This window comes from Schistocerca nitens, chromosome 5 (genome assembly GCF_023898315.1).
Source record: "Schistocerca nitens isolate TAMUIC-IGC-003100 chromosome 5, iqSchNite1.1, whole genome shotgun sequence".
Classification (NCBI taxonomy): domain Eukaryota; kingdom Metazoa; phylum Arthropoda; class Insecta; order Orthoptera; family Acrididae; genus Schistocerca; species Schistocerca nitens.
The window spans coordinates 148,072,823-148,144,911 of NC_064618.1; the positions used below are offsets into that span (position 1 = coordinate 148,072,823).

At 38.2% G+C, this 72,089-nt stretch overlaps 1 protein-coding gene across 3 annotated transcripts; it reads right to left on the reverse strand.

The window, feature by feature from the left end:
* Positions 1–2,565: 2,565 nt before the first annotated feature.
* Positions 2,566–28,803, reverse strand: LOC126259471 (uncharacterized). Of its 3 annotated transcripts, none has more exons than XM_049956301.1 (5): positions 28,633–28,803; positions 28,391–28,531; positions 20,437–20,566; positions 9,955–10,095; positions 2,566–3,467 (listed from the first exon to the last, which is right to left on the reverse strand). In XM_049956301.1, exons 1-5 carry the CDS (start codon positions 28,695–28,697, stop codon positions 2,871–2,873), a joined length of 1,074 nt encoding a protein of 357 aa, XP_049812258.1. In that variant the 5' UTR covers positions 28,698–28,803; the 3' UTR covers positions 2,566–2,870. The 3 variants fall into 3 exon arrangements, with proteins under 3 accessions (XP_049812258.1, XP_049812260.1, XP_049812259.1); XM_049956303.1 differs by having other exon boundaries at positions 28,611–28,774; XM_049956302.1 differs by having other exon boundaries at positions 2,568–3,467; positions 28,616–28,774.
* Positions 28,804–72,089: the final 43,286 nt, after the last annotated feature.

Below are 72,089 nucleotides of genomic sequence, written 5' to 3' on the forward strand. Positions count from 1 at the left end.
GGGATGCCCTTTGATATCTACTGATGATGCTCATGTCAGAAACGTCAACAAAATTGTGCACGCTAGTCAAAGTCTGACTGTTCAAGAGGTTGCGGAAGAACATAAAATGTTGCACCGTGTTGCCACCAAGTTTGTCCCAAAGTTTTTTTAATCAAGACCACAAAGACCTTTGCCTCACAATCTGTAAAGAGCTTTTGGATCACACAAATGAGAACAAGATGTTCCTTAGGAGAATCATAACCGGTGGCGATGAGATGTGAGTCTATAGTTATGATGTTGAGTCCAAAGTTCAATCTTCACAATGGATTGGGAAAGGTTGTCCATGACCAAAAACAGCTCATCAGATCAGGTCAAATGTCAAAGCCATGGTGGTAGTTCTATTTGACTTTGAAGGATTAGTCAGTCATAAATTCATGCCACAGGGACAAACTGTTAATCGATGGTACTATTGGGATGTGTTGCGGCACCTGCAGGAAAATGTGAGAAGGAAACAGCCTGAAATGTGGTGTGACAATTCATGGCTCTCACATCAAGAATAATGCACCCGCACATACATCCCCATTGGTACGAGACTATTGCACAAAAAATGAACCACTGTGCTGGCTCATCCTGCGTACCCTCTGGACCTGGTCCCTATGGACTTTTTTGAAAACTCCATTGAAAGGACAAAGATTTGAAATGATAGATGAGATAAAAGAAGATTCACAGACTGTGTTTCTCGCAATCCAGCAAGAAGCATACCAAGACTACTTCTGGAAGTGGAAACAGTGTTGGGAGCAGTGAGTCCATTTTGAAGGAGAGGGTATTTTGAAGGAAACCATGCACAATAAGTAAAAGATAAACGTAGAAAAAATTTGTGGACAAAGTTCCACAATGTTTTGAACAGACCTCATATATCCCAATCTAAATGCTGTGCATTTACATGATAGGTTAACATTTTGGATAAAATATGGTGAAATCATTCTGTCCCTCCATTCATTTGAGTATGGAACATGCCACTTTGTATCTTTTTATTTTTCAATAATCATCATTAGTTTAGATATGAAATCAGCTCCTTGGTCTGTAATAATGGTTTCTTGCATGCCAAATTTTAGTAACCAGTTATTTACCATTTCCTGTGCTACTGTATTCGCCTTCTGATCTTGGATGGCTACCATAACTAAATATCATGAAAAATGATTTAACATTGTAAGAACATATGTATTACCCACTTGTCTTCTATCACAAGGTCCTAAGGCATCCAGTCCTAGCACAGAAAATGGTTTGTCAGCTTCAGGTATTCTCTGTTACTGAATTTTCTGATGACTCCAAGCTGCTCTTTGTGCACGCAGGATATACTTCCTTACAAATTGTTCTATACGTCACTGTAATGTGCTTTGCACTAAAATCTTTCAGCTACACATATATCAGTTGTTTGTTTCCCTCTGTAATCACATAATGCATGGCCGTCACTTAATATACGGTCATCTGCTTGGTGTAATACTTCCATTCTCAACACTGGAAGAACTACAAGCCTTCTAGATTTTTCAAACTGAGGTTGTGTTCAAAACAACTGACACTCAGTGTCAGCTGATGGTGCCTTTATCCAATCTGCATTGCTTCCATCTACTACCTGTGAAACTGCTCTCTTCCTGCTTAGGGTACCAGCATTTGTGTGTTTGACTGCTGGTTTATGGATTATTTCATAATCAAACACTTAATTTTAATGCCCATCTCATTAATTGATTTGATGGATCTTTGAACCATAATAACCATTTTAAAGATACGTGGTCTGTAATCACTTTGAATTTCCGACTATACAAATAGCAGCAAAAAATAATGGATTCCGTAAATAACTTGTAATGCTTCTTTTTCAGTTGTCGAATGGTTTCAGCCTCATTCAGCTGCCTGGTGGCAAACATGATCAGATTTTCTATCTCATCAACATTCTGATTTAAAATACAACCAAAGTCACTGCTGGAGGCACCACACGAATGTATGAATTCCTGTTCAAAATCAGGGAATATTAATAGCAGATCTGATATTAATATCTCCGTGAGTTTCTCAAATGCTTGTTGATACTGTATTGCTCACTGAAAACTAATACATTTTCATACCAGCTTAGTTAATAGCTGTGTAATTTCACTGAATCCCTTCATGAACTTCCAATAGTATTTGCAGAATCCGATAAATGACTGTAATTGTTTAGTAGTTTGTGGATTTAAGTCAAGGATCCACCTTCACTCCATCTTGACTGATAATATGTCTCAGATAACTTCCTCGTGTCTCAGCAAAATGGCATTTCTCCACACTAAGTGTAAGATGTGCTACCCTCAATCTGCTAAATACTTACCCAGATATTGAACATGATCGTCTGTAGTTCTTGAATACACAATTATATTGTCAAGACATACCATACATACTTATGGTTTTGATCCATTAAGTGACATTGACACAGACAGCAAACTGTAATGATACTGGTTCAAATAAAATAACAAGAAAAATTATCAAAACACTATATTTAATCACTACTGCCTGGTAGCAGTTAAGAATAGTAAGCTGCAATACATAACTGTTAACAGTAAAACATAGGCCATAATTCAAAATTCAAATTGCAATATCACTATCTGCATTTCATGAAAGCAAGAAGAACCTAAAGGGACAAAGTTAAGAACTCCTTTGGAATTGTAATACTGTAATTCACATTTTTTAATGTAAAAAAAATGCGCTGCCTTCAGTTCACTAATTGTATTGTAATTCTTCTAAGCATGAAACAAAACCAACAAAAAAAACTGTAGAAATAGTAACTTTAAAGAAATCCTATGTAACATTTTCATTCGAGGATATTCTAATGAAATACACAACTCTTCCACATATTGTCAATAATGCATCTAGCTATTACTGTCAAGTTTACTCAGTAAACATAAAATTTTATCGAGTTTCTGATTCTGCCTTCTGTCTAGTTCTTCTAATTTTTCCTCAACTTTTGATAATATTCTTTTCTCTATGACATCACATTGTTCACTGATGTACAATTTCAAGTCTTCTGTAATGGTGTCACAAGACTGGTGTTGCACAGCAACATCACTACAGTTCAGTTCAGCACACTCACTACTAGCAGCAGGGGGATTTTCTTTCTGTCGGATATTGAATGATGGCAGAATATCTGTAAGGCACCTTGTCACATTTTTTGCTTGTGCTCCTATCTGATTGTACTGTGATAGACACTCAACTTCAAACATTTTGAGCAAATTCTGTGCATTTGGTGGCCTCTTTTGGGATTTATTCTGATCCCAGCAGGAACCATAAAGTTGCAATAACTTTTTATACTTTTCGGCCTTTTCAGACAACTGATGTCCAGATTCTTTCAAAATGTTATTCACATTTTGAAAATTAATTGTATTTTGTGGGGTAAGATTTGTACAGTTCTCTGCAAAAATGTGTATTCCAAACAACCACATCTGCTCCTTGTCCTTCGTGCGGGCAAACTGTGAATCAAGCAAAAATGAACTGTGAAATGATTGTGTTCACAACAAATAACAACACAGCAATTAAAAAATTTAGTTATACCTGAAATAATAAAAAAAGGTAGCTTAAATTATTCCCACAACTTTAAAAATACTTTTATCAATAACATAATGCAACAAAAAATATAACTATACTGAAAAATAAAATGATATTGTAATGTGTTTTTTGTACAAATCTCTAAATGTGATGCGAATTACCTCACACAGAAGCTACACTGCTATAATTACTGTCAAACTTGGTGAAAAATAACAACAAACTAAAGTATATTAATGGGACTACAATAAAATTTACAGTATTCCATGTATCTTAAAAAAGAAGAAGAAGAAAAAGAAAAAGAAGAAGAAGAAGGAGGAGGAGGAGGAGGAGGAGGAGATTGAGATGAAGGGAGTATCACATTTATGTAATTAACTATTTCTTCTATGATTTGTCTACCAGCTTGTATTTTAGCAAAGGACAAGTACATATCTCACCAATGCTGAAATTCTATGTTCGGCATCCTGCTATTAGATAATGTTGCATACCGGTATCAGTTCTTAAACTGCTAACATTTTGCTCCACAAAGAACACCTATTATATTTTACATGAAAATAGTACTAATCGTACAGAACTAAATATCTGTTTATCGCTACTTTCACTTACAATCTAATTACTGTAAGTACAATATCCTTTACTTACATAACAGTGTCAAGTGAATAAGTGTATGGACATTTTGAGCTGTTCCTGTGAGAACTTTTGGCACTCAGAGCAAATTATTTCATAGAATATACATCACACGCTTAAATAAATCATTTAATTATATTGAACAACATGGCAGTTTCCAAAAACTGGAAGGAATACTGAGTTTGGGATGCCTGTTTTACAACACACTAATTCTGTTTTGATTACATGTACTGAGTGTTAACAATCAGGTACTAGCATATGTGTATATAGTATTCTCGCAACCAATTTGTCTTATTCTTGCAGCTGTCACTCCAATGCTTACAGGTTTCTTCTTTTATTCCTACTGCCCTTTTCCAACTTCCAGTACAACTGCACTTTCTTTTCTGTTATCTGAATGTGATTCCCCCTCCTGCCCCTTAAATCTACTGCTACAATTCCTCCTAATTCTTATAACCACGTGAGTGTACTTTCTGAGCCATTACATTCCACTTGTCAATCATCACATTAGCATAACTGAAACTACTATATATAGTGATTTCTTCATTTCATAACCTAGAAACGTGTTTTTTTTAACACTAACTATGAACAAACTAGATGAGTGTCTTCTTTGTTTAAAAGATTTAGATACTGAGGGTAGAATAGATGTACTGTGCCTGTCTGAAAATCATCTAGTGACAGACACAGGAAAGGTAAATGTAAGTGGTATAATCTATTCAGCACATGAGAGTAGAGACAGTATAGAAAGAGGAGGAGTTGCCATATATGTTAAAATGTATCAAAATGTGAAAAATACAGAAACTAAAAATTTTATATAGAGTAACATATAGATGCATGTGCCTGTGAGCTTACACTAAATAGTGGTACTTTTCTAATTGTAGCCATACGTAAATGCCAACTGGGAAATTATCAGCTATTTCCAAAAAAGTTGGTTTTTTGTTGCGATATCCGCCAAACAGAGGAAAGAAAATTACAGTATTGTTTGTGGGGATTTCAATGTAGATTTTCTGAAAGAGCCTGACAGAAAGCATGACCTTGAAGTATTACTGGGTCCTTTTAATTTGACATCAGTTACTGATTTTCCTAATCAGGTAGTACAGGAGAGCTGCACACAGATAGTGTTTTTATAGCCCAAAATAAATTTAATCAAATAAAACATTTTCCTGCCAAGAATGGTCTTTTTCATCATGATGCACAGCTAGTTACAGTATATAACACAGCTCCTTACAGTAATGCATAACAGTTCGTCTAAAATAGTGTGTTCAATTAACGATTTAACAGTTGCAAATTTTAGGGAAAGCTTGCAACAGTTAGGCTGGGATGAGCTGCATAGCAACCTTGATGTTAACTTAAAATTTAACCTGTTTCATGATACCTTTGTGAGTATATTTCAAAACAGTTTCCATAAGAAAACAACGAAACATAATTGTAAGAAACCATACAAAATGCAATGTCTTAATAAAGGGATAAAAATATCTTGTAAACAGAAATGGGAAATGTACCTTATAGCTAGGAGGAGTAATGATCCAAAAAGAGTCAAACATTATAAAAATTTGTTATTGAGAAGTCCAGAAGTACGTGCACTATATCTGAGATTATCACCTCTGATAATAAAATTAAAACAATCTGGAATATTGTTAAAAGGGAAAGAGGGCAACCGAGTGCACAGGAAGACTGTATTTCTATCAAGCTCGATTAAAAGTTTGCTAACAAAATGTCAGGACTAGAAACTATTTTTAGTAATCATTTTGTAAGTGTTGTAGAGAAAATAAGATCCAGCTATTCATTAGAAATTGCAAGGCTGTGTATGGAAGAAGCAATACCTGTGCAATTTGATGAAATTGAAATTCAACCCACTGTTCCTACTGAAATTAGAAAAATAACAAATTCACTCAAAAATAAAAGTTAACATGGACATGATAGCATTTCCAACAGCGTGTTAAAATATTGTTCTTAGCAGGTAAGTTGGATTCTCAGCCACATATGTAATAACTCACTGAAACAGGTCATTTTTCCAGATAGACTGAAATATGCTAGTGTTAAACGATTGCATAAAAAAGGAGACAGGTCTGATGCTAACTATACCACCCAATCTCACTTCTGACAGCTTCTTCAACAAATAATTTATTCAAGAGCAGCCTCACATATTTGTAAAAATTAAGTGCTAACAAAGTGTCAATTTGGTATTCAGAAAGGCTTTTCCACAGAAAATTCTATATATATTTCACTGATCAAACACTAAAGGCTCTGAATAACTGAACATCACCCTTTAGGATTTTTTGTGATCTCTCAAAGGCTTTTGACTGTGGAATTCTTTTAAATAAGCTGAAGTATTCTGGTATGAGTGGGACAGTGCACAAATGGTTTAATTCATATTTAAGTGGAAGAATTCAGAAGGCTGAAGTTAACAGTATAGAGAGTCTGCAAAAATCAGCAATCCTAACTGTGGAGATATCAAGAATAGTGTCCCAAATGGTTCAGTCTTGGGTCCCCTATTATTCTTAATATATATTAATGACTTCCACTCTATATTCATGACGAAGCAAAGCTAGTTTTTTAGCTGATGATACAAGTATAGTAATCACACCCCACAAGGAAGAATTAGCTGAGGAATTTGCAAATAATGTGTTTCAGAAATTTATTAAGTGGTCTCTGCAAATAGACTCTCACTAAATTTTGAGAAAACACGGTATATACAGTTCCATACTATAAATAGCATAACACCATTGATAAACATAGATTTGAACATAACTCTGTTGCTAAGGTAGAAAATTCAAAATTTCTGGGTTTGTGCATTGATGAGACATTTAATTGGAAGAAACACATTGATGATCTGCAGAAACATTTAGGTTCTGCTACTTATGCTATTAGAGTTATTGAAAATTTTGTGATAAACATATCTGGCATCATATTTTGTGATAATTCATCATTAAGAGAAAAGCTTGAAATCAAAATAATAGCTGGAGCCCACCCAAGGTCAACTTGCACACATTTATTTAAGGATCTCGGAATATTCACAGTACCTTCACAATACATATATTCACTTATAAAATTTGTTGTTAATAAACCATCCAAATCCAAAAATAATAGCAAAAAGCATAGTTACAACACTAGAAGAAAGGATGATCTTCAGAATTCCTGGTTAAATCTGAGTTTGGCACAGAAAGAGGTGAATTATGCTGCCACAAAAATCTTTGGTCATTTGCCAAATAGCATTAAAAGTCTGACAGTCAACCAGCATTCAAAAACAATTAAAAGAATTTCTGAATGCCAACTACTCCTACTCAACAGATAAATTTTTAAATATGAAATAGTATTTAAGAAAAAAAGGTTATATTGTGAAAAGAAAACTTATGTTAGACTGACACATTCCACATCATTACACAATATCGTATTCATGATCTATGGAACAAGTATTAATGTAATGTAACACTGACATGTTAATGATTTGTGTGCTCAATGACTGTTTAGTTCCCCACTATCAGTGACAGTTCAGAACTACATCTTTTATTTATTTATTTATTTATTATTTATTTATATACTCGTTCCATAGATCTGTACATGTGAGCAAGTCACTCAGATGTGGAACGTGTCAATGTACATAATAAAATACATAGAATAAAGACATTGTTATAATATTAATAACAGTGCACAAAAGTCATACTTATTAGCTTAAAAACTAGTCAACATAAATGTGAAGATAGCAGTTTCATATTTAGGGCATTATTGCATCTATTTTAACCTTGAACAGTAATCAAAACTTCCCACTTTGGGTTTAAAAGTGACCCAAAAATGGAAATAAGAAAAACAGGAATTTTTACATTAGGGCATTATTACATTAGTTTAACAGTAAACAGTGTCAAAAAATTTAAAAACATCTTTCCAATCTGGGTTTTACTTATTTCTCTGAAAGAATTCCTCTAGTGAATAAAGTGAGGTCTCAAGTAAATAATTTTTCAAGCTACGTTTAAATACTGATGTACTACTCCTTATACTTTTGATGCTGTTGGGTAGGGAATTGAAAATTTTTGTTCCAGTGTACTTTACCCCTTTCTGAATAAGTGTCAAGTTCTTTAACTCACAGTGGAAATCCTCTTTTCTTTAATTCCTATGCAAGTGTGTACTCCTGTCGCCACACGGTGAATAGATTTTCTATCTGTCCAGTTAAATTCTTTTTTATAAATTGATTATTTTTATTGATAGGCAATTGCCAAGATGTTTACAATTCAATTGCCTAACATGAAGATTCATAAAATGAAGGATATTCTTTCCTATATTTTATTATAAATATCATTATTATTCACTACTTGTCAGTGTCACTACTGTGATGATGGTGATGGTGATTGTTAACACAACTTCTTAGCTGTAAGGGTTTCATCAATGACCTAATCTGGGTACATGTCTATGTGCACCCTCCACTAGTATATGAACATATAGTTCACTTATAACTTCTAAAAAATTTTATTGCTTCACTACAAGTTTTTAAAATAAAAAAGCATGGAAAATACAAGGTTATCCATAAGTACCTCTGTTTCAGTAGATGACTGCATGAAAACTACAAGATACACAGAAAAATTACACATATCAATGGGTAGAGCATCTTTCCAAGTTTTTATAGTTATTAAGCACACCACTAGGGAGTAGGCTTATCAGAACACAGTATATAACTGAGAAATGTGTGCATCTTGTGTTCATGAATTCACTAAATGTGAGTCATTTGATGGTTCAGCAACAATTTCATGCCCAGTATCAGATAAAAGCTCCAACAGACAGAACAATTTATCAGTGGTACATGTTTCATGAGTATAGCTACTTATGTAGTGCAAAGAATACAGGCCACCCAGTCAATCACCAGAGATCGTGGCGTCATTCATCAGGAGTCCAAAGAAGTTGACAACATGTGTGAGCACAGGGCGACAGACACTGCAGTCAACCTTCTGGCACAATCCAGCAAACATCCATATGTACAACCATAACAGCTCAGGACAATGAGCTTTGTTCTATCATAATTGCTGCTACTGGAGGAAGATAATTTTCCACAGAAGTTGTTTTTCAGTGACAAATTCATGTTTCATGTGTCTGGAAAGGTGAATCATCATGCTGTGCTTGTCGGGGACATAGAACATTCACATGATAGTGTGAAACACATTCATGAGTATTCTACAGTTAACGTATTTTGAATAATTTTTTCTTCAAAAGTTTATGGGTCTCTTTCTTTGTGTATAAAAATGTGAATGCTTTAGTGTACCTTGACATGCAGCAGCAATGCCTTATGCCACAGTTACAGCAAGACAGTTAAGACTTCATTTCGCACAATGACAATGCTCCACCACACTTTCTCTTTGATTTACTTTTCGTGGTTGGGGTTCACCGTTGTGTATTTTTTTTTAATACATCACTGTCTTCCACAAATCTGTGATTACCATAATGCCAAATTGCCTCAGCATTGGACTGGACATGGTTCCCATGCTGCCATGCTGCAATGTGTGTGGAAAGAGATTGACTACCATACAGACATTTGCCGGGTCACAAATGGTGCCCACATTCAACACCTGTAAATAAGTTAAAAATTTGGCGAGTTGCTCTATTCACTGACATGTGTGTTTACTCTACATCTTGAAGATTTTGTGCAGTGGTATTCTGAAACACTGTATTTCACTGAAGTTCTTTAAATCAACATTTTTCCATATAAAGAATCAGCTTTTACACTACTAAATGAACCATTAGGTTGTGATACCTGAAGTTAAAAATGATAAAGCACTAAATACACAAAAAAGGAAAATAACTTACCTTAATTGTACACTCCTGAGAGGGTTGAGGAAGCTTCACTTCTATCACAAAGACAACTAAATCTTGACATTCATCAAAAAAGTCACCATGACTTGTTAAAATATACTCCCCACAATTTCCATAAATTTCCACAATTCTTGCCTGCAAACAACAAACAAATTCATTCACTAAATTGTGTAGCTCTTCAGATTTCACAGAATTGGCTATTATGAATTTAATGTTCAAATTCATGAGGCATAATCTACAGTTTATAAGCTGTACTTTTCTCCACACCTTATTTTTAATCCGGTATTCAGTAATTTCTTTCTTTTCAACCAACTGCAAGGGTTGTCAACTGTCAGTGGAATTGGGAAGATTTAAGAATACAAGTCACATACCTGCTGTATGATAAAACTGGACCAATAAAAAATCAAATCAAAAAATACCTTTCAATAAATATTACAATTTTATTTTATTTCCTTTTCTGAGTCACAGCCTGATGCATGCCTTCATAGCTGACACCACTAACAGGTTGCTTGCATCCTAGGGGGTGAATGCATGTACTGTGTAGTGTTGCGTTAGTTTTGTTGCCGATAACGAGAGAATGAAATATATAACAAAAGCTTAAAAACTGCTATGAAAGTTGTGTGTGTATGGATGTTACTGCTCTACTGCTGCAGGTACTGTTAGACACCGAGGAATTTGCAGGAGTGAGCCAGACAAACAATAACAGCAAATTCTTGAGAAGTTCAGTAAGTGATGCAATGTTAATGAGATCTGCAACTGACAGACTGCAGTGGTGAGGTCACTCTTGCTAGTGTGTAGCTATCCATCCTTAATGATACTCTGCACATACCTTCACAATTGGCTGTGAGATGGCTCCTACAACTCAACTCGCTCAAATATCAATCACAATGTTATACCCATCAAAGCATAATACACGATTTTCTATTTTGCCCAGTGAGTGAAAAGTATGGGACACATGAATGTATAAGCGGTGTGTATCCTGTTACACTCATCAGCAATTGAATATAAATACATATTTATTGCTACCTTTATTCTGTAATGGTGCCCTGTGGATGTCGATATAAAACTCTTGTAGAATTTCATACTTGTTACTGCCTACTTTCTCCACTTCTGTCAATATTTGAATAGACTTAAGTGTCACACTGAATGATTTTTAACTGAATTTCGTTATGAATCTTCACGCGTTGCTAAATTTGCACACTTTCATGGAAGGTTAGCAACAGTAATCCAGTATGACTGGTCTGAACGTTGACACAGACCGTTTCGCGTCCGAATGAGCATAATATTTTGCTAATTCGTAATGATCTGGGGTACTAAAACAGTTATGTTATCTCGATAAGCTAAAATTCATGTTTATTAGTACATTTCATATTAATTAGCGTTTCCTCTTTCATTTATATCTTATAATTAGGTGTTGTGGTTAACACACCAATCAACATTAATATAGTCTTATACCTGATTGAAAAAAGTCTGACAAATTTCGCATAGTTTTTCAATTTCATGCCTGTGCATAGTATGTTGGTATCACTTCGTCGCCTTGCCTGTTATGCTGTGTAGCAGACTTTAAGGCTGTGCGGATCAGCATAACGAAAAGGCGAAGGGGTCTCGCTCGTTTTGTCCATAACTGTACATTTGTAGCAGGTCTGCTACCATCTCTACACTTAGGTGAAAATTCACATATTTTTATCATGATATTTTAAGTTCAGAATCAGGAGTTGTGCTCCTCGACCCACTTATTTGTTTATGTGTCTGTCCCAACAGTTCCAAGATGCGCCTCTGTAAGTCAAAACTGGAAATACCAATGACTGAAACTTTCTCTAATATCCCACCACTCTGTGGTGGCAGTAGTATCTGTGTGACAGATAAATCTACTTTCAGGTGCTGTGACTGTAGGGGTTGCAGCAAACAGGCCACATTGGCTCACTCTGGGAAATAAATATACTTCCCAGTGGCTGTATTCAAAGTTCATATCTTGCTACAGAAGCTTAGTATACTGATTCTCAAATATAATTGTAACCATACAATCTGAACATTGATTTTTAACTGGAATTCCAATTGCTTGGTTTCCACATGCCATGTACTTTGTGGCAGTAGCTTGTCTAGCTTGTATCAAGCCACAACACAAAACTTTCCTTTTTAAAAATTGGTGCTATGTTTTAAGAACTCAATTTAATTCACCAAAAGTACTCTAGGCAATTTTTACACTTAATTTTTTTCTGAATGTTCAGTCATCTTCAACTGTCATTAATATAAAACTTATCTTCTGGTTCTGTCACTTCACAGTTAATTTATACTGTTTAATTACAGTGTGTTGATTATGTATAATATTGGTCATACAGAACAGTCCCCATTTTTAACAAATGGTTCTGGTGCCCTGTATCTTTCCTTGTGGACAGCTAAATATTTCAAATTTTCATGTAGGATGCATCTGTTCACTATTTTTTTAACTAATTACCTGACCTGATAGGATCGTTTCTTCACAACAATGGACAACTTTTTGTTTCGTTGGTTCAGTCATGTTTTACAGCATACTCTGCAACATAATATCATGTGTTGCGGGTATACACCCTCTGCCTATGCCCACTTGTCTTATCTATGCAGTTACATTAAATTGTCAAAAATTGATAATTGTCGTTGTTAAAAATTTATTTGGACAGAGACAAACAGACCAGTGGATCATATAGCACAGCCCTTTGTTTTGAACTTAACAAAAGAACTTTATGAATTTTCAACTAAGTGTAGAGGCAGTGTGACAACTTTAGTGGTCAATACTGTACTAGTAGTGTAAAACTGTAATTCATTTCAATTCATCAACAACTGATCCATTCAGCCACAAGAATTTCAAACAGATTTGTTAACATGTTGGGTTTTATCATTCAGAAACATGGACAAGCCATATCAAGTGCCCTAGGGTCCTAGGTCAACACTCTTATACCCCAGCAATAACAATGCATTTTCCATAATATGTACTACCTGCAGGAGTGTGGGGGGTATTTCATGACTATCACGGAAAAAAATCATTAATTGTTCTTAACTTTTACAGGCAACATACTTTTTAAATATGCACTGAGGAGTAAGCAGCGTCCAGAGCCTGAAAATATCTTTTACAACAATCTTAGCAATATCAATGCATTTTTGGTAATGTGTACCACCATGGGCCAGTACTTTATAACATAAAAAAATTTTTAAAAATACAAATTTCATTAACTGCCATTGACCTTTATTCACAACATACTTTATGAAGATATGTTTATGTGTAAGAACGATCCTGAACCAGGAAACGCGAATATGACATTTGTTGTGAAAAGTCACTTCCACTACTAAGGCAAATTTGTGTTAAATTTTACAGAAGAATTTAAAACAGTCATGAATCTAGTAGGAGAAATCACTAACAATAATATTTTTTCCCCAAATTTTAAAATATAAGGTACAGGGCTAGACTACAATATTCTGAAAAGGTGGGAATAAAGTACCCTCTCTTGGTACTGCAAGGGTTAATTTTATTCAAATCTGTACAGAATGTACTGATGGGACCTGCACAAACTTCTGCCAACATTCAGCTTCATCTGTAACGTTGTGTACAATCTTGAGCCATTTTCACAAGGGCCACTTCCTATGGAACTGGAAATGTACAAACAAATCATCAAGTTTGTCAAGCCATTCCTCTTGATCTGAAAGAGTACATATCTTGTTCCCAGTGTCTTTCATTCAGTACCTATTTCTTGTTGTAATTTGGAAAATTTTGTGATGAGAATTTTGCAGCATGTTTGACGAGATGTTGCTTTCTGATAATCATTTATTTTATTTGTGAATTCTGTGCAAAAAAGTTGCCAGGATGCTCTCATTAGACCAGAAGGAATGGCTGGGAAAATTTGATAATTGTTTTCCACCCATTTCCAGGTCTGAAAAAGTGACCCTTCCAAAACAGCTCTGTAGTTGAGTCGCCGTAAGTTGATCCATGACTGTTGCAGTGGCCTGGGTGCAGCAGCTTCCCACACCTACCTCAACCAATTACACAACATATTTTGTGAACATCTGCAGGACAATGCACAATCTCATCACAGTACTGTAGCCAGCTACTGTTTTCACATTCAGCTGTCAGCGCTTCACAGTTCAAAGCTGGCAACAGCACTGCCAGCTGTCAAGGATCTTCTTACATGTCAAATACAGTATTTACACCATGTTACAGATGGAGCTGAAAGTTGGCAGAAGCCCCACACCACTCACTTACAAACATTCTGTACAACATCCAATAAAAATGTAGGTAGTTGAGACAACAGCATCTTCCACACCGTATCACTTTAGACAAATGACCCACTCGAAGAGCCTTGGATTTAGTGAATTCTGGTGTGGAAATTACAGAGCATTTGACTTTCTACAGCTTAGACATTCTGGTAAAAGTTCATCGTTGAGAAAAATGTAGTAGCATTTTTGCATCCCAAAACAAACACCAGTTATGGAGAGAGGAAAACAAATAATAATAATAATTTATTTTAAAAAACAAAAAAGAGCACAAATAAATTAGTTTGTGCAGAACCCCCTACTCATCTTGTACACATTCTTATCTAATCAGCTGCAGACTGCTTACTCATTAACATACAGAAGATAATTGGGAAAATCTACCAACATTTTCATATTTATGCTGCACACGTTGAGAAACGAAAACTCATTCCTGAATGTTAATGAAAGAAAACTGAGAATAGCAAATAAAAAGCAGAAATTCTGAACCTGGTTTTCAAATGTTCATTTACAAATGAAAACACAGGGGTTTATCCAGACTTGACTCACACACCACTGCAAAGGTGAGTGATATAAATTTTAGTGTCAGTGGTGTTGAGAAACAGCAGAAGTCGCAAAAACTGAACAAAGCTCCACAGCCCAATGGAATCCGTATCAGATTCTATGCCCAATTTGCAACTAAGTTAGACCCTTTTTTATGTATAATCTTTCATAGATCCATTGGGGGAAAAAAGACACGCCCAGTATGTGACGAAGCAAGCTGGGATATTTTTACTTCCCCTCTTGTTTTTCCATCTGCCTCCTTAAAATTCATTTTTTCATGTCTGACTAATTACCATTAAAAGACGTGAGTATAATCTGCATTTTCATAAAAAAGAAATGTTGGCATTCAGTTTTAAAGAATATAACACCAGATCTAATTTTATGCTTAGTTTTGTGTATGTCATCAATTTCCTAATTTATTTTGACTGTCCCTAGTTAATACTTTTGTTAAAGGGTGAAATCAGTAATTGTTTCATAACTTAAATTCCATTATTGGCCTACAAACAAATATAAATTCTGTACTAATTATAAACATTTGGAGGAACAACTACTAGTATTCTTAAAGGATCTATTCGGCTCTATTCAAAACCATGTTAGCAAAGCCAGCCCTTAACAAATTCCAAAGTAATTACCAGTTTTTTTTTTTTTCAAAATTATTGTTTGCGTAACTATATCAATTAATTTCATGATTCAAACAAATAATTCAGCTTAATTAGAGTAAAAGAAACTGTTAGAAAGAAGGAAGTTCTCAATGTATTCAGTTAATTGAATGAGCTGAGTTTAAATTGTAATTTCTGTAAATTAAACATCAAACAATGTGTAGTTTCAGTGCCTATTATTGTGAGGATATGTAAGGACTCAATTTTTGGTCCCGAAACAGTCAGTCCATGGCCAAATTTCAGGCAAGAAAACTGCGTTGGTTAGAGCAACTACAATGCATCAGCTTAGTCGTGATATAAGTGTTACGCCAATAGGCCATGTATTAAAGCAATGAAAGTGTCTGGTCAACTTATTTGAAAGACTGTGAAATGTGTGGTTAGGTTTATAGTGCTCGTCGATGTTCAACAGTAAACTATTGTAGCTGTATGTTGATGTTTGTCTGTAAACTATTAATGAGGCTTATTGAAAGTTAAGCAATAGTGCACTGGCCATATAACTGTGTATTATTTGGGGGTTGTGAACAGTGAAAGTAAAGAACTGTGAAAAGCAAGTGTGCACCTGTTAGCTACATCATTTAAAGTAGTCAATGTTGTACTTCCACCCCCCATTTTTCAGCCAGTGTAGTAACACAGTAAGTCGACACCAAGGAGAATCAATGAGGAAATGAAGCAGGTGAACATCACAAGTAGTTGGAAGAAAGCACAGGCCACAACAGTCTACAAGAATGGCAACAGAAGTGATCCACAAAATTACCACCCTATATCCTTGACATCCATTTGTTGTAGAATATATATATGCTGGTTGGCACGGAGGAGGTCATTCTCTTCACAAAATGCAAAAATATCATATCCCTGCACTACATTATCAACAAGACAAAACTGGAATCAGTCAACTCATACAAATACGTAGGAATAACACTTTGTTGAGATATGATACAGTACAATCACATAGGCTCAGTTATAGGTAAAGCAGGTTGTAGACTTCAGTTTATTGGTAGAATACTAAAGAAATGCAATCAGTCTACAAAGGAGGTTGCTTACAAATCACTGTTGCGACCAATCCTAGAATATTGCTCAAATGTGTCGGACCTGTAACAAACAGAAATAATAGGGGATGCTGAACATATACAGAGAGGCAAAGCATGAATGGTCACAGGTTTGTTTGGTCCATGGGAGAATCTTACAGATGAACTGGCAGACACTTGATTATAGACGCAAACTGTCCTGAGAAGGCCTACTAACAAAGTTTCAAGAGCAAGATCTAAATGATGATTCTAGGAATATACTACAGTATGCTAAATATTGCTCCCGTAGAGACTGTGAGGACAAGATTAGAGTAATTACAGCACAAAAGCATTTAAACACTCATTCTTTGCACACTCCATATGTGAATGGAGCAGGAAAAAGCCCTAATAACTGGTACAACTAGATGGACACACTGCCACACATTTCATGGTGGTCCCAGAGTATGGATGTAGATGCAGGAAAGAGAATCCAGAAGATGGCAGACAGGTGAATCACTTAAGTATCAAGTCATGTTGATTTCTGATCTTTAGATACATTCTCTTTCTTTATACTTTTAAGTCATTCTATGTACTTGATCTTGCATCATTTCCAAAATGCAGAGGTAGTTTATCTATTTGTCACATCCTACAAGCCCCACGCTGTCAGAGACTCCACAACCACATTGCCCAGTTTTTTGAAAGGCGCCTACCCCATTAGCAGTTTTGAACTGAAAATAATAATATGGTTTAGAATTATGTGTGGGTGACTGTGTACTATATTTAAAGTATTGGACATAATAGCTCACTGATACAAAAATAGTGAGCACTTTTTCATGTCTGTTGTCAACATTCAACATAATTTTATTTATTAAACAGCATTTTGCATTATTCATAGGCATTAAGCTGTGGTCTGTCTGTGAATGTGACTTATATGTTAGGATACATTTATTAATAAAATTCTGGCTTCAGTTAAGTTAGAAAATAAAAATACTGTGATTGAAGATGGAATTATTATTAACAAATGTATCCCTAACCTAGCATTTTATATATTATGTATTGGAACAAGAGATTTTTTTTTTTTTTAGATGTTCTGTTCCAAAGTGGTCTTTCATGCACTATTATAAACATTTTTCCTGGTTTATGAAGAAGCACTTTATTATTCATAAAATGAACAAACATTTGAGATTTGTGACAGCACTAACACAGATACCTGTAATGTTAGCAAAAATTGCGGTTTCCTTCAGCGTTTGCAAAAGCACACCGTAAGTAATACAGTGCTCAATATTTGCAGTATGGTTACAATGTGACCATTTGATTTTTTTTTTTTTTTTCTAGCACAAGAGCCAAAAATGAATCTTTCACTTTTTGCAAGTGGTCACTTTTACAAATTATAGCAACTGAGCACTGTTTCAGACTTTCAAATGTATTTGTCTCACATTTTTTCCAAATGTATTTTGTGTGTCCTAGAACTGTTTCTTTCCATTTGATTGGTGTTGTTTCATGAGGCACATTATGTTCTCCTTCTATCATGTTATTCCATATTTACTGGACAATGTCTAAGGATTTGTTGAGAGAAACTAGAGGCAAAAAAATGTGTCATTAATAATTCCAGCCAGACAAGGACGTGCCCTAGTGCGGTCTTATTGGTATTGGAAACAAAAACTTCACAAAAAGAATGTTAGCTTAGCCAAGTGTTTTCTTCAGTCTGAATAGGATGATATCTGCAATATGGTCTTATAAGGCATGAGGATGTGCATAAGTGAAAGCCATTGTGTCTTCCATGCAAGCCTGTGTCACCAACTCAGTCAATGCTGCCAAATAAACTTAAAGAGATTTGGAAAGTAATACTTTTTATTTAGTGCCAAAACAACGGATATACTTTGAGTGGAGTCAGTAAAAGGTATTTCCATTTCTAGCAAAGTGCTGCATGTTTCATGTGTGTCATAACACCATATATTTGCAAAGTTCTATGGAATACACCAGTTACTAACAAAATAATAATAATAAAAAAAGACAAGATCAGAAAGAATCTGCTATAAGATCTGACTTTATTCAATGACTTGTTTCTACAACTTTATCATCATCTAGGTGCAGGTAACTGAATAATGTTGGCTAACTATGGAAATCATTATTGCCATTTTGAACCAGGAATCAAAAAACATTATGAGCATTTGGATATGTACCTGTTTAATTAGCACAGTGTATGATATCGATGAACTTTGCAATAAAAAGTTCATCTTAAAAAAAATCAGTAAAGTTTCAAGATGAACTTGTTTACTGTGGTATTTACCAACTTTACATAACAAGCCAGTTATATAACTGCATATCCAAAACTTTATAATTTTCAATTATTCATGTCACATACTGCAGCTTCCTGGAAGTCATGTCTTACTTTTTCATATATTCAGAAGCTCCTGAGCACCACCTACACAAAAATATGAAAATAACAATCATATATTTGATATCCAGTATAGTTACGTCAATATGACAAGTGCCATTACTTTGTAATGTCATTTCATAAGTCATATCTGTTTATAAAAATTGGGTCACTGATGTATATACATTTTCGATGGTCAATACCTGTGACACAAAGAAAGCATGTGCTTGTGCAGCAACATGTGGTCAGGCATTGTCATGCTGAAGAATGGCGTTGAGGTGTTGTGTAGAAAGGGTATGGCTAAAAGTCGCAAGAACACTGGTCACTGTGTCCTGGACATGCACCTGCTGTGATTTGTGGTTGTACCAAATAGCACCCCCACAATAAGGCCTTGAGTTGGCACAGTATGTCTTGTGCAAATGCAGTCACTGTGATGCCACTCTTCCTGTCTGCGGTGAACCAAAATGCAGCCATCATTTTCAAACAAACAGAACCTGGATTCATCCGAAAACACTACCTGATACCATTTCTGTCCCCAGTGATATTATTCCATACACCACTGCTGTCTAGTATGTTTCTGCACATTCGTCAAAGGTAGGCAGAGAAGTGGACGACGCTCAATAGCCATATCGTAATAAATGGTGACAGATTGTCACTCCTGATAGGGTTCAATGCGTTCCACTGTTGCACCAGAGCTGAGGAGGACACAGATCTATCCTGAAATGCCATTTGGATGAGATATTGATCTTCTCAGGTAGGGAGGGGGGGGGGGGGGGGTCTGGGTGGTGCAGCCTTCCACAAACCCATTGCACTGCTGAAATATTTCATCACACATGAGGAGTGATATTCCAGATGGAGGCATCACATTCTCTCATGCCAATAATGCGCCCTCTTTCAAAGTCACTGATTTAACGGTATGGTTTGCGCATACATCAGTGAGGCATCCTGCACATCTGCTCAACTCACACTGATCCTTTACCTTCAGGTTATAGCAACAACAAAACCCACATATACATTCACCAGTAGTTGTTGTTACACTGCATATCAATGTTGACTTAGAACCCATGGGCTGACATGGTTCAAATGCTAATCATTTCTGCAGAACATATTAATGTACACATCCTGTGAACGTGAATGTCCTATCTCTAGTCATTTAAGGTGTTCCGTTTTTTTCTAAAAATGAGTATATTTTTAATAGAACAAAAAAATGATGATTATGATGATGATGATGGTGATGATGATGCAAGTGTGAGAACATTGGGAGAAATGGACTGAAGAAACTCGGGCAATGGCTTCAGACGGTGGGACATACCCAGTTGCTTTGTGTCACCACCTTAGTGCACTTGGGTCATCTAAACAATAATGTGTACATCAGAAACTCAACTGCTTCTACTATTTCATACTTAGAAAAAATAATTTTCAGAACTTTAGAACCACAGAATCAATGAGAGGTTGAAAGAGTTATTAAACAAACACAAAATGTGATATAGTGTAGTGTCAGAAATGTAGAAAAAGAGACAAAGAGCAAATATAATATGGATAATCATCCGTTGTCAACCATAATCATTAGCTGAATTCTGAAAGTTTTTGTATCAATTGCACATGGAAATAACTGTGTTACATTAGAACTTTACTTTAAGACAAACTTACTTACCTCTGAAACAATAACAAATGATCTTATTTTTAGTTTCTCTGGTCTCAGTTCCAGAATGCAGGGCTGTAAGTCATCTTTAGCTGAGAGATGCACGCAAGTCTCTAAGCTTACAACACTTTCCAGATCCTTCCTGCAAACATGATTCACAACATTGACACAATGGCTAGTTTCATCTCTCTCTCACATTCTTAAAATTCTGTTGTGAATGTACTTATTTTAGCCTTTAGTTTACTGAAAATTTGATGCATTTCAAAAATCATGTTCAAGCAGTTAATTTTATTTAAAGAAAATAATCACTGCCTCCATCAGGTGCAATATCGACATTTAAATCTGAGTAATGTGACAGGAGTTAGAATGAACTACAAATGGACTATTATGTCTCAGTTTTTGTTTGTTATTTAATTATGGTTTACCTATGTTTCATAGTTCCTGAGGGAACTGTAACAATCAGTTTCCATAAATGTCCACAATTGCAACTTAAAGGGCACATCAAGGTGATTAAACACACAAAAAATATTGCATTATATGCTAAATCACACTTCTTTATGAAGTTTATAACAAGAGAGCCCATTTATATAATCATAATATAAACCAACAAAAACAAAAAGTCAGAACTGCATTCAACAACTCTTTGAATGCTAATATTTTAAAAATTGGATTGGAAACATACAAGATGGTGGTTCTGGTAGTATATAGGACCCTCATTTTAAAACTTGCTATGCAATTTTAGAGGTGGTGCTAATAAGAATTAGTGGGAAGTGATTTTATACAGATATTTCAACACCAGTTTCATCTTGAAGAGCTCTGATAGAGGGCACCTTGAGTTATTGATACCCAGCATGGTGTAATTGCCACAGTAACATTCCCAACAAGAATAAGACAACATGCAAATATGATTGATAATTTATTTCTAAATACAACTGTCTTTCATAAAACAGATGTGAGCTGCGTAATAAATGGTCTACACGACCGTGAAGGTCTAATACCAACAATAAAGTATCTCCATAAATCATGTTCAACTGAGAATGGAAAATTAAAATTTCCCAAAACTGTAAATGCTTGCACTATTGAAGGAGAATTTGCAGGGTGAAAAATGGGAAGTAAATTATAGAACCCACATCAGATGTGATTAAATTATTTCCAAAAATATGTATACTACACAATGATGCCAGTTTGGCTCTGCAATGGACCAAAGATAAATACAAATGGAGATATAGTGTATTTAACATTTAGGATTGAGGAATCTTATGCCAGGAAGAATTCACAAAAAGCCATTTGGCAAATTCTTCAGTATCATCAAAAACATAAAAACCATGTACTATGCACAACAAATTCAAAATTCCAACAACGAAGAAAAGGCAATTTGGAGTGTGATTAGGCATGAAAGAAATAAACTATCTAAGGCAAATACTCAACCCACTGACACCAGTTTTCGTGAGAGAGAGAGAGGGAGAGAGAGAGAGAGAGAGAGAGAGAGAGAGTTCATATCCAGTCACTGACCACCAAATTAAGTGAATTCTTCATAATAGAAGCTCAAAATAAAGGGATGAAAAAATGAACTATTAAAGTAAATCCACTGCACTTAGGTATAATTTTTATCTTAACACCATATTGATCTAACTAGATGAGTTTTGTCTGCCTCAACTTTTTATAAAAGGGTGCTACAACTGCATAATTAAGTCAGGAAATAAATATGCCTTTAGTCATTGACTGTTTGCAATGCTAGCTGACAGTGGAAGATTTTGCAATACTGTCGATTAGAGCCAATTATTCATTACAGTGCACTCTCCAAGTTGCACACATATCTACAACTATAACTGCATGTCTCATGTGGTGTGTGCAGGAGAGAACACTGTAAGTGAATGAGCGGGTCTGTTACACTTTCTTATTTACTTAACAAATCCATAATAAAATACATTTTCTCTAAATCATCTGCAAAACCTACTTAATAATGATCTCAGGAGGATGAACTGTACTCAAGGATGTGTAGAACAAGGATTTTATAAGCTACTTTCTTTTGTAGGTGAGTTACAATTCCTTAGAATTCTTTCAGTGAATTTTATGACATCCAGACTATTTATGTCATTACTTTAGCACAACTTTGCAACCTGAAGATGTTCTAAGAACGAAATTGGTCACCACACAACAAATGTGTAATAATACAGCTAAGATGATGTTCATTAATAATTAAAATAATTGTTAACTAATTAAACATGTATGTCTTTCTGTAGTTTTGTGTGTAATATGTTATGCGTGATTAACCTGATACCCTACTGACCACCACTGCACTAACTGTCAATCCTTTGCAGGTCTTCCCATATCGAGCTACAATTTTCTGGCATTGTGACCTTCCCTCACACAAAAGCATCATCTATGAACAGTTCTCAGATAGCTTCCAACATTATCCATCAGATAAGTAACACATATTGTTCTTTAACTCAGTGTCAGAGTACAGCAATTTCTACATTGACATCTGATGATTTCTCCCTACTAACATCTGTATACCAAGTTTGCATCCATAGCTACATTTGTATCTGATGGCTTTTTGCTATTAAGATCAACACGTCAAGTTCTATCTGTTAGGAAATCCTCAATGTTATCACAAATGTGCTCCAACATTCTGTAATCTTGTATTTTGTGTACTACGTGGCAGTGTTTTAACTGTATGAAACGCATTCCTGAAGTCAAGTCTTACACCGCTGTGAGGTGCCTTCTGAATCTCACCGATATAAAGACTGAGCCATATTTTGCAGAATCCCTGTTCATGGAATCCATGTTGATTGCAACACTCATCTCTGCCCAAACTCTTTGCCTTTAAATATGTCTGCTTGTGTCTGTATATGTGTGGATGGATATGTGTGTGTGTGTGCGCGCGCGAGTGTATACCTGTCCTTTTTTCCCCCTAAGGTAAGTCTCTCCACTCCCGGGATTGGAATGACTCCTTACCCTCTCGTTTAAAACCCACATCCTTTCGTCTTTCCCTCTCCTTCCCTCTTTCCTGACGAAGCAACCATTGGTTGCGAAAGCTTGAAATTTTGTGTGTGTGTGTGTTTGTGTGTTTTTTTATTGTGTCTATCTACCAGCGCTTTCCCGTTTGGTAAGTCATGGAATCTTTGTTTTTATATATTTCCCACGTGGAATGTTTCCCTCTATATATAGAAAGGTCTCCAAAGTGCTAGGCCATGGGCCACAGGGAAACTGTTTGCATGGCTATCGGCCACACTATTTTGACCCCCCCTCCCCTCCCTTTCTCTGCTCCCTCCACTGTTTACAGAAACCATCGCACATCCACTGGAGCTTTCAGTTCGCTCAGCAGCCATTAGTAATGGAACTCCCATTAGTCACTACCACCAGGTGTGAAGTTCACACAGTTATTACGTTTTTGAGTGTGAAAGGTGTTAAACCAATTGACAGTCATTAAGAGTTGATGGAAGTGTATAGAGTCATGTATGGATGTCAAAAAGTCCTCAAGTGGTGTAGAGTGTTTTCGGGTGGTCACACTGAAATTCACAATGAGATAAGAAGACCGATACCACCAATTCCTGAACAGACAATCGTAAAGCTCCAAAAAATTGTGCAACCAGCACAGCAGATCACTCTCGATGAACTCTGTAATGTTGTTCCTGATGTTTCTCAAAGCACCATTCATTGCACTTTTACTGAAGTGTTGAAATTTTGGAAGGTGTGCACAAGATGGTTCCAAGAATTTTGATAGACCACAAGTGGCAACATGCTGAAACTTGACACCAACTTCTTCCATGTTATGCAGATGAAATGGGCAGCCTGTTGGATTCAACAGTCATGGGCAACGAAACCTGAGCTTTCCACTTCACACCTGAGACCAAACAACAATCACGTGATTGGCAGCATTCTGATTCACTCAAGCTAAGAAAATTGAAAAGGACACAGTATACCTCTAAAGTCATGGCAATTGTATTTTGGGACCAAAATGGGATATTGTTGATTGACTTCATGGTTCTCGGGACAACAATAAATGCCAACAAGTATTGTTGAATTAAAAAAAAAAAAAACTCAGATGGGCAATTTAGAACAGAAGAAGAGGAATATTGAGCAATGGCATAAGCTTCTCCACGACAATGCTCACGCAGACATTGCCTGCCAAACCATAGATCTTCTGCAACTGTTTGGATGGGACACCACCAAGACCAACCCCATAGTTCAGACTTTGTGCCCAGTGACTACCACTTGTTTCCCAAGTTGAAGGAACACTTGGCTGTTGTTCCTGAGGTTTCTTCAATGATGATGACGAGGTGAAAGATGAGGCCCAATGCTTCTTCAATAGCTTGATGGCTGACTAGTATGACATGAACATAAAACAACTGCTACAGTGTTTACAAAAATGCATCAATTGAAATGGCGATCACAAGGAAAAACAGAAAATTTTCAAGCTTCAAAACCATGTACAATTTATTGTAAATAATTGTTTCTTTATATTTAATTTTAGACCTCACTTTTGGTATCATAAAAAAAGCTTGGCAGCCAGAGATTGTGGTTGTGTGTGTGGGAGTTGCGTCTGCTTGAGTGTATGTATGTTTTCTGTTCTGATGAAGGCCTGTTTGGCCAAAAGCTTTGTTTGACAGTCTTTTTGTTGTGTCTATCTGTGACTCAGCATCTCCGCTATATGGTGAGTAGCAACTATCCTTTTCATGATATTGTAAAATGTTATAAATTTACCATGTGGTGCTGAATATGTTTTTTGTGCTGTTGTGAATTGTAACATGACAATAATGCGGCACATACAAATAAATAGCAGCATAACACCAAGTCAATGATGATCACGACATTTAAAAGTGATCAAATCGAGAACTAGTTGAATGCAAGTCTCTTTTTGAACATTACTATTTCTGTCAAGTTCCAGAATAAGGACCTCTGTTACCAGAATGGCATGTATTTTATGGCCACAGGCATACTACGCCAACAAGTGACACTGAGAAACCAGTATTCATGGGAAATGAACTATCTCAGTTATTGGTGACAATAGCTGCTATAAAACTTTGAACGTAAATTACATACACAACATTCAGAGGTAACTGATGCTGTATCTATCTTCGGTTTCTGTGCTACTTCTGCATTAACTGAGCAAAGTGATTATGTATTGTGCCTGGAGAAGCGCATAAATCAATTATTTCTATATGGGTGTCCCCTTGCAGTAAATTTATACAGGCACTAAATGCATTCCACTGCACATTCCTGCAAGCTTAAACATTCAAGCTATAACAACAAACGAAGATAGCACTTTTCAAAACTTCAGTGAAGCATATATTTCAGTGAATACTGTAGTTGTGACAAGTTAAAACTATGAGCAACACCAGGACTTGAGCCTATATTCCCATCTTCATTGCAGCTGCTTCTCTTTATTAAATAAAATACACTCATAGCATATATCTGAAGGTTTTGCTTCATGTAGCAGGTGCAAAATATGATAATTAATGAACAATTAACCTCCTCCCCAATTATTTATTGCTTTCGACCTCTCGTGTGTGTACGTATAAAATCTAATAATATTCTGTGACATATATACACAGACTGAAGAGACAAATAAAACTTTTTACCAAGGACAGGATTCGAAGCCAGATCTCCTGCTCCCTACGCAGATGCTCTAACCCCTATAACACCCTGGCAGAGTGGCTTTGCACAACTGCACGGACAACACTAACAAGCCTTCCTCCTCGATCCAAATTCCTGTCAGGCCTCAGCTCACCTGGTATACCTCCTAAACTGGAACAACTCTGCACAGGCTCTCCAACAGTACTGGAATAGCATCCTGGCATTGAATTAAATGGGGGATCCTGCCTGAAGTCCAGACGGGTCAATGGAAGCGTCCGATTCCACCCGTCGGCTTTGACCTGTGACATAAGGCTGTTGTGTTGTGTGATGTCACGATGCCGCGGAGTTTATTTTGTGAGAGTGGTGTGTTTCTAGGTGTTGTTTTGATGTGAGCCGTGGTGCTCTCTGGTGGTGTGTTTATGGGTAGTGAGTTACGTGGCGTATAGGGTTCATTTGCGTGGTAGCATTGCACGTGTGTGGTATCGGTGGTGACTGTGCTTTCAGCGGAATATTTTTTGATGAGTTAACATTTTGGTTTTGTTATGTCAATTATCTCATTCTGGAAACATTATTGTAGTTTTTTTCTGTTTGTCATGTGTGAATTTTGGTAAATTGCTTTGTCTATGTCTTTGGTAGGGTTGGATATGACTGACACGGTCAACAGCTTTCGGTTGTCGGCAATGATGGGGGACAGCGCATCGTCCCTCATCAAATTTCTTTAACTATTTGGTTCAAAATGGTTCAAATGGCTCTGAGCATTATGGGACATAACATCTCAGGTTATCAGTCCCCTAAAACTTATAACTACTTAAACCTAACTAACCTAAGGACATCACACACATCCATGCCCAAGGCAGGATTCGAACCTGCGACGTAGCGGTTGCGTGGTTCCAGACTGAAGTGCCTAGAACCGCTTGGCCATCAGCGGCCGGCTGAACTATTCGGATTTTTGGATGAAGTCGTGAAGTGTTCAGTGTGTCATGAAGAAATGAGACTTACTAAAGTTCCGGCATCTCGATTGGGGACAGCTATATGTAGAAATGTCGTAAGGATAACAGGGCAAGGGAAGTGTTTGATTCCAATTTTATTGGTTTGTTGTGTTTTTTGAGGTAGCTGTGATTGGAGACATGGTTGTAGTTTTGGGTTTTATGATTTGGTATCAGTAGTTTCTGTTCACTTATACAGATTAAGGGAAGTGTTCAATTTGAATGTGTTCTTGCTGTGGGTGTTCTGGTATCGGGAGTTGCTGTTGAGCTATATAGGTCAAGGGAAGTGTTCTATTCCAGTGGAATTTGGGGAGTGTTGTGTTGTCGGTTTTGTCATTTTGTGTGGTTTGGTAATGGTGATGTGTGTCTAAATTTATTTATATTTACTTTGTCCCCACCCAAAAACCACCAATTTTCCACGTTTGTCCCGTTAGTTTCATTAGATTTTTTGTGGAACGTGCATATGTTGGTTTTTCAATGTATTTTCGAGTTTGTGGTCATGTTTACGTAATGACGTCATAGGCGCCATATTGGAGTCGTAGTGTATGGTCGTTTCCGCTGTATTTATGACGTCATGGGTCAAAGCAGACGGGTGGAATCGGATGCTTCTGTATTTCCGTCCAGACATAGCTGCTTTAATCAGATGAAACAACATTGTTCCAGAGACCTATTCATGTCTAAGGCATCTATGATGTATATACGCAGGCTGAAGAGATGAATGAAAGTTTGCACCAAGCCCAGGATTCTAACCTCGTTCTCAGATGGGAGGCATGCTACAATGTCCGTGCAGTTGGGCATATCCACTGGTTCCTTAGTGGTTAGCACATCTGCCTAGTGAGCAGGAGACCTAGGCTCGAATCCTGGCCTGGGTACAAATTTTCAGTCTGCATACATACATCATAGATGCTTGAGACTTGAAAAAATCTCTGGAACCATATAGTTTCCTGTCATAATGTTAATTTCAAATACTGAACAGTATACATCCTGCCCCGCCACTAAGATATAAAGAAACAAATATGTTTTGATAAATGCCAGGTCAGTTCCTTCAACTAGATTCCAATTGGCCATTATACATGGTGCTACATTCACCTGTCTCTGTATACAACTTACGTTTTCCTTGTATTAAGTTAACACACCCTCAACTATTGTAAAGTGGTCTTTGGACGAATACGTTAAACTACTAGTCTACCTAAAGCTAATATAAATTAGTAAGTATTAATTTTTTTCCGAGTAGGCTCACAATAATAGCAGTACTCGTTTGTACAGCATGCAACATAAAAGCTGGTATATTGACAAATCGAAGAGTATTCTATTACAGAGAATGACAGTTAAAAATGATCGTCTAGAAATGAAGGGCAGCGGAGATAATTCTGTGCGAGATATGTGGCCGTGAAACTCACAGCTTTTCTGGTGACGCTTCGGTGGTGAAGCTAATTGCATCATTTAGCTGTCTCTCGTTAACAACATTCCAAGAACACGTTACATCGGACAGTAGTAGTTTCGAATTTTCCTCCGACATTTTTACACGTTTCTTTGTCAACCTGCAAGTAAATAAATCAATATATCAACTGGGAACATTACGTCATTTAATCATCTCCCTCATTCACTGAAAGGTTTTACCGTACGTCTTTCAAGAACTAACTCAGAAGCTGAAACGGTGTTAACAGCATCCGACAGGCGCCGCTGATATTTCACAACGCTTGTCATCACAACGCCAGTCAAGACAACACATCTTCAAAACACATATTTGTGTTTTTACGAGGATATAATTGACTGGCCTTTTGACATTTCTGCATCACTTCTCAATCGTACACAAAGCAAAGCCTCTGAAAGTGAAAGCTATGCAACGGCGAATGGTATATCTGTCACAGATTCTTCAGAATGTGTTGGGTCGATTCGTGGCAAGTCTGGATACAGAAATATTGAATATTTTTTGAACGTTCTCAGCTCCATAATGAGGACGAAATATTGTATTCTGATCTCTGATAGCAACACCACCTAGAGTGATGTTGCTGATACCCCTGTTTTCAGCTGCGTTGACGCAAGAAACTTAGGGTACAGAAATTGACGCGATTGATTTTCGTAAATATTCAAATATTTTGTGAATATGTATTTCATGCTTGGCGAACCACTACGTTCTGTAATTGTTTGGAACAATTTATACTTGTTTAAGGATTTTATTTCGACTGCAGCATAAAAGAGCCTTCACTTAATAACATACTGTACCTCTGATACTGAAACTGTAATACCTTAAGTTTAGCGTAGCGAATTCAGTAAGCTTATATTACAGATTCAGTTTATTTCTGAGGACGCTTAAACATGTAAGACAAAATGATAACAATGAATATCTGATAAGAGCAAGTTTATTTATTTATTTATTTATTTGATTAGCCATCCGTAGACATTTTGCAATGTATGGATGTTGTCAGTTTGGATACAGTGATTTTTGCAGATACATTGACACTTTTATATGCATTTACAGAGTATACAAATACAATGACATTTATCACTTACATTCAACAATTAAATATTCACTTATTGTTTAGAAACAGTGTTCCTGAAAATATATTTTAAGGGTTTTCTGTAACAGTACATGTTGTTAATTTCTTTGATGTCCTGTGCAGCTTGTTATACATTTACAGAATATACAATACAATGTCATTATGTCACTTAAATTACATTCAAACATTTAAATATTCACTTACTGTGTAAAAACAGTGTTCCTGAAAATACAGTTTAAGAGTTTTTCTGAAACAGTACATGCTGTTAATTTCTTTGATTTCCTGTGGCAGCTTGTTGTACAATTTTACACCCTGATACAAGAAACTTTTTTGGGTCTTATGCTTGTTTCTCCTATCTAGATGAAGGCAGTGGCTTGTTCTTGTGCTATAGCTGTGTAAAATGCTGTTTGTACTATAATTCACTATATTTTTCTTTATATATACTATAGTGTGGAACATAAATAAACAGGGAACAGTTAGAATACCAAGTATTTTGAATAGTTCTCTGCAGTGAGCCCACTTACTGCTTTTAGTTATAATTATCACTGCTCTCTTCTGCACTTTAAAAACTGTTTGTAAGTTGAGTACATTATTTCCCCAGAAAATTATCCCATAGCTTATGACTGAATGTACATAGCTAAAATATACAGTTCTTAGACATTCATCGCTGCATACTGAGGAGAGAACTCTAAGTGCGTAACACGTTGTAGATATCTTTTTTGTGAGTTTTTTAACATGTTCACTCCACCTAAGCTGGCTGTCAATATGCAACCCCAGGAATTTTGTGGTGGGCACTTCGTTTACAGAGGTGTTATGTAGCTTTAACTTTAGGGGACTGTTTTTTCTGTTTATTCTAAAGCGTATGCTATTTGTTTTCTTAATATTTAAGGTCACTTTATTCTCTGTAGACCATTTGTAGACATCTTTCAGTGATTCATTACAATTTTCCAACATTTGTGCTGATGTCTCACTGGTGATTATAATATTGCTGTCATCGGCAAACAATATCTTCTCTCCATGTCGGATATATTGTGGAAAGTCATTTATATAAATCAAGAACAACACCGGACCCAGCACACTTCCCTGAGGGACCCCAATATTAATATGTTGTGGATCTGACAGGTGTTTTTCTATGAACTTTGATCTACTGGAGACATGCGAGATCTCTACCCACTGTACTCTATTTTTTAGGTATGAATGGAACCATTTGTTGATTACCCCTCTTACTCCTAGTGCTTCTAACTTAAGTAATAGATTCTGGTGGTCAACTGTATCAAAGGCCTTTGACAGGTCAAGGAATATGCCAGATACATAGTTGCCTTCATCCAGTGCTTCTAAAACCACTTTAGTGAAATGTGCTATTGCCATTTCTGTATCTCTGCCTGGTCTGAAACCAAATTGGTCATTTGAAAGAAGGTTGTATTTGTTTAGATAGCTCATAAGTCTGTTCTTCATTATGGACTCTATTATTTTGGAAAATGATGACAGTAGGGCAATTGGCCTGTAGTTCTCAATGTTTTCTACATCATCTTTTTTGTGTAGAGGTAAAATTTTTGCATGTTTCAGATAATCAGGGAAACAACCGGCTTTGAAAGATTCATTTATGATATTGGTTAGGGGGGCTTTGATACTATTTATGCATTTTTTCAGCACTGACATTGGAATTTCATCTAAACCTGCTGAATTTTTGCTCTTTAATTTCCTTACCACATTACATACTTCTTCCTCAGTAGTGGGTAGCAATACCATTGAATTTGATGTATATTCCCGTGTTCGTGGATTATGAGATTTTGAAAAATTTTCCTGTAACTTTGTAGCTATACTACTAAAGTAAGAATTAACAAAGTTTGCTAGTTCTTTTGGGGTACTTGTTAGGTTTTCTTTGTTCCTGATTTGGGTGTTTATTTGCCTTTGTGTTGCTGTTCCTGTCTCTTGTTTCACTATAGTCCATGTAGCTTTACTTTTATTTTTAGCTAGATTTATTAGTCTATCATTGGCCTTTTTTTTGCAACATTGAGCACCTTCCTATAGATTTTTTTGTAGTTTCTGTAGTAATGAAGAAAATCTGGATCACTGTTGTTGTTTTTTATAGAGTTTAGGTATTTAAAAGTTTGGGCAGATTTTCTAATTCCTGTGGTAATCCACTTATTTTTGGTGGATGTTCCAGTAGAACTTAGTGCTTTGGGGAAGGCTTCTTCGAATATTATTTTAAACTCCGACATGAATTTGGAGAATTTCTGATTCACATTATTTTCTGAATATACTTCTTCCCATCTTTCATGTCTTAATTGTAAGCAAAATTTTTGTATTGCTGCGTCTGAGTAGACTCTTTTAAACATGTGGAGGTTTACTGGTTTTTCTACAGAAGCTTTTACTTTTATTATTTGGCATAAATGATCTGACAGTCCAAGATTTTTGACAGTTATGACACAGTTTTCCCCACCTATATCTGTAGCTACATGGTCAATGGTAGATGTTGAGTGTTTGGTTATTCTTGTTGCACAATTAACTAAAGAGGACATGCCAAAACTATTCAGAATATTCAGAAAAGTGTTACTGGTTTCATCTGCCTTAGCTGTGTTAATGTTTAAGTCACCACACAAGAGTATATTACTTTTCAGGGATGACACTTGTTCTAGGCTTTGCATAAGTTTTGAAAAGAATGTTTCTAAATCACCACTGGGAGAACGGTATACACATAGTACAATTAGTTTTTTGGGCATATCTACAGCTGGTATCTCTACTGCTGACACTTCAAAATGCTTGTCTACACTTAGTAGGATAATATCATTCCTGACTTTAAATGAAATACCACTCTTAACAAAAATACATGATCCTCCACCTTTCATTGAGTTTCTGCAATAAGAACAAGCTAGTACATATGAGGGCAAATTTATGTATTGAATTTCATTGACTTTGCACCAGTGCTCTGTGATGCAGATAACTGGACTGTCTAAGGATTGTAACTCAACTTCTAGCTGTTGCACTTTGCTTTTTATACTCTGAATGTTTTGGTGAAGCACTGTTAGAGATTTAATGTTACTTATCTTGGAGGTTTCTTTTTCATCATGCTTGTGACTAAAAAATCTTGCAGATGGGAGGGAGGCACTCTCTTCCGTCTGCTTGTTGCTCCATGTGAGGTTGTGTACTTTTCTGCCACTGCTGATGTTGGAACTGCTGCTGCTCCTGTTGTCTGTACTGCTTCTGTTGATTGTGCTGCTGCTGACGGTGCTGTGTCTGCTGTTTCTGGTACTGCTGCTTTTAGTGACACTGGTGGCAGTTGTGCTGGTGTTTCTGCCTCTATTTTTGTTGATGTTACTCTTACTTCTACTAGTGTTGAGTTTTCATCGTTTTTGCTATTGGGATAGCCTGGGATGGCGGCTAATTCTGCTGTAACCTCCTTTGAATGTGTGTTTTGGTCACCATTGCTTTCTGCATGAAAGTCCAGTGGCATAACAGTTTCAGTTAAAAAGTCGTCTTGCATGTTGAGTTTGTCTAAAGTTTCACTGATTTTTTCACTGAGCAGTCTTTTGCCTCTTCTGTTTAGGTGCATTCCATGATTTGTGTAGCTGCATCTCTGAAGAAAATTCACACTGAGAAAATAGGCATTTGAGTAGGCTTTACAGATTTTCTGGAATTGCCTGTTTGCTTTTTTAATTTCTAAATTTACGCAAGAATTAGGTATGAGATCATGCCTATGAGGTATTCCTGTTACTATCACTGTGTCCTTTTCGGTAGCATGAAGAGTTTTCTTTAGGTTGCGGACTGCAGTTGCCAGTTCATTCCTATACACATCGTTTGCGCCCGCAATCAGTACAATGCGCCGATTTTTGTTTTGTAATATGTCTTGCTCAATGTTTTTAGCTACTTCCTGTATAGGAGCCCCTGGTTTAACATATCCACACGCTATCACATTGTGTTCAGCACGCAATATTTCTGCAAGATTTCGTCCATGGTTATCAGAGTAAACTGTTACTTTTGTACGTTTATAACACTTTTTCGTCTTCGTTCTTCCGATAATGCATTTATCAATTTTGAATTTGTTCACTTCACACGTTTCTTCCGCTAGCCCTACTGTGTTTACATCAGTCTGTACAGTTGTGTAACAGTCTTGTGTTTCATTGCACTCAGAAATTGTGTTTATGCACTTTTCTTGTGAATGTTTGTTTAGTTCACACGTTTCGCGGCCTATCGTGTTTGTGCCTGGATACAAGGCATCAAAACGATTCTGCAACGGTACTTTGTACACTGTTTCACCAGATTTGGAGCGGAACTTTTTAGGTATTTCAAAGTCACGGCTAGTTTCTGTTAGTATGCCGTTACAATGAGAACTGCTTGAGATATACTTAAGCATGTTGAGAAGCACTGATGCGTATTTTTTGCTAAGTTCAAGATCACGCTGCAATGCACTCGCTACACAATCTTCAACACCAGAATATACCATTTCTGTTGCGGCTCGGCGTCCGTTACAAGTCACTACGCCGCAATTACAGTCCGAGTTTTCCAAATTTACTTCTGTAATACATTTCGTATGACACCAAATTTGTCTCACAGAACAAAGTCAGACACCTTTACGAACAATTTCGCTACAATATAAACAGCTAACTGATACTTTTAAGTCAATTTCTGGAGAACGATTTATTATTACTTCCACACGTGACGCCATCTTGAACTGAAAACAACAAGACTTGAAAATTAATAACTGGTTACCGGCAAATGTACTGTCACTAGGCGTAAATAAAACGGCTGTGTAACTTTTTCGTCACCGATAACATCACATTTTTGGGATGAAAATGCCAAAACGTTGGCTAACTTCTTTTACTTTTGTTCACTAATTTCTTATGGCATCATAGTATGTAGTTCCGTAACTCGGCGAGTTGGAGAAAAAGCTTTTCTTGGGCAGAAGCTTGTAGGACCAAATAAGGACAACAGGTGACATGCATTTAGATATAATGACAACAGCTTCACAACACACTCATTCCCTTATGATCTTCTTGGTCAACAGTCGGTCTCATTGTCAGTTTGAAAACGGCACTAACATTCATATGTATGATCCTAGATGGAGAAATGACAGTGTACTGTACGTTAGTCATCACTCAGCCTTAGCACTTCATCAGGAGTGCCCCAAAAAGGTGCAAAGTTAGGTGCATCGACTACAGTTGTAACAATTTTATTTTCAAAGGGCACATGTTAACTCACTAAACATCTTACCTACACTGGCTTAAACCTAACCCCCTACAGGAAGCTACTAGGTCTGAGATATGTCTGCACCTGTCTAGAGCGGGAATGCAGTCATTAGTGTTTGCATGGGCTACCATTGAAGTCAGCACAACTAACAGAGGGTTAATTTGGCACAGAAAGAAAAGTGGTCTTAAGATCTAAAATATTTGACTAACTACCGAGTGATGCAAAAAAAAAATTGTAACATATTATAAAATTAACTTCAAATTCAAACTGAAGTAATATCTGCTTGATATCTTATTCAACTCAATAGACAAATTTCTGAATAGGTAATAATAATTATGATAAGTGTGTGTGTGTGTGTAAGTGTGTGTGTGTGTTTTAAGAGTGAGATGGAGAGAGACTTGATACAGGTAAGTCTAAATCACTGTATGAACAGTATAAAACAGACATGGTATTTGCTTAAGACAAACATATCAATGGTAGCTTGTTGTCATACTTTTTACTGAGAAACTGTATTCTAATTGGAAAAGTGACTCAGTCGATACAATAGTGAGTTGTCACAATTACAATCCATAGAATATGAAATAACTACTTGAAAATGTATTGCTAACTGGGGTCACATAGGCCCTACTACTGGAGCAGATAAACAGTTACCATATATCATTGATGAAAAACACTCACTATAAATAATTTAAATCATATGAAATAGGCCTAAGTTTTATCTCTTCTACATCTGTATCCTAAGGTAGGTTATCAGTAGCCAGGTATAGGTTGTAATGCATGATGTCATGTGAAAACCAGCTAGCACTATATCATTTCTTGGATTTTCAGTGCAGCAGCTGAACAGAATTTGCTTAAAGTTTCACCATTGTCTAATTTGTTTGGTTGATTTCCATCATTCAGAGCAGAACTTCAGCGGATTAAAGCATTCTTGTTGAGAAAAGGAAGCAAAATAACACAATGAAAGTGATAAATTGGTTCTAACACTTCCAATGGCTGAAACTGAATGTTTCAAAGTTGTATAATTGTTTCAACCAAAGGCAGAGGTACGTTCGTTAATGGCATAGGTGTTTCTTCTGTTCTTATTTTAACTAAATATACCTATTAATAAGCTTGATTAAAATCAGAAACACATAGACATAAAGAAAGAATAGTTTCAATATATCGTAGACAGTGCATTATTTTCCATTGTTCAGAGTAGATCATTGTTTTGAGGTAAGAAAGTGCTTAAAAGGTTCTGCACTAACATAATACCTGACTTGACAATCAAATAAGTTTAAAACTAACTAACAGACACACTTCTTTTGTAAATTATCCCAAAATAGTAAATATAAGTCATCTTAATAAAAAAAATCATAGGGTTTATAGAATAACAAGCAAAGTATTTAGAGAAGAGTCTTTTTATTACAGTAATGTATGACATGTGCCTACATAGTACTAATAAAGAGACATTATGACAATCAGATGTTTTATCTGTTTTATTCCTGATGTTTCAAATACCAATCTGCCAAAGCATTTCAATACAACTGTCAAAAATTTTCAAGCAAATCAACTCTGAAGTTATCCAGGCAATCTCAATTCACTAAAGGCAAGACAGTTGTCAATGGGCCACGTGGGTCTATCGATAGTGCTCGAGACTGGTAATCACTGGATTGCTGGCTCAAGTATTGTTTCAGCCAACATCTGTTTGTTTAGGTTCATTTCCAATACCTATGGTAGTTCAATATTAAATTTTCCAAATATATGATTCTTAACACATATCTGATTATAATTTTGTACGAAAATTGCATTTGAGTTGAGGGGAAATGTGATATAAGAGAGAGAGAGTATGTGGATAAAGTTAAACATAGTTGTTATTTGAGTATGTTTACAAACTTTACAATATATGCATTATTACTGTGGCGTTTTTTCTGAAAGCAGGTAGACTAATTCAGGATTCCAATACACCATATTAATCCACACTCTTTTATTTACAAATCCCTATTTTTCAACGTAATCTCAGTTCAGTGTGACAGCCTTATGCCACCTTACTGGCAGTGCCTGTCTGTATGCCCATATGGTTCCACTCTACTGATCAATGTCAGAGCCAATGTCTTGCTTCATCAATAAAGGCCCCATCATCCAAGTACTGCTTCCCATAGAGTGCATCCTTCATTGGGCTAGATGGGTGGAAGTCAGAAGGTGTGAGATGTGGCCTGTAGGATGGAAGAGGAAGAACAGTCCATCAAAGTTTTCTGAGCTTCTGTCAAGTGCACAGATTTGTTTGAAGCCATGCATTGTTGCAGAGAGGGAAAGGTTCGTTTGCATTTTTGTGGCGATGAACACACTGAAGTAATTTCTACAATTTCCTGAGAGTGACACAAAACACTTCAGAGTCGATTGCTGCACAACAAAGGAGGACGTCAAACAGAATAACCCCTTCAGATTCCCAAAAGACCATTCCCATGACTTTACCGGCGGAGGATGCGGCTTTGAACTTTTTCTTAGGAGGAGAGGTGGTGTAGTGCCACTCTATGGATTGCCACTTTGTTACTGGTTCGGATGGTGATAAACCCAGGTTTAGTTGCTTGTGACGATGTTCGACAGAAAATTGTCACAATCAACCTCATAATACGTAAGTAATTCCGCACAGATAGCCCTTTGTTGCTGTTTACAGTTTTCTGTTAGGCAGCAAGCCAACCAACAGGTGCGCACACACCTTTGAGTACCCCAATTGGAGGACAAGTATGTCAGAACTATCAATTGAGACATCCAGTTGGACGTTGAGGTGTTTGACTGTGATCCATCGATCACCTCAAGTGAGAGCGTCTGCACTTTCCAACATCGCAGAAGTCACAGCTTTGTGCGGCTGGTCGGCAAGCGGGAAATTGGATAACTTGTGCAATCCTGTTGCGACGACAACAGACGGCTCACACAACAACTCACTGGGTCTTTGTTCACTGCCAGGTCTCCTTAAACACTTTTCAGACAAATTCCGTGTTTTTTTCAACTGGAATTGGCAGGACAAAAAATGTGTTGCACAACTTATCGAACAAACCTCATAGTTGACGACAGTGAAGAAGGCTGCCGAAATTGAGATCCCATACCACTCGCTCAACTCTTACACTAGTAAAATTACATGTAGAGCAGGCTACAGCTACTTGAGGACAAAACATATCTGCAAATTTCGCAATGATTGGATGTGATACATCTTTTGCTCTGGTTGTGGTAGCATTTCAGCATTCGTTGCTGAAGCAGCAGATAGTATTCTGTCGTGTTGCGCATGAAAATGTTCTAAGCATGGTGAAACCAGTGTTGAAAAAAAAAATTTACCGATTCATGGATTTTCATTAGCTTTGACGAAGCTCAACCAACAAAGAACTGGCAGCAGTGGGTTATATCTGTTCCAAGCCAGTGAAAAAATTTGGTTTCAAAGCTTCTGACATGTGGGTTTAGAAGTTCAAATAGACGCACTATGTTCACCAAAATATCATGAAGTTGGTAACAGAAAGAGAAACTACAACAATGGATGAAACCCTAATTGCTGCAAAAGATTTTTCAATCTAGGCTCATGATCTCATACTGAACTTTGATCTGGCCTTGTCATTAATAAGCACCAAACAGATTTTAAATACATCATTTTTATTGTTCAAAATTAATAAAATATATATCTTTGTGCTTAGCATTTTTAATTTTTTCGTTTATATTTTGTTTGTTTTCAGAGTGACAATATCAATCATTTTTGACTCCACTCTGACAACTAAAGGATCATTGGCGTAGCTTGTGATGACCCAGATATGAATAAAGTTACCCAGTACTATACTGCACAGCACTCTGTCACTCTGTCAGGATAGTTGTTGCCTCCAGCCTTCATATGTCTACACGAAGCAGCAGGTCCACTTAGACCTAGAGTTCAATAATTAATCAACAAGAATCACAAAAATACCAAAACATCATAGTCATCTCATTGGGAAAATTAACTGCACAGCCTTGTAAAAAAATTTTAACCATTGCTTTAAGTCCATGTGTAAAAAAGGAAATATTTCTCTTAAAAATTTATTCTTGGGGTGAACAACAATCCCATGTTGCATAATCAAGTTTGTAGAAAAGATAAGTGTCTGGCTACTTGCACCTTCAAAGTAGTTCCACCAAAACATTCCCCCATTAGTACAGCCTTGTGATGTGTATTTCGAACGTCAAGTAAACATTTTCAGTAAGTGTCTGTAAAATTATGGCTACCTAACTGACAAAGGACAAAATCAATGCTCATTACAAGTTCTCATCTCCAGTATTCAGTAAAATGATCAGGTATGTGTGTTCTGCTTAGAATCCTTGCCATAAAAAAGAAATCTTTATGAAAATGTATGAGGTTTGCTTTTCAATTGACATATGGATAAAATAAAACATAATGTCTGTGAAAATACAGCATTTGTACATTCAACAGTTTGTCATGAAAATTATTTCTCCACTTTTTATAATGTTTATCACTTTAGCTTATATGAAATCACATTGTTGTATAAAACAATGGACACAGTCTGAACAAAGACTATTTCATTTCCAAGCAGACACTTTTTCCGTTTTATCAGAAAATTTAATTTGTAACGATTTTTTAAATTAATAAAGGTTATTAACAATACTATATGGAAGATCATTAATTAAGAATCTATGGTATATTTGCTATGAAACCTGGAATTCTACATGCAAGATGTAAATAGAAATATTATGCAGATGTGCTTTTTTCATAAAATATCAAAATTAGATAAGATGTATGCTAAAAATCGTATAGTTGTTGCAATTTATATTTAAATGCGATAGTTATTCGAACTGAAGGAAAAAAACGTAAAAAATAATGATGGAAACAAGACATCAGCCAGCGATTCAAGAATTACCATTCTTTAAAACTACCTATTTCTTTCACCAAATCTTTTATTGTACTAAAATTACAACGTTTTATAAAAGCTTATGGAAAATTTGACCACTACCAACACATCAAGACTCAACTGGCCCATCGAAAATTGTCCTACCTTTATTGAATTAAAGTCACTTGAAGAACTTCAAGGATCTTGTCTTGAGAATTTTTGAGATTCACATCAAGTGATTTGGGATGTTAGTATCTAAGCTCTGAACCTCACAAGACCCCTAAACCAAAAAAATACAGCCTGACTCTGATACATCTTCGTTGATAAAATCAAATGCACAATTTAAAGAAGTCTTGAATAATATGAAAGGAAAGATCGCGAATTTCACAAAAGATGATTGTTTTATCGTTATTGGCGTAGCATAAGATATCAAAAACAAGATTCAAGATTTCAGAAAGAGTGCTGCTGATCTACACTCCTGGAAATTGAAATAAGAACACCGTGAATTCATTGCCCCAGGAAGGGGAAACTTTATTGACACATTCCTGGGGTCAGATACATCACATGATCACACTGACAGAACCACAGGCACATAGACACAGGCAACAGAGCATGCACAATGTCGGCACTAGTACAGTGTATATCCACCTTTCGCAGCAATGCAGGCTGCTATTCTCCCATGGAGACGATCGTAGAGATGCTGGATGTAGTCCTGTGGAACGGCTTGCCATGCCATTTCCACCTGGCGCCTCAGTTGGACCAGCGTTCGTGCTGGACGTGCAGACCGCGTGAGACGACGCTTCATCCAGTCCCAAACATGCTCAATGGGGGACAGATCCGGAGATCTTGCTGGCCAGGGTAGTTGACTTACACCTTCTAGAGCACGTTGGGTGGCACGGGATACATGCGGACGTGCATTGTCCTGTTGGGACAGGAAGTTCCCTTGCTGGTCTAGGAATGGTAGAACGATGGGTTCGATGACGGTTTGGATGTACCGTGCACTATTCAGTGTCCCCTCGACGATCACCAGTGGTGTACGGCCAGTGTAGGAGATCGCTCCCCACACCATGATGCCGGGTGTTGGCCCTGTGTGCCTCGGTCGTATGCAGTCCTGATTGTGGCGCTCACCTGCACGGCGCCAAACACGCATACGACCATCATTGGCACCAAGGCAGAAGCGACTCTCATCGCTGAAGACGACACGTCTCCATTCGTCCCTCCATTCACGCCTGTCGCGACACCACTGGAGGCCGGCTGCACGATGTTGGGGCGTGAGCGGAAGACGGCCTAACGGTGTGCAGGACCGTAGCCCAGCTTCATGGAGACGGTTGCGAATGGTCCTCGCCGATACCCCAGGAGCAACAGTGTCCCTAATTTGCTGGGAAGTGGCGGTGCGGTCCCCTACGGCACTGCGTAGGATCCTACGGTCTTGGCGTGCATCCGTGCGTCGCTGCGGTCCGGTCCCAGGTCGACGGGCACGTGCACCTTCCGCCGACCACTGGCGACAACATCGATGTACTGTGGAGACCTCACGCCCCACGTGTTGAGCAATTCGGCGGTACGTCCACCCGGCCTCCCGCATGCCCACTATACGCCCTCGCTCAAAGTCCGTCAACAGCACATACGGTTCACGTCCACGCTGTCGCGGCATGCTACCAGTGAACTGGCTGACACTGACGGCGGCGGTGCACAAATGCTGCGCAGCTAGCGCCATTCGACGGCCAACACCGCGGTTCCTGGTGTGTCCGCTGTGCCGTGCGTGTGATCATTGCTTGTACAGCCCTCTCGCAGTGTCCGGAGCAAGTATGGTGGGTCTGACACACCGGTGTCAATGTGTTCTTTTTTCCATTTCCAGGAGTGTATTACAAAGAAAGAAAAGAAATTACAGTCATCTGACATCCAGTTCCAAGTAGATTCGACAAGTTACAATGGAACAATGAAATATATAAATGAATAACTGTTTGTTAAATGCGACTCTGAAACATAACCATGTCTGCATCGCAGATGTAAGCAGGTCACTGAGATGAAGTAATTGTACAAAACAAGGTTTGCACATGATGACTAAGGGAAAATAAAAGCTGTGCAGACATGTAGAATTCTAAGCAATGTCGAACTACAATCACAGAAGATGAAAATAGTCATAGAAGAAAATAAAGTTCAGCAGCCATGTTTAATAAATAAAATAGAATTTGCATATCCAAAAACAAGCAAGATACAAAAGGAGCACTAATATTAGAATTAACTACTGAAATGAAACGAAAATAGCCTAAACATCAGCATCAACTACTGGAGAAAGACACAGGGAAACTCCTAAACGGAATGTCTGTGCTGCTATATGGAAAAATACTCAGCTAAAAACATCAGTTTCCACGAGAGCCTAGGATTTCAGAACTAAGTGCAGAATTTGCACTGTTTCACCAAAATGTGCAATTACTAACAAACAAAATTGATTAATTTCAAATATTGTTAGGAAATATACTTTAAAATGTTTCAGTCCTGTGTCTAACTGAACACTGGCTGCAGGAACACACACTGAAAATGGCATATCTTCCAGACTTTACACTAGGCAGTCACTTCTGCAAGAAAACAAAAGGTTATTGTGACAGATATATCTACATTAATAGTGATATCACATCTGTGCCCATTCGGTTCCCAGAAGTTACCCCCAAGAAAGAGATATAGAAATATTAGGTCTTGATCGGTTAAATGAAAATATGATGTAATTTGTTTGTACAGGACCTCGATAGTGACCTGAACACTTTACTACAAAATTTAGATTACCTCCTTCGTAAGTTATAAAAAAAACAGATGTCAGCTTATTTGTGGTGACTTTAATACTGATTTTTCTGTGGAATCTAAGCAGCACTCTAACATACTGAACCTTGTCTTGACAATTGACTTGAAAACTACAATAGAAACAGCAACATATGTAACCAATACTTGAGTCACAATAATAGACCAAATATTTCCTGGTGTACTTATAAAATAGAGCACAAAGGTTTCACCACAGGTTTTTGAGATCATATTGGACAGATAACATCAGTAAAAATAGATCACCCTCTACACCCTAACAAATCATTAGTAACTACTGCTAGAAAACATAAATACATTTATTCACTACTTAGATATAGAGATGTGGGAGGAAGTATACAGAAGTAGGAACACAAATGAAAACTTTCATAAATTCTTAAGCACCTTCCAGTTTTATTTTAAGCAGTGCTTCCCACTCACAAAAAGAAAAATCGTGAAAAATATACAAAAAACTACTCCACACACAAAGTTTCAGTAAAGAAAAAATTATTTCTCTATTCCTTAGCCAAGGAAACCAAAACAACTCCCAGATACAAACAAATCTTAAATAAAGTTATCAGAAGATCAAAAAACTAACAGATGACTACTATATGGAGGAAGCTAAAAAAAACTGAAAGCAATTTGGGTCTTTCTCAAGAGAGAAACTGGAAAATCACTGTGATGTTAAACTGCTTGAAAATGAATATTTCACGGAAATAGCAAACAACGTGAAAATAAAACGACTTCTTGAAACAGAGATGAGCAAAAAATCTATTTAAATGAAAAAATCTGTTTGTATCAAACAGGCGAAGAGGAAATATTGACTATTATAAAGGTATTAAAATCAAAGTATTCGTCAGGCATATGCAATGTTTCTAATTGCATACTTGGAAAATGTGCAACTGTATTAGTAAGTCCCTTACTCAGTTTTGCCACTCTTCATTGTGTAGTGGTATTTTTTCAGAAAAACTTAAAATGGCCAAGATAAGGCTTCTTTTCAAGAAGGGAGACAAGACAAATGAAGAGAACTACAGACCAGTATCTCTGCTGCCTGGTTTTCCTAAAATACAGGAAATAGTATTTTACAAAGATTTATTTCATTCATAGAGAAAAATAATTGTGGTCTGGTACCCAGCATGAATGCAGAAAACTCAAATCAACAGAAACTACCATTTCTGATTTCGTAAATGAAGCTTTGCAGGCAATAGACTAGAAAAAACATGCACTGGAAATATTTCTGCACCTCACGAAAGCTTTTGATTTGATAGACCACAATTTACTGCTTCAAAAATGGGAATATGTAGGAATTACAGGGTTGGCACATGAATGGGTGTCATCAAACTTGAAAAGCAGAGAGCAGATAGTAGAAATCATGCATCAGGAGGAAAGCATTATCTACAGCTATGAATCTAAAACAAAAGTAAGTAGGTTGTGCCTGAAAGTTATATCTTGGGCACAGTGTTGTTTATTGATGACCTAGAGACATCCAGTAACTCCCAAAAATATATAAAACTTGTAGATGACACAAATGGGTTGATAAAAGGTGAAACAGCTGCAAAATGAGAACTTGAATTACAAAATTGCACCATAACATTGCAAAACTGCTCACCACTAACAATCTTAATGCTAACACAAAGGCTAAAAACAGCTTAGCATGTACAAATCAAGCAGTCCATGCATATAACGCCAGGTAAAAATTGGATCTTCATACTTAGTAATGGAAACAACTCTCAGACAAAATGAACCTCAGCAGGCCAGCAAAAACCTTTACATTAAATTTCCCCACCACATTAAGACAACGAAAGAAATACAAAAATTCGAAGCGGCTCTAATAGAATATTTGGAAGACAGGTGCTATTACATTATAAATTAATATCAGCTGTCATAAATTTAAATTATTTCCTTTTTCATGTTGTGTACCTAAAACAGCTTTTGTTTTCTACTGTATTACACATTAGATTGTACTACTATTTTGATGTGTTTTATTTAAGTGACTTACTGCAAAGTATTATGTGCTTAAAATATTTATGTTATTGAATCAATGTTACTGTTATGTAACATGTATTTAAAACTGTGTACTAAGAGTACGAAGTAAGTTATATCCTACATCAAAGAGTTGATGAAAGGATGCTTAATAAATCAATAAATAACTAAAGATTAATTGGTTAATTAATTATTTGTTAATTAAAGTAGAATAATAGGCTCCTATGTACCTCTTTTTTCTATTTGACAGACTTTTCCTAAAAAACTTGATTTATAGCTGCCTATCAAACAACTAGAAGACAGAAGGCCTTTTGTTAACGACTGTGATGTAATACCAATTTCGTCAGAGTGGTATGTGATTTGTGTATGACAGAGTTCTTTGTTGGGTAATTTGCTGCATCTTACACTTGTAAATGATACAATGACTATGCACAATAACTGCAAGCAGGTGTATCATCCTTAAAGACAGCATATTCCTCTTAGTTGATAAAAGACCAGACAACAACCTTGTGACATCTATGAACACTGCTTTCATCAACATACAAAAACATTTAGTTTTAATGGGCTCACTGTATATGCTACAAATTCCCAGAATATGTGGGCCATTGGTCTGAGAAAGAAGAAAAATATAAAGAAGAACAATTGAAGTACAGATATTCATTCCAGTTCTTGGACTTACACACTGACAAAAAATAAATTGGTTGTATTAAGTTCTGGACCTACGAAGACAATTCAGTGGTCATTTTGTGCCTTACTAAAAATTGTAATGATTACTAATAGCGACACTATCAGAAGCGCCTGCATGTGAGCCTTCCCTTCATTACTGTCAACTGGTATCATTATCTGCCAAGCTCAAATTCAATCAAAGAAAGTCTCTATTGCATAACAGAGCAACTTCAATTGCATGTGATGTCCATTCATAAATATTAATTAGGTCCAAAAGCATTTAATATAACGGATAATTGTAGCTCGGTAATGTTATTACATGAGTGGGACATCAGCATACATGATAAATTCTAGCATCAACTTCTTGCAAAATAATATGTAGGCCTACCAAACTATTCACAGGTTCTTATGTTTTGTTGTTAGTCATGTATTAATAACTATAATGACTGAAGCTAAACATCATAATAGTAAAATTAATGTAATTGAAATAATGTGTTTTTCAGTATTATTATATAAATACTTCTGTTTATGTATTTTATAGAAATTCTGTGTTGTAAAACTTGATTTTCTCCATAGTTTAACAGAACTCCAGACAACTAAATTAAAATCAGCATCCAGAAGTAGCTATATCTTCTTCTGTATCGCAGTATTGCACGACTTTGTCTACATTCTGAATCCACACATCCTTTCCATTGTCCATAGAATATGATATGTGAGGTTGAAATGAAATGAAGATCCAATTCCATGGTCGAACTGTGACTCTGTTAATGAGATATGAAAAATTAAGCAAATAAAAAAATTTTACTGAATTCAGAAGAACAGAAGAACTGAAAGCAAAGAGATGAGACACATCTTACAAGACATATTAATTAAAAGCAAACCAACATTTATATAATTCGTAAATTTAGAGAACACTTATGGTCATATTGATTGAGATACGCTATAAAATTAGAAGGTAGATGTGATAAAGTACAGAGAGGAAAAGGTTATATAGTTCTACAATTCCAAGAGCTTAAGGACATGAAATGGAGGCAGTAGCTGAGAAGGGAGTGAGGAAATATTTCAGCCTACTCCTCATGTTACTTGGTCTGTACACTAAATGGCAGAGGAAATCAAAGAGAAATTTGGAAAGGAATTAAGGCCCAGGGAGAAAGAATAACAACGGTGAGGTTCTCTCATGAAGCAGTTCAGCTGGCCATGGCTCTAAAGCTGTTGTGGCTCCATATCCCTATCAGTAGCTTCCAGAAACTCACTGACTATCTTCCTGCAGATTTCACAACAATTTGTGGTGAAAGAGGTGGTTACTCAGGATTTTGACAGGTGGTCACAATAATTCAAGGGGACAGTGTAATACACGCTTAACATAAAGTCATCTCTCATCCAATGCTTATTCACTTTACACTACTTTATATAAATTTGGTCAACATTTTTAGGCTACTCCTACAGTATACAGAAGAAATCCGCTGTTTGATTGGGTAGTAGAAAGAATTTTGTATGACAAAATAATTTTTGTAATGTGCTTACGCCTCTACGTGGCACCATTGAATAATTTCCACATCAAGACAGCCCCTGTAAGTGTGATACACCTATTACACAGAGACAGCAGGCCATAAAGTTTTGTTGGTAAAGGTATGGTGACTACAAATATAGTCTGGTGACCAAAGAGCCCTTGTGATGACCACAGAAACCTTTCCGTGTGTTCACTGTGTCAGTTAAAACTACATTTAGGCGTCAGACCGGCTATTACATGCATATTTCACGTACATAAGTTAATAAGTATATTTGAGGTAACAGATTTTGCAATCGAAAAGTGTTTCAAGGTTCCCTGAGAACATCATCTTAAGAAGATTAGGTACAAAATTCGACGATGGTGGTGCCTGAAATGGAAATAACACCATTCCAGAAATGACAAAAAATTCTTTCACATCTTAACTTTACAGTTTGATCATATTAACGATGGTTCGCAATCCTGTCACCCTGCAAGCATGCAAGACTTCATATTACATGAGATTTATAGGTTTTTACTAACAATAGCAACTGTACACAAACAAATAGAAAAAAATAGAATAAAAAACACCGACACATACGTTTTACATTGCCAATAAATAGAGATTAAACAAGTAAACATGGTATTGTCACATACTGAAGAGCTTAATAAGAGTGTTACAACATTTGTATAGATTTGCCAGAATCATGAATATCAGAACTATGGCGAAAAGCACTTACATTTTACTTTATCATTAAAGAAAGATAAGCAAGGAAACATTATACGTATATTAATTATTATTTAGTGCTGTATTGAGTATAGCATTGGGTCACACAGTCAGCGAATTTCGTGGTGGCAGAGTTAGAGGAGCAAAGCGCTTGCATTAAATTTTGCGTGTAACTCAAGAAAACTTTTACAGAGGCACGCCAATGATGCAAGAAGCCTACGGTGATGAGTGATTAAGCCATACTCGGTTTTATGAATGGTTCACACGGTTTAAAAATGACCGGACGGAAGTTAAAGATGACTCTCGTCTACCGACGAGACTCATGTCAGGAACGTCAACGAATTGTGCATGCCTATGGAAGAGTAACTGTCCGAGAGATCGCTGAGGAATGAAAAATTTCAGTTGGATCTTCTCATGAAACCCTGACACAGCATCTTGGAATGTATCGTGCTGCCGCCATGTTCGTCCCACGGCTCATGAGTCAAGACCACAAAGACTTCCGCCACGCAATCTGTGAAGAGTTTTTGTACAAAAAACAAAATCACTGTGCTGCCTCATCCCCAGGTGTGACCTCTGCGGACGTTATTTTATTTCCGAAGTTGAAACCCCCTTGAAAGGACGAAGATTGACAACAATGGACGAGATAAAAGAAAATTCGCGGACGGTGCTTCACGTGATCCAGCAAGAAGCCTACCAGGACTGCTTCCGGAAGTGGAAATGGCGTTGGGAGCGGTGTATCAATCGTGGAGGAGATAACTTCGAAGGAGACCATGCACAATAAGTAAATGGTAAGCGTATAAAAATTTTGTGGATCAAGTTCCGGAATTTTTCGAACAGGCCTCGTACATAAATCCTACTAAAACGTTCAACCTTACTTCTAAAAATAATAAAGTTCGTAGTTCATGTACTACACGACAAAAACTTTTTCTTTTTGCTAGAATATATATGTAACAAAATATACATAAGAAGAAGAACACTGTTATGGATGTACAGATAATAAACGTCGAGTTCATTACATGTCCTACAATATCCTTCTCAGTAAAATCAACGAAAACCTTACCAACAGCTGCATTATCTTGCACGTGAGAAACGTGTGTCTGGAAGTTATGTCTGAGAGAAACTGCACACGGTTCACTGTTCACAGACTCTGTCACAAGATTACCGGAATTGTGTTCAGTTTGTACGGGCTAGAAATGCCTTTGTTTCCTCTTTGAGGTCACTGCATTAGTAGCAAGAGTTCTGGTTACACTGATTGTTCATCAACGAAAAACGAGTGCAGATATGCAACTGTACTTCCAGTGACCCATTAGAACTTTCAGTATGAGAAACGAAGCTTCTGTAATTAACCTAGCAACGGACAGAAACAGATACTTAAAAAAAGAGGGTAATTGTAACAATGCAGCAGCTATAATGTCCAGTATGCTGCGCTGAGGTGCTGATACCACAGAATCTGTACGCAGGGAATCAGAAGCAGTAGTCACTTTCATTGTGTGTGGCAAAACGACACAAAAGAAAAAAGGATTCCCACCAAACTAACTGTAGTAAAGTAGTCTTTGTTGTTGCAAAAAAAGGGCAGTCAAATCCAATCTCTGTGGCACGCACATTTGCCACCGATCTTCCTTCAGTCAAAATAGAGGCTCCTGCTAATGTATTCTTCGCTGCCTGGGAGGCCCCAGCTCAGCTGTGGCTGTATAGATTGCCTTAAGGCTGCTGACAGACGCACATGCCCAGCTAGGATCTGAGATTGGGAGATGACTTGCTTGATTTCTACCCCACGCCTGCAGATGTCAACAGTAACAACAGGAAGCATTATTTGCTGAGGTTCATCATCGTGTGCTTACAACTAGTCTGTCAGCAGGCTGCAGTGTGCTTCTCCAGAGGCCAGCTCCATTTAGGTCGCCCAGACTCTGCCCGTTTGGAGTGCTGTTTACTACTGGTTGAGTTCTGTTGTTGCAGTTCATTGTCCTATGCCTCATTGTCTCTCTGGATTTCCCCTTCTAGTGTCTGCCAGTCCAGATGTCGCTCATCAGTCTCGTATTTCTGAACATAATTTATTTAACTTAACAGTTTTTATTTCATACATATATGTTATAACACAAATCTGGATATACGTATATATAATTGAAAAACTGACTTTACATGGGCTGATGCCCTCCATTAAATTAACTTAAAAGGGGGACTTCTATGATAACAAAATTGAGCTGACCACCTTCAATAACTTACTTCGTCGTTTCGCTGCTACAGGCGTGCTTCCTACATTCGTTGCTGAGGGTGGATTTTGTTAAGACTCCACTGCTCACCAAATGCTGGTGCTGTGTTGAGAGATGGCGTTCCAACTAATACGAAATATTTATCATATGATTTTTCGAAAACTTTTGGGCGAAAAAATCTGATTTTTGCCCATCTTATAATCTGATATCTTCACTTGATAAAGAAATGAATTTCTTTTCGTTGTCCATCATACTTACCGCGTTACAACAAATTAAGTAAGGCACTGCAAGCAATTTTAAAGTGTTTGCAGATATGGAAATGCATTGTGTAAACTTTGCGCATAATTGATTTTAGCTCATACATTGCAGTAAATTAAATGTAGCTAAGAAATCGACATTTTATTTAAAACGGGTATTCATTGGACAAATATATTATACTAGAACTGACATGTGATTACATTTGCACGCAATTTGGGTGCATAGATCCTGAGAAATCACTACCCAGAACAACCACCTCTGGCCGTAATAAAGGCCTTGATACGCCTGGGCATTGAGTCGAACAGAGCTTGGATGGCGTGTACAGGTACAGCTGCCCATGCAGCTTCAACACGATACCACATTTCATCAAGAGTAGTGACTGGCGTATTGTCACGAGCCAGTTGCTCGGCCACCATTGACCAGACGTTTTCAATTGGTGAGAGATCTGGAGAATGTGCTGGCCAGGGCAGCAGTCGATCATTTTCTGTAACCAGAAAGGCCCGTACAGGACCTGCAACATGCGGTCGTGCAATATCCTGCTGAAATGTAGGGTTTCCCAGGGATCGAATGAAGGATAGAGCCACGGGTCGTAACACACCTGAAATGTAACGTCCACTGTTCAAAGTGCCGTCAATGCGAACAAGAGGTGACCGAGACGTGTAACCAATGGTACCCCATACCATCACGCTGGGTGATACGCCAGTATGGCGATGACGAATACAAGCTTCCAATGTGCGTTCACCTCGATGTCGCCGGACACGGATGCGACCATCATGATGCTTTAAACAGAACCTGGATTGATCCGAAAAAATGACGCTTTGCCATTCGTGCACCCAGGTTCGTCGTTGAGTACACCATCGCAGGCGCTCCTGTCTGTAATGCAGCGTCAAGGGTAACCGCAGCCATGGTCTCCGAGCTGATAGTCCATGCTACTGCAAACGTCGTCGAACTGTTCGTGCAGATGGTTGTTGTCTTGTAAACGTCCCCATCTGTTGACTCAGGGATCGAGACGTGGCTGCACGATCCGTTGCAGCCATGCGGATAAGATGCCTGTCATCTCGGCTGCTAGTGATACGAGGCCGTTGGGATCCAGCACGGCGTTCCGTATTACCCTCCTGAACCCACCGATTCCATATTCTGCTAACAGTCATTCGATCTCGACCAACGCGAGCAGCAATGTCGCGATACGATAAACCGCAATCGCGATAGGCTATAATCCGACCTTTATCAAAGTCGGAAACGTGATGGTACGCATTTCACCTCCTTACACGAGGCATCACAACAACCTTTCACCAGGCAACGCCAGTCAACTGCTGCTTGTATATGAGAAATCGGTTGGAAACTTTCCTCATGTCAGCACGTTGTAGGCGCCACCGGCGCCAAACTTGTGTGAATGCTCTGAAAAGCTAATCATTTGCATATCACAGCATCTTCTTCCTGTCGGTTAAATTTCGCGTCTGTAGCACGTCATCTTCGGGGTGTAGCAATTTTAATGGCCAATAGTGTATATCCGAAGGACGCGAAGTCAGCATTCACGTCCTCGCGCATCACGAATCATGTGGTCATAACAATCGTGAGATATGAAACTATTGAAGAATTCGATGTGATGTTTTTTGCAAATGATAGCACGCAGTGATGCACATATGTATATTGACAAACGCTCGAAATTTTTTTATTCACCGAGACAAGGGAGTAACTCGTCGGCAGTAGCGAGAGGTCGTCGGCTCGGAACATATGCACAGTAATGTAAGAAAACGTAAGGAGTGCGTATACACACATCCACAGCACCTGGGAAAATGGCGTATCAGGATGTGTATCCACGCCCATAGCAGCGAAATGGATTCTAAAAAAAAGTCCTGCTAGTCGTAAGGTCACAAAACCTTGAAGATTATACACTGATAATCCACAACGTTGGATGCCGACCGGTGTCGTTGCGGGAACATGACACGGTAACAAAAGTGTGTAAGCAGAGCATACACTGTTTGTGGATCACCCTAGTGAAGATGTGAGCTGCAAATGGGGTAATCCGTTGACATCAGCGACTTTGACAAATTGCAGATTATTATTACGGCAGAGCCTGTGAACGAGTATCACGAAAACGGTGAAACTGGTCGAATGTACGCGTACTACTGTCGTGGGCAGCTGCAGGAAGAGGTAGAAGGACAGTGAAATAACCACAAGACGCTAAATCGTTGGATGTCCACATCTATTCACAGAACGCGGAGTTTGGAGGCTTGTCTGCACAGGAAAGTAGCATGGATGGTGATCTGTGGCATCTCTGCTGAAAAAGCACAATTCTGGCGCATGCACAAGTGTTTGCAGCACACCGTTCATCGTACATTGTTGAACATAGTGCTCAGCAGCAGACCACTCCTGCGTGTTTACATGTTGACCCAACGACATTATCAATTAGGACAGCAGTGGGCACGGGACCATTGGGATTCGACAGTCGATCAATGGAAACGTGTAGGCTCTTTGGGTGAATCACATTTTTGCTGCACTAGGTCGCTGATTGTTTCCACAAACACCGTCATCGAAATGAGGCAGCTCGAAACGAGCAGCGCGCCACAGACACAGGCTGGTGGGAGCAGTATTACGCTATGGGAGACATTCTCCTGTGTTGCGGGGGACCTATGGTAGTAATCGAACATACTGACAGCTGTGAACCACCTGCATCCCTTCATGTTTGATGTCTCCCCAGACGGTGACGTCATCTTTCAGCAGTATAATAGACTGTGTCTCAGAGTCAGAACCTGTGGTTTGAGGAGCATTGGAGTGAACTCAAATTGATGACTTGGCGAGTAAATTCACCTGATGTAAATCCTATGGAACCCAGCTGGGTCGTCATCAGGCGCCATCACTGCATACGAAAATCAGCGATCCGCTATGCACGTGATTTGTATGACCAGTACGTAGACGTCTGATACCACATACCTCCATAGACTTAGCAACAAACTGTCAGACCCTGATACGCAGAATGAGTAATGTATTTCGTTCCAAAGACGGACAAACTGATTTATAGCTGTCGCCTGGGTGAATTAGGTTTAGGTGTTCCGAGGCGAACAGAGGAATTGCGACAGTGAAGGCAAATTAGTGAAACATAGATATACATTTTATTGTTCTGCGATACTTAACTAAAGTCGTACAGCAACTCATTGCATGTGCTTGCGGACAAATGCAACTATGCAGTGACCTGTCAGGGCGTGCTTTACTGAATGTAATGTCAAGAAGTCTATGTCTATCCAGGGTGCCACACTGTCAATCGCTGTAGTAAACATTTGTCCCTACGCAAAGGCTATAGGTGGCTCCGCTTGTACACTAACTGATCTCCACTACTAACTGTAGCTACGAACAGCAACCCTGGGACTCCTTACCTGGACTGTCGTATGCCAATGCTGAAGGTGAGCCGACTGTTGCTGCCTGTAGCAGCCACTTACCACAACGTTGAAGTCCATCTCACTGGTGTCAGTGCAGAGATGGCTGATTTGGCCATGCTTGAGGTTGGCGGAGAACTTCAAAGCACTCACCGTGGCGCTAGTCCGAAACTGTCTCAGCGTGTCAGCTCCGGTTACGTCCAATGGCGAAGACACAACACAAACAAGCTATTAAGCAGGTGATCATGTTTTGGCTCATCAGTGTATGGCTATAGGTATTCATTGTGATAATAACAATATACACTTGAAATATTTTTACTATCCCTTGTCTAACAATAAAAATATTAGTATCCACCTACTTCACTACTCTCGTGGCTATGCTACTTCTCATTTGTTACGTTCTCCACAAAAGGAAACAAAACTCTAAGATACAAATACAGAAAAGAAACCAAACTGCAAAAAAGCATCCTACTACATTATGTTGGGATATCCCTTGATGTCATGTGCTATCCACTATTCTCTTCTTGATCTCCAGTTATCTCATTTACATTTCATTGTTTGCTCTGTTACTTAGTTACGTGCGCCGTGTTAGAAATCGAAATTTATCATTATTACTTTCATTCGCGTAGCAATTACCATGAACTACCGCATCTATGAATCTCATAGCTTATGACATCTCCAGAAAATGTCACCTCACTAACCTTGCTGGAGTATGTAATATATCTGGTGTACATATGACGCCCATTAGCAACAAAATTCTCACATTAGTTGCTACGTTCCTCTTCTTACAGTACTGATAATCCATGTAGATATCTATTTTTCCTTTTTTTTCTTCAATGGTTGTGCTTCCTTGGCTTTCTCTGGTATACAGATTTAACACTAAAAGAATTATGCAGGCAGGCGTAATATGTAAATTAAACATGTAAACACACAATGTACTCATATTCTTTTCTTTGGGACCTTGCTGTCAAACAAAAATGAAAAATTGCAAACTGTCGAAGCTAATTTTACTTATGTATCTCTTTGTTATTATCGTACGCATTGAGGCAAGGACTCAGCTTGTTCTTTGAACAGATCTTCCTTCTTCAAACTTAAGACAAGGTCCAAACGCTCTTTAGACATAGACATACATATGTCACCTCAATTCTATCCTTTGACTTAAAGCTCATGATCCATGACAACTACTTACAGCGACATGCCTGTCTCACTGGATGTAGGATTCGCCGCAAGTTTTCTAGGTGGCTTGCTTGACTGTTAACGTGCATGGAGGGGAGACAGCTAGTTTGCATTTCAAAGGTCTCAAATGGTGTAAAATTAGGCGCAGAAACTTATAGGCCCACTTGACGAGCCAAGCCATCTGTAATCTTTATCAAACAATTTTTAAGAATATGTTTGGTACAAAAATTTGATTCTAAGGCATTTCATAGTTCTATTTTTCAGCTCCACGATGAACTGCTTGTCATTTCGTTAATTGTCGTAGTTATTGTGATGTTTCAAAACTAAGTAAGATACTTCAAGATTTCAAATAGTTTGCAATGGAAAACAGAGGTCACTATGAGTTTGTGTTTTGTGCATGTTAGATCATATGTTGCTGTGAACCAAATGTAGCACATTGAATTATTCTTTAAACTTGAGTTGAGATCTGTACTCACTCCATTCTCGAGAAAAGCGACTGTATATAATGCACCTCTTTCTGTTCATGCTCCCAAATGATAAATCGAGAATGAAATCTTCAGAACGTCCCTTCAATCTCATATACACTCCTGGAAATGGAAAAAAGAACACATTGACACCGGTGTGTCAGACCCACCATACTTGCTCCGGACACTGCGAGAGGGCTGTACAAGCAATGATCACACGCACGGCACAGCGGACACACCAGGACCCGCGGTGTTGGCCGTCGAATGGCGCTAGCTGCGCAGCATTTGTGCACCGCCGCCGTCAGTGTCAGCCAGTTTGCCGTGGCATACGGAGCTCCATCGCAGTCTTTAACACTGGTAGCATGCCGCGACAGCGTGGACGTGAACCGTATGTGCAGTTGACGGACTTTGAGCGAGGGCGTATAGTGGGCATGCGGGAGGCCGGGTGGACGTACCGCCGAATTGCTCAACACGTGGGGCGTGAGGTCTCCACAGTACATCGATGTTGTCGCCAGTGGTCGGCGGAAGGTGCATGTGCCCGTCGACCTGGGACCGGACCGCAGCGACGCACGGATGCACGCCAAGACCGTAGGATCCTACGCAGTGCCGTAGGGGACCGCACCGCCACTTCCCAGCAAATTAGGGACACTGTTGCTCCTGGGGTATCGGCGAGGACCATTCGCAACCGTCTCCATGAAGCTGGGCTACGGTCCCGCACACCGTTAGGCCGTCTTCCGCTCACGCCCCAACATCGTGCAGCCCGCCTCCAGTGGTGTCGCGACAGGCGTGAATGGAGGGACGAATGGAGACGTGTCGTCTTCAGCGATGAGAGTCGCTTCTGCCTTGGTGCCAATGATGGTCGTATGCGTGTTTGGCGCCGTGCAGGTGAGCGCCACAATCAGGACTGCATACGACCGAGGCACACAGGGCCAACACCCGGCATCATGGTGTGGGGAGCGATCTCCTACACTGGCCGTACACCACTGGTGATCGTCGAGGGGACACTGAATAGTGCACGGTACATCCAAACCGTCATCGAACCCACCGTTCTACCATTCCTAGACCGGCAAGGGAACTTGCTGTTCCAACAGGACAATGCACGTCCGCATGTATCCCGTGCCACCCAACGTGCTCTAGAAGGTGTAAGTCAACTACCCTGGCCAGCAAGATCTCCGGATCTGTCCCCCATTGAGCATGTTTGGGACTGGATGAAGCGTCGTCTCACGCGGTCTGCACGTCCAGCACGAACGCTGGTCCAACTGAGGCGCCAGGTGGAAATGGCATGGCAAGCCGTTCCACAGGACTACATCCAGCATCTCTACGATCGTCTCCATGGGAGAATAGCAGCCTGCATTGCTGCGAAAGGTGGATATACACTGTACTAGTGCCGACATTGTGCATGCTCTGTTGCCTGTGTCTATGTGCCTGTTGTTCTGTCAGTGTGATCATGTGATGTATCTGACCCCAGGAATGTGTCAATAAAGTTTCCCCTTCCTGGGACAATGAATTCACGGTGTTCTTATTTCAATTTCCAGGAGTGTATGTTTTCAGATATCGAAGCTAGATTTTGGCAGTCGATAGCACAGAAGCATGAGAGTATATTGCCATGTATTAACTGTGCCAAACTTCCCTATCTACAGTGATGTAGAGGTAACTACAGATTTTTTTCAGGGGATTAATAATTTTTTGAGGGTCATCGACAGCTGTTGAAACGAGTACTGCTGTAGTTTCTGCAGTGAAGAAATTACGCGTTATTTTTATACCTACAATGTGTTTTTTCATAAACTGCCGATCTGTCTTGCCCTCAGTTGCTTCAGGAAACCGTCCTAATTTCGGCGACGTTAGAATGTTAGTGAAATAAAGCTTTGTTGTGCTTCAGCAAAAGAAGCAAATTTTAACATGGAAACAAGAGAAATGTAGGTATTACTCAAACGTCACCACTCATACACATCTCTGAAGAAATAAAATAGACTAAGAAGTCTGGAGAAAGTAAATAGCCACTTGTGTCGCAGTTTCTGCAGAATCCTACACGCCAGAGTTTTTTCAAATAATGAATTTTATAACCGAAAGCTGCCAAACGTTTTTATTTCTATATCTCAGTGTTTTGACAAATATGAAAAAAATTCGCAGTACATTTATACCATCTCTTTGTTCGTATCCCTGTATTTTTTCACTTCATATAACTGTTAGTTCGTCAATATTGATGATCTGTTTTCACCTTAACATACAGTTGATGGGCTTCTGCAAATCGCCAGGGTTATCCTGTCTTCAGGGCTACAAATTAGTGGCAAAAATAAAGTGGGAAAGCGGTTAGTTGATGTTGCGCCAGCCAGATGAAAACGGTTGATAATTTTCTGCTATTTACCCAGCTGCATTCGTGGCTTGTCATCAGAAGATTTTAGGTAGATGAATCAACATACTTTGCAAACAGTGACTGCACGTCAAAAGATCTCGAGTAGGTGAATTCTGGCGGGTTTGACGTATTATGAACGATTCCAATGTGGGCTTCAACTTCACTCGCAGGTTTAATGCCTGATCTTATTTGAACTATTGAGAATCAGAACAGCCACATGTGTTCAGGAACATAATATTAAAATTCAGCGCAATGGATAACATGGAAAATCCCTTTTAAATGAACTATGGGTATTGGTCTCGCATAATCTCTGCGCTACATCGTTTGCTACAATCGACCACAGGCCAGTGCGACTCATGATGGCACAAAATCGGCGGTCATGGCTGACACTGAGGGGTTATCAAGGCTAATGTTAACGCTATTACTCTCGAGAATTTTGGTAAACAGAAGATCTGTTTCCGATTGGTACGGCACACATTTCATAAAGAAAACTTTTCCTCATAACGTTTCGATGGTGAAACTGGAGCTTTCGCAGACTTTCTAGCCAAAAGAAGAATTAAGTTGTCCCACGCCCGGGTTCCCGGGTTCGATTCCCGGCGGGGTCAGGGATTTTCTCTGCATCGTGATGGCTGGGTGTTGTGTGCTGTCCTTAGGTTAGTTAGGTTTAAGTAGTTCTAAGTTCTAGGGGACTTATGACCACAGCAGTTGAGTCCCATAGTGCTCAGAGCCATTTGAAGAATTAAGTTGAATTCACTGACAATTTTATCAGCAATATCTACAAAACGTGCCACCGCCACACATGTTGAATTGCTTCTAGGGCAGGCTGCGGCCACACTTGCGTTTTTTGAAGCTGGACGCTCAGTGTCAAAAGCTGCTACAGTTATAGGCAGGCTGGAGGGGACCAGGGGTGGCCACTCACAGCGTCTTTTCCTGCCAACGTCAGACGAGAAGGCGCATCTTCAACATCAGACGCTGGTCCAGTAGGCTGAGGCGTCAACTGACGCTTCTCACATTGCGTTCCACCGAGCGAGGTGGCGCAGTGGTTAGACACTGGACTCGCATTCGGGAGGACGATGGGTCAATCCCGCGTCCAGCAATCCAGATTTGGGTTTTCCGTGATTTCCCTAAATCACTCCAGGCGAATGCCGGGATGGTTCCTTTCAAAGGGCACGGCCGACTTCCTTCTCCGTCCTTCCCTAATCCGATGAGACCGATGACCTCGCTGTCTGGTCTCCTTCCCCAAAAACAACCCAACAACAACCCATTGCGTTCCCGTGCTGAATCGATTGAATCTTTGCAGTGTGTACAACACATATAGTGTATAGCGTGTGTAGTGCAGCGCTAAATTACAGTTGTTTCGATGTGTGCGACGGACGAAATAGAACTTGACAGCGAACGCATTATTTTTGAAGTTCGAGCTTGACCTTTTTTATACGACATTCAGAACGCAGATTACAAGAACAGACAAAAAGAAAGAGATGCTTGGCTAGCTGTGACATCCAATGTTGTTGGTGGATATGTTGTGTTGGCTGAAGAGCCAACACATTCCATTCTGGAAACATCCCCCAGGCTGTGGCTAAGCCATGTCTCCACAGTATCCTTTCTTTCAGGAGTGCTAGTTCTGCAAGGTTCGCAGGAGAGCTTCTGTAAAGTTTGGAAAGGTAGGAGACGAGATACTGGCAGAAGTAAAGCTGTGAGGACGGGGCGTGAGTCGTGCTTCGGTAGCTCAGATGGACAGCCGGCACGGTAGCTCAGCGCGTTCGGTCAGAGGGCTAGCTGCCCTCTGTAATAAAAAAACTGAGTTAATGGATCAACAACGAACTGAAACGGGTGTCTTTCAACGTCCGCCCACAGCAGATTCAACGAACAAAAACGAACAAAATGAATTAAAAAAAAAAAAAAAAAAAAAAAAAAAGATGGTAGAGCACTTGCCCGCGAAAGACAAAGGTCCCGAGTTCGAGTCTCGGTCGGGCACACAGTTTTAATGTGCCAGGAAGTTTCATATCAGCGCACACTCCGCTGCAGAGTGAAATTCTCATTCTATTTATAATATTATTGCATTTTTAGGCTCCTTCTCATAAGCAAAGATGCTCGTAGGCTTGTAACAATCGCATTCTTTGAACAGTTTTAAATTGTAGCGGAAATCAATGATGAAGGAAATGTAGCCTCTCTTGTAAAAATATATTGCACAGTCTTTATGAAATACATAATTTGAAACGAAAATTATTGTCAGCAAGTACAAGTCGCAGCATCGTTACAAACAGATAATTCAATAAGAATCTTTATTAAATAACCTATCTAAAAAGCAGTAGATAGTTTGCCTAGTGTCTAAGATCTAAAGATCATGATAATGTCTTTGAAAATGTCCTTCGATTTTAGTTGTCTTGGTAATGGTTATCATTGTGACATGGCGGCGGTTGCATGGGCTTAGCCAAGGGGGGTGGGGGGGGGGGTAGTGGAGGTTGTTGGGGAGCTGCAACATCCGTGATCTTATAATCGATTCCCGTGATTTCCTAGTTCACTCTACGTGAATGCACGCATAACATTAACTGATCTGCATACTACAGCTGTTTGTCCGGAACCTTCGTCTGGGTCAATCCTACAGATCTTCACTGGAGTAATCTAAAAAGTAACGCTCAGCGCCGCATTTTGGTCTGCAGTCATAAGGATATAATAGCGCTCGACTTCTGCAATAAGAAGGCCTTACCCTCCAGTGAACAATATTCAACATTAGGTTTGCACAGAACAGATGGAATGATTGTCTCATTTACATGGTAAGATATTTTGTTGACTGTGTTTGTGTTTATTTTAGGTAGTCTGCATTAATAAGGCAGTGGCTGTGTTTCTCATTCCGAACTGAATATTTTATCTTTTACATTCTTCGCTGCTGGGAGAAAGACAGTGATCAGACATGAGAGTATGTGATAGGTTTTGTGAAGAGAATTGTTAGTACGTTTCCAGAGGAACGTTATTGGTGGCGGAATAATTTTGCTAGTGGCATTTGGTGCAGAGAAATATAATGTGTTGTGGAAATATTTGGTGGTTCTAGAAGTATGTAACTACAGATTCCTGGATTGGACTTGAAGTAGGGAGTATGCAGAAAAGACATGCGGTTATGAAAGTATTTCAAGACGTATGCTGTGATTTTTTGGAGATAATATGCTGAAGAATATTTTGAAGGAATCTTGAGTTTTGCAATAACGTGTATAGTGGCGAAGGAAAGCAATACACTGCTGAAATAGTAATGAAAGAGCATTAAACTTCTATTAGAGGATATTGACTTAAGGGATTCCAATAAGAAGGTAGGTAGGACGTAGAAGTTTTTGCGTGACCAACGTTAACAGTATGAGCCAGAGTGCGAATGAGAGAGAACACTGCGAAAAGATTTGTAAATAATATTTGTGGTTTCTATGTACAATGTACTTTCGTATTAGATCAAACTTCAAAAATATGTCCGAGTCGAGCAGTGGCGTATACAGAAAAACCTCAAGGAAGGGGCGCTAAAGATGCCTAGAGCTACCTTTACTTTTACCGTAATAAAAAATAAACAAGTCATATGCAAAGTTTAAGAAAGTTTTATTTAAACATTATACACATATACTAGAGAATGCCATCTTATGATATAAAAAACTTACAATTATGGTTCGCTTCCATAAATGAGTCCGCAGCTCGTGGCTTTGCAGTAGCGATCTCGCTTCTTGCGCATGGGGTCCCGGGTTCGATTCCCAGCGGGGTCAGGGATTTTTCCTGCCTCGAGATAACTGGGTGTTGTTGTGTTGTCTGCATCATCATCATTCATCCCATTACGGTCGCAGGAAGGCAATGGCAAACCACCTCCACTAGGACCTTGCCTAGTATGGCGGTGCGGTTCTCCCGCATCGTCCCCTACGCTCCTCGGAGTATGGGACCTTATCATCATCATCCTTAAATTATGTATTATATGCACCTATCCTTTCTGGCAAATTGATTAATTACATAGTAGGACAACCAGTGTCAGGGTGAGTGTTCAACAAAACTAAAGCATCAATAGTTTCCCACACCTAACTCGTAATACGAGTCACTGCGAGTTAGGTGTGGGAAATTATTGTTACGTTATTTGTAAAAATGTTGTTACGAGTCTCGTAATACGTCTCGTAATACGAGTTAGGTATGTGAAATTATTGTTACGTTATTCGTAGAAATGTTGTTACCAGTCTCGTAACAATATTTTCACTGAGAAATTCCTTATTATTAATACTTCACAATCAACTGATCTTTCTCACTCTTGACTAATCTTTACACTTGTACTTGCTACAACTAGGACTTTTTACTTGTTCATTCTTCAGTTTTAATATTTCTGCTTCTGAATGTAGACTAGGTTCCTACTCGGCGTATAGTCCGTATTTATAACGCTACGCATCGAACGTTCTCTGTACAAGAAAACAGTAGAATATTCGCGACTTTTCTCGAACAAATGCCAGACAGAATAAAGTAACTACATCACTAGAATGGCCCTCGACTTCTCTCGTAGGTATGTGTTAGCTATCTATGTGCCAAACAGAAATACGATGACGCTGACGTGCGTGCTACCTAGGAAAGTACAACCACTCGATAACTCTATTCAGTCGAGTCGACTGACGAAAAAAACGAACGAATTGCGTGCGGGCTGACTGGCGGGAGCGGCGCTGGTGGCAATGCAAAAGTAAAGGAACAGACAACCATCAGCAACAACGATATACTAAATTCATGTATAAATGTGCATTTTCTTTAATTCAATTTTTGGGCGGAATTGTATGAAAAGATGTGAAGCAAATATTCTGAGCTAGTAAAAAGAGAGTAAAAAAGTGCTTTAACTAGCAATCTAATTTCTGCTAATGTTGTTAGTGTTCTCACTTTTAGAGTAATATTTTCAAGTAAATCAACTTTTGTGTTCCACTTGAGCACATCAGTAAATGAGATACTCTATTATGTCGGAATTTTTTTGAAAAAAATTTTTAGTAGATGTAATGTGTAGCTTCAAAAATTTTAATAGAAACCTTAGAGAAAGAATGTTGTTAACATTTACTTTATGTGTTGTATAGCAATAAACTGTAGTCCTAGACGATATTGTGTTTGCAGGAGGAGTGTCTAAGGAAAGAAGAGCTTGGAGCGTCAATGAAAACGGAGATAACGTTTCGTGCACGTCCTGAAAACGAAAGGTCTCATGGGAGGTGTAATGTCAGATAGAAGCCTGGACTGAATGCAAAAGAAGAGGTCTGTTATAGAAACTAAACAAGAGAACGCTGAAAAACGGCAAATAATGTGTTAGAGAGAAAAAGGACAGCCGACCGGAGTGGCCAAGCGGTTCTCGGCGCTTCAGTCTGGAACCGCGCGACCGCTACAGTCGCAGGTTCGAATCCTGCCTCGGACATGGATGTGTGTGATGTCCTTAAGTTAGTTAGGTTTAAGTAGTTCTAAGTTATAGGGGACTGATGACCTCAGATGTTAAGTCCCATAGTGCTCAGAGCCATTTGAGCCATTTTTGAGAAAAAGGAAGCGATAGAAGTGCCTCTTCAAAGGTAGGTCCGAAAGTTGTACAGTAAATAGTGTTTGGATACTCCCCACAGTTACGAACTAGAGAGATAGTTTTCAGAGATCTTGGAAGGAGAGAGGGTGTAACAGTAGATGAAGTAACATAGAACTGGACTACACTGAAACTTCAGGACGGAAAGGCAATTTGAAATCAGTACTCGGAACTCAAATACGTCAAATCTGACGATAGAACGAACAACGGTATATCAGTAAAATTGATTTTTTCAATGTTTTGAAAAAGAATGTGAATTTCTAAGGATTATGGAAATAATTTGTGAAGTATGTGACTCTTTATTTTTTAGAGCAATCAAGTCTGGGAGTACAGACTTTAGTTCTAAACAGATTTTGTTTGATGTTTATCGTTCGAAAGATGTTAATGTTCTACGTCATTTACGTGATTATTGAAATCTGCTGTAGGAATTTAAGAATTACAAGGGGTAAGTGGTGTAGCGATAAGCGTTGACGCTTAGGAAGCTGTAAGATTCTTTTTGGTGGCCAGGGGCCACACTGAATGCCTTTCCACGCTCAGGAGCGCGGCGTCTGTCGTTCTATGCTCGCGTGCTGCTGTATTCGTTTTCAATATCGTCTAAAGTACCCACCAATAAATATGAAATTTTATAGAGTATTTCAAAATAACAACAGTCAACTGCTTAACGAGTGCCAGTATCGTATTTGAAATAATTTTGGAAATATTTAAAATTGCCTAAAAAATACATTTATAACTTCCGATAACAGTCAACAATCAGACAGTTTAATACGTTTTTGGAAATGCATCTTATGATGAGTTAAAGTTAATAAACACATGAAAAGCACTATACTACGAATGTTCTACGTGATTAATTTCTTCGTGTTAACCGGTTTTCGGCTTACAAGCCCATCATCAGACTTTAACTGTATATCGTCGTCAGAGAAGATGTAGAGTTTGTAAACAACGCTGGTAAAGACGTTTCTCATCTAGACAGGGGCCCAACAAACAGTAAAGTCATCTTTGACGCTGTGGTGGTAACGCAATTTCAAAGATAAAAAGCTGAACAATGAGTCCTGATGACGGCCTTGTGATCTGAACACTGGTTATCCTGAATAAAATAATACTGTAGAACATACACAGTATAGCGCTAATCATTTATTATTTACAAGAAGGGACGGAAGAGTCAGTTTACATGATAAACTTAGTAGGCCTACTTAGTCACCAATATACTTAATGGAACAATATTTTGTTTAACAATATAAGTATATAATATCTTCAAGTAAGTCCACTTATGTATTTCACTTGAGAACATCAGTAAATGTGATACTCTATTAAGTCTCATTTTTGGAAAAAATCGTAACAGATGTAATTTGTAAATACACAAAATTGTAAAAGAAGTTTTAGAGAAAATATGTTATTAATCTTTACTTTACAGGTTTTATAGTAACAAACTGTCGTCTTAGACGATATTGTTTTGCACGAGGAATGTGTAAGGAAATTTCCAAGAAGTAATTATTTTTCAATATATTTGATATTATTATTTTGGACTGTTTTGCTGGCTGAGTGAGTCAGGAATGAGTCTAGCACATATGTGACGTATGACCTGGCAACTTGTTACAATTTGTGATGAGGTAGCGTGTGAATCATGTTGTGTAGCCGAGCAGTGAGTCATATATGATGTGCCTAATGTAAAGTAGCCAATGTAACGGATTTAGAAGCAAAATCTTCATTTCCGTCCTTCAGACGTCTAAGGATGACATTTGCAGTTTATTTACTTTTCGGGACGTATAGAGTCTAGGATTTGATTGAAGTAAACTCATAATTGGGATTGGTCAAAGAGGCACGTTACTAGCTTGTCCGCGAAGTACTATGAAGCTGATTCGCTACAGTATGTTCCACCCAATCAGAACAGAGAACGTTCACGCGTTCTGAAGGACAGAGATATTTTCGCGCGCTCGTCTCGAGAAGTCGTAAGTCAGCTATCATAGTGCGTGGAACTATCGTATATGTCCTAATAGAATATGTTGTAATTTACTTCAGAAACAGAGTGATTCAGAAAATGATTGAGATCTGGCATAAGCAACGTTTCCAAAAGTTTCGAGAACTTTATAAAATTTTGTGACTCTTTCTAAAGGATTGAAAATTTTGCGTGGTGTACTATGTAGTCACAATTCAGAATTCAGTTTCCATGAATCCTGGTGAACTGCGTACTACTGAGCAAGTATATAACAACTCACCATCATCGTTGAACTTCCAAAACGTTTATTTACTGTTACAAACTGCGGTACTTTAGACAGCAGGTAGAGAGTTCAGCACTAATATTGGCTGCTGTTAAGAGAATGTATCACATGCGTGAACGTGATGATGCACTCTATGAGCAAATCTTTTTCCTTATCTCAAGAACTGTGTGGTATGGCGGACTTGGTAGTAGCAATTATATCGTTCAAATAGGAGTAGCGCTCAAACCTTTGGATCATAGGGCAGGGTGTTTTCTAAACGGCTTTTCTGGTTTTTACGCGTCGCTCGCTTGATGGCAGGTTGTGGTTTTGAGGAAACTCACTGATGTAAGTGAGTAAAATATGATAGTCCGACAAACGGGTGCCATTAGAAATTTTCTATATTTTAGGACTTGTTCACTTTAATTATTACTTATTCCTGTGCACTGTTTTTCTAAAGTTCCCTTATCAGTCACCAATCTTTCAAGCCCATTCCTGTTCCCCTCATGGAATGAAAGACCGGTTTCCAATATTTCTGAGTCAAATACGTTTTGCAAAACTTCTTGTTCATTTCGTACATTCTCTCTACTATCATCTGTAATACCAAAATTACTTCCCAAGCTCCTCGATCAGACCCAGAACCGAACGAATTTTCCTTTAAGTAAAGCTCTATCTCATTTTTATTGTAATCTTTATTGTATTTAATAATAAGTTTGATAAGCGGATAAGGGAGAGACTGTCCAAAAAATAGCACATTGTCTTTTCTCGCCAAAACAATTGGTTTACATGTACAAAATCTTTATGAATATCCTCTTTCTTTGCGTTCATAATTATATTGAGCAAGGAATTTTTCACCTATTCACCAACTACTCTTAATAATTCTACCAGTATGTCATAGATGCCCTTTACTTTTCTGTTATTCAGACTCTTCAAAGCTTTCAGAATGACCTTTCGTGACAGTGTATCGCACTTCTTAATTATTTACCTCGCATATTTCCCTACTTGTTTCCCTTTTATTCGTGACTTTTACATCATAACACGTATCTTCTGTGCAGGCTTCCCAGCATTCACAAAACTCCCCGTTATCTATTATTAGGTATCCATAACTGCCTTTCGTCATAATTTAGTTTAGACTCTGTCTTGGTTATTATATATTCATCATGCATTAATTTATTGTAGGCTTTGTACGCTTTGGTGCGTAAAACTGAATAAGTAGCGTGTTTTTTTAACTAAGAGAAGGATAATTTGGAGACAACGAATTAATACTAACGTCTCTTCTGCTTTCCCATTAGCATATGGGTTCATTATTTTAGGCATGTTATCCACAAATGGAACTATTTTTGTTAGTCGAGGGAACTATTTTAGTAACGGTTTTTAGTTGACCTTTAATCAACTCTTCGATGTACCGGTACGTTCCTATGACACCTAAACTAGCAACTGGTATACTGTATAGGTGCACAACTCTACCCACGCGATGCTCTCATCCTTCTCCATTTCAGCAGTGATGCAAATAGACTATCGTAAGCTATGTGATTGTAGCCTTTAGCAGCAGTTTAAGGAATGTGAGCTATCTCATTAACTACATCTTAGAGAGTTGTTTCGATAATTCGAGTTCTTTGATTAAGTGGAACGCATAATTATGAGCCGTGTTGTCTGGAGAAATGTGAAACAAGCTGAGTCCTTTAACCTAACAAAGCTACTCGCTGTATAATAAAAGGGAACAGTTGAGCATAAGAACATAAATTTATCCTTCCTATCAATATTCGTGATCATAATAATAGTAACAATAAAATGTTAGTAATCATACAGAATAATGGATTACAAAATTCGACAATTGGAAGAGAAGTAGTAGCATATACGAAAAATATCAGTAGAGGACGTGTCTCGAATTACCAGGCTAAGGTATTGCACTACAATAATACAGCAGAATTTTTACGTACTTAATGCTTAAGCATAAATTATCAGCTAGAGACACAAGGAGTAAAAATTTCAGAGAAAAGAATGTAACATAGACAAAAGATGGATTAAAAAGAGAAATAACTTGGAAATTTGCAAAAATTTAAAGATAATAGTGGAGGTAAAGGCAAATTTAGAGGATGAGAGAGGACACATTAAACAAATAAATTCTGCAATTGTTTTTAAAAGAAATCAACAGTAGCATGTCCCACGATGGCTAAGGAACTGGAAAGAAACAATTATCATGTACCGGAAATAATAAACAGAAAGTTTTTAATAATAAGATATTAAAGTCAGGAAGAGCTTTAAGAGGAAGCAATAAATAAGAAAAAATGAATGATGAAGAAATAATACGTGAACATGAGGAGCAAATGAAAGAAAAACATAAACAAAGAAAGAACAGGAACGTGATCTCAGTGGCGTCTGACACTGATATGCAGTGATTATTACGGAAACAAATTAAATTAAAATAAACAACAAAGCCAGCAATCTGAGTCGAAACATCCTAATAACAACATTATAGCGTTAGCCCAGTTTGTACAGCTGTTGTTGATCCCAAGCTGTATCAACGATTCTAGAAGCAAAAATATTTGTCGCGTGATGAGACCCAGTGGAATACAAATGAATGACTGTATATTTCATGAAGTGCCGAAGTAAGCGTCCCGGTTTTCCACACTCTGCCTGCCTCTTAGAACTGTCCACTAGCTACGTAACGGAAACACAACGCGTGCGTCGATAGCGCTCAAAGTTAGGAAATAAATTACGCATCAGTACAGCGGACGTTGTCGTAAGATAACATTCATTAATCAGTGTTTGCAGCTCTTTCCCAAACAGGAGAGAAACACCCAGCGACCGACCGACTAAATGTCGGCGATTTTCCTTTGTATCGCAGAAGCGGAGTATTCCAGCTGATTCAAAGTGGATGACGGCAAGGTTTAATAAAACATACCCTCGGAGCGTTGGCGCTATCGACCTGGACCTTCTTCGAATATGCTCAAGAATTCCGATTTATTTATATATTTTGTAATAAATATTGTAATTTCGGCTACAGCGTTCCTATACCTCGTTCACAGGCTCTGAAGAAAATTCTTGGTGTATTTAACGTGACCAGAATATTCATAGTTGCCACCAGGTATCTCCTGCTTCTCCGACCCATGTCTGGTTTTTCTCTAGCCAAAGCCGCCAGCGAGGGAATCTCTCGACAGCGAGTGCTCTGGACTTCAAAGGACCGTACCACGCAAGACGTTCGCAGGCTGAAAATTAAATCCGGATGAATCAGACATTGGTAGTTCGATATAGCTCGGCAGTAGGATGTCACGCAAACTGTTCCGAAGCGGGAGAAAACCAACCTTGCTCTCGATCGGATCCCATCGAGTAGTATCGATTCAGTTCCTCAACTCTGTTCCTCGGTGGAAAGAAAAGGGATTTCTTTTTCTGTTTATGAAACTTTGGAGTCTGTGCGAACTTCACAGGCAGTTTTCCTCGTGCATGGAGGAGTGTGCTTGTTTACAGTGATTGGTGGCAATGGTTACGAGCGTGTCCGCGATCTTCTTCAATTCTGTAGCTGAGGAACACCCACAGGTAACAGCTAGAGATCCTTTGGAACTCTAAAGACAAATGTAGGTTTTAGGTGTAGCCTAATATATACAAAAACAGATCGTTGTTTAATGTTGTTATCAAATATCTCGAAAAGCACTTGATCGATTTACTTCAAATTTTACACCATACTTTAGTAAACATTTGGACAGACATAGGCTATATACATCATCAAATATATAACTGAATATATAATGGAGAAATATTGTTCATAAAAATCTCGAAAAGAGCTTGAGCGAATTACTTCAAATACAGGATGCATCAAAAAAATGTATACACACTTTGAAGCGTCATAGAAAATTTATTTCCCATTCTACAATGTTAAATTTCTGGAAATGGAAAGCTTAAAGTCCAATTGGAAAAATAAATGTACTTTGCAAATGTGATTAATGTTCAAACTGGTGGCCTTCAGCATCAATACATTTCTGAGTACGAGTCACCACTGATTCCGTACATCGTACCAAAGTGTCCAATGAGATTTCTGCGCACACCACCTGAATCTCGTTCCAAAGTGTGTCCAGGTTACGTGGTTTACGTTTGTACATCTCATCTTTTACTGTGCCCCATAAGAAGAAATCCAGCGGCGTGAGGTCTGGAGAGTGTGCAGGAAACTCGATTGGTCCCCTGTGTCCTATCCACTGGTCTGGCACATTGTGATCCAGGTATGCTCGTACATCCCTATGATAGTACGGCGGGGCGCCATCTTGTTGGAAATAAAACTCATCATCACCGTATAATGCACGAATGTCAAGGAATATGGAGTCAGCAAGCATTTTTAGGTACGTTTCTCCAGTAACAGTACCTTCAAAGTGGAAAGGCCCAATGAGTCCCCTTGCTGACAAACCAAACCACACATTTACACCAGGCAAATTCACAGCCTTTTCAACTGTAATGTGAGGATTATCTTCAGCCCAGTACACACAATTGTGCCTATTGACAGTTTCATTGAGTTTGAATTGGGCTTCATCAGACCAAATAATGCTACCCATAAATCCCAGTTCACATCTCATCATCTTCTGAACCCATTCACAAAATTCTAATCTTCGATCTGGATCGCCGTCACTTAGCTGTTGCACCAGCCTTGGAATGTACACACGAAACTTGCCTTTCTTCAGAATGCGTAGCACTTTACTAGCACTTACATTTCTCTCACGTGCCGCTTGCCTTGAAGATTTTTGAGGCGAATGCTGAAACAGTTCCAAGACGACAGTTCTGGAATCATCACTTGTAGCTGTACGAGGTCGCCCTGATCGACCTTTATGCACATCACACACTGTTCCATGAATTTCGAATTTGTCTCATAGACGTGTAATTGTTAACCTTGAAGGTGGTTCTGTACCACACTCACTTCTCCACTGTCTTCGAACCGCAGCTACATTCTCAAACTTCAAGTACCACTTAATTATCTGCTTCCGCGCTTCAAAGCTCAAACGCACGTCCGCCATGTTGAAGTTACTTCCTTGCCACTGCTGCCACCTGTTGAAGAAACATAAAATTACTTTCTCACAGATATTTAACCTTGTAGAACGGGAAATAAATTGTCTATGACAGTTCAAAGTGTGTATGCATTTTTTGACGCACCCTGTATTTATACAAAGGGGAAACGTATTTTCCAAAAAATGTCGAAAAGTTCTGCACCAATTTACCTAAAATTTTTACACGATATTTTAACAAATGTTCAGACGGACATAGACTACATATTTTTAATATATTTTGTATCTGTATATAACACATAAGCAAAAATCTCGAAAAGTTCTTGACTGATTTTCTTCAGACTTTCGTATTATACATAAATATGTATACAATACGGATTGAGGAAACGTTGTTAGCCAAAGTCTCGAAAAGGTCTTGACTGATGTTCTTCAAACTTTTACCTGATTCGCTAATAGGCATTCACACACGGACATAGGTTATACATTTTGTTTTTAAATGATAATGTACAGATGTTTCAGACTTTCAAATTATAGTATACATTTTTAATAAACATAATAGATAAATATGTTTATAATACGCAATGAGGAAATATTTTTAGCAAAAATCTCGAAAAGTTCTTGATTGGTTTTCTTCAAACCGTTAGATGATTCACTAATGGACAATCACCCACGGACATGGGTTGTAGATTTTATTTATAAGTGATAATGTCCAGATACTTCAGACTTTCACATTATAATATACATTTTAATATACATAATACGAGGGCTATTCCGAAAGTAAGGTCCGATCGGTCACGAAATGGAAACGACTATGAAAATCCGATAAAGCTTTGCACAGATGTGTTGGGTAGTGTCTCTAGTATAACCCCAGTTAGCATCACGTCGCTCTTCTCATTTCTGAGCTCGCAGTGAGTGCGTAAAGATGTCTAGAAAATAGTGTCTGCCGCCAAGTACGGGGGCCTGGTGAGAAATTTCCCCTGAAGATATGCAGCTAACATTACATAACTGTCGTGCTGTTTCGTCTTCAAGACAATTCTCAGCCGCATTCTGCAGGGGCAATGAAGATGCTCCTGCATCGTTTTCAAATGGAAATGTGAGATTACCCACAATACAGCCCGTAATTGTCTCCCTCTGAGTTTCAGCTCAGGTCACATGAACCGCTGGTTATGAAGACAACATTTCGGCACAAGACAACGAGCCGTAGGCCAGCGTAGAGAATTGGCGGAGAGCACTGGCGGCTGCCTTCTATAGCGAGGGTATGGGAAAGTTGGTACAACGCTACGATACACGTCTACGTCGGGTCGGCGACTATGGAGATAAGTAGCTGCAAGGTGTATCTAACTGTTGCAAATAAAACATTTTTGATTTTTACCGTGGTTTCCATTTCGCGACCTATCGGACCTTACTTTCGGAATAGCCCTCGTACATAAACAAGTGTATAATATGCAATGAGGAATGGTTTTTTAAAAAATCTGAAAAAGTTCTTGAGTGATTTTCTTCGAACTTTAACATGATTATTTTTGAATAATAATGTACAGGTTCTCTACTAAAACCGACTGTGAGAGAGAAAATGCTGTGCTGTGGAAACGTGGTCTTTCGCTCTATTTCTTGCAGTCCAGTCAGCTTTAACTACAATAACGAAAGCACCACACATAAACAATTAGACATGTTTTGTTTTTTTTTCTTCTCCATTGGTTTCACTGAAAACAACGAAGTCGTATTTCAGGTTTATCAGCTTATGATTAGAATACTATTATGAGATCTAATCTTGGTGGAAGGAAGACGAGATGGACAAAGGGAAGCGGGAGAAGGAGGTGCACAGAAAGAGAGGTGGGAGGGAGTTCAGGATATATATCCAGTTCCCACGCACATTTAGCTATTGTATTGCTTAGCGCCCAACTACTTCACACGTATGGATTATATGGTAGATTTTTTTGTTTTTCTTTAATTAAACTTGTATGTTGTTACATCCATTGCTCTTATATAAATCTATACACTATAAAAGAATCAGTTACTATTAACATGACAGCCAGTCTGTGGTTAATTAAAGCGTTCCAACTTATTTCATTTAATTTCATATGGCGCGTTAAAAAAAGAAAGAGAGCACTGGGACAAGTAGTTCTGTAGCTGTTAGCGCCAGTCTCTAACACCCGGTACTGAATCTTCCCACCTCTAACGGATATTGTTGTTCATGGAATCGTATTTAAGCGTGGTATGCATTTTGTCATCAGTAATGATTTGGTTGCGTAGTAACTACAAAAAAATTATTCTACAAAGATGTATTAGGCCTACTGAAAAATTGATGTACTAAAGAGCCGTTTCTTTTTCTATGCAATTCTGACAACGGCGATTTATCATGGTGGCTGTTAA

Bases quoted from the DNA above. Each gene is read 5' to 3' on its own strand.
- LOC126259471 (XM_049956301.1), bottom strand. From the start codon at position 28,697: ATGACAAGCGTTGTGAAATATCAGCGGCGCCTGTCGGATGCTGTTAAC. The intron at 28,532-28,632 runs GTTAGTTCTTGA...ATTTACTTGCAG, and splicing joins AACACCGTTTCAGCTTCTGA to GTTGACAAAGAAACGTGTAA. The intron at 20,567-28,390 runs GTGAGTTTCACG...TCATGTTTGCAG, and splicing joins GAAGCGTCACCAGAAAAGCT to GAAGGATCTGGAAAGTGTTG.